Source organism: Phoca vitulina, unplaced genomic scaffold, assembly GCF_004348235.1.
Source record: "Phoca vitulina isolate PV1807 unplaced genomic scaffold, GSC_HSeal_1.0 scaffold25, whole genome shotgun sequence".
NCBI lineage: Eukaryota > Metazoa > Chordata > Mammalia > Carnivora > Phocidae > Phoca > Phoca vitulina.
Window position 1 is genome coordinate 28,801,223 of NW_022589728.1, and position 71,633 is coordinate 28,872,855.

Here is a 71,633-nt window from a genome sequence, read left to right on the forward strand (position 1 = left end):
TAAGAAGGGCATTTCCACAGCTCCTGCTCAACAGCCAGAGTTCACTGTCTTTGGAAGGGAGTGAAGCTCCAAATCGACAGAGAAAGGAAAGCTAGGTCAGCTCAAGGGCAACAGCAGTGAAAGTCCATGTTGACAGTGAGGACCACGGTTTATCTCCCACCCACTCTCTTCGATTGCTGGACCAAGTCCGCCGCTCTTTTACAAGTGTCCGGGGTGAAAGCCCCAAATCCTCAGTCTGCCTGGTGTACTTGTGATCACCTTCACCGGCAACCTGCCTCTCAGCAATGGGCCTCTCCCTTGTTGCCTGAAGAGTTTGCCCCAAGCCCCACACCACTCCCCTTCCATTTTCCTAAAGCGGCAAGTAACAACCATGGCTGCACGTTTTTTCTAACCACCTGAATGATTTGTACGGCTATCAGTGCCGCCTCTAGGGCATCTGATTTAGTTCGTCTGGGTGCAGACTGGCCACCAGGATTTTCCCAACCTCCCCAGGTGACTTTGACATGCAGGCAAGTTGAGGTCCACTGTCCTCAAGCATCGCTAACAGGAAGTCATTATTTTTCAGATTCTAGCTGAAGTTTGGGGGTTACGAAGACATAATTATGGCACAAGATGAAAAACAATTTCAAAATCAATTTTAAGGGGTGCCTGCGTGTCTCAGTGGGTTGGGTGTCTGCCTTTGGCTCAGGTCATGATCTCCAGGTCCTGGGATCAAGCCCCACATTGGGCTCTCTGCTAAGTGGGGAGTCTGCTTCTCTCTCTCTCTCTCTCTCTCTCTCCCTCTGCCCCTCCCCACTGCTCGTTCTCTCTCTCTCAAATAAATAAATAAAATCTGTAAAAAAAAAATCAGTTTTAAGTTCTTATGTCCTTAAAAAAAATCCCTCAGTCTGTCCTCTCCCTTAGGAAGTTCGTCCTGGCTGGAGAGAGATGAGATCCAGCAGTCACTTGAATCCACCTCCGCAGGCCCCTCTCTGCCCCGCAAGCACCCTTTCCTCCCCACTCAAGCGTCCTGCCTCCAATTCTGGCATTTTTGCACACAGATCTCAGCCAAAATAGGATACGTGGTGCCCCAAGAACTGCAGGAGCAAGAGACTGTGAGCTTAATGAAGTGACCGCTTAAACCCCTGCAGTTGGCCAGGGAATCTGGAAATCTGGGAATCAGGCCATGGGCCTTCCAAAGACATTCCACCTGCTGGTGGCTTAATGGTCCAGCTACCATATCCATAGGGATAATTCTGATGCTCTGGCCGGCTAGGACTTCCAGGACAACACAAGGATTATAGGATCTCTGGGTAGCTGGCAGCTCTTTTTTCCACCTCATCTGGAGAGATTGAAACCCTCGCCTCCCAACATTCCAGAATGAGGTGCCCACCCTTCCCTGATCTGTTGTCCCTGCTCTCATGTCACCTATCCCTCTATTTCCCTCCCCGCTATTTCCCTACCCCCTCACCCCAGCCCCAACCACACCAGGAAGGTTGAGAACTTTTGGTGGCCCAGGCAAAAAGGAGAGGTGAGCCGCAGAGAAGGGGCATTGGTGACAGGGCTTTGTTATGAAGAGCACATCGAAACCGCACACACAGGCACACACACCCACTACCGTGCTCTACACACCAAACGACACCTTCTCCTGTGTGGAATTTGGTGTTCCTTGGAGGCCATCCAGATCAAACTCAACTTCTTAAGTGAGTGTTTTTCTTCCTGACACCCCTATGATATGCCAGCCACGTTCTAAGCATTTTAGACACATCGTCCCTATTTATCCTCACAGCTACCCCAACCCCATGAGGAAGGTTCTGTAGATACCCCACTTCTCAGATGACGATTAAAGCTTGAAAAGTGTAAGTAACTCACCCAGTGTTTCAGCTGGTAATCTGGATTTGAACCAAATTTAATTCCAGACATTTCTCTATAATAAAGAGTTTTAGGCTTAAGACCGTCTAGGTCAGTGGTATTGAAGTTTTTTGGATTGTGAGATGTTGTTATTTATAATAAGATATACAGATATCTTGTTATATTTGGCAGAGCTCCTAAAACCCTTGGAATTCCCTAAGTGATAAATGCAATAAACATGTCTTTTGATATCCATAACAAGTCCTTTTCAATCACACCTGCATTTACGTTAGTAAGATGACTTTTGGAAAAAGCACCTCAGGATGGAGGCTGGTTGCCAGAACCAACCATGTGATTAGACGGTGGAAACTTTCAATCCCACCCCCAAACCTCCAAAGAGAGGAGAGGGCCTGGAGATTGAGTTTAGTCACGAATGGCCAATGATTTAATCGTAATGAAGCCTTCGTAGAAACCCAAAAGGGCAGGTTTCAGAAACCGTCCATGTTGGTGAACTCATCCACGTGCTGTAAGGGTGATGCTGTCCAGTTCCGTGGGGACAGCCGCTCCTGCACTCGGGATCCTTCTGTAGCTTTTCTTTAAAAAAAAAAAAAAAGATTGTATCTATTTATTTATTTGAGGGAGGGGGGAGTGGGGGAGGAGCAGAGGGAGAGGGAGAAGCAGACTCTGTGCTGAGCACAGAGCCCGACATGGGGCTTGATCTCACAACCCTGAGATCATGCCCTGAGCCGAAATCAAGAGTCAGACACTTAACCACTGAGCCACCCAGGCACCGCCTTTCTTTACCTTTTCATCTGGCTATTTATCTGTATCCTTGATAATATCCTTTAAACTGGTAAACATAAGTAAATGTTTCTCTGAGTTCTGTGAGCCACTCTAACAAATTAATGGAACCAGAGAAGGAGGAGGTCGGTAGAAACTTGGATCAATAGCCACTAGGTCAGAAGCAAGGTGACGTCCTGGACTCGTGATTGTCATCTGAAGCGGGGCAGGGGACTGCAATCTCTTTTGGGAATCAGCCCTTAACCTGCGGGATCTGACACTATCTACCTGTCAGAATTGAGTTAAATTATAGGACACCCAGGCAGTGCCCCTAAGAAGTGGAGAAGTGCTTGGTGGTATGGAAAACACACACACACATACACACTGGAGATTACATACTCTGCAGAATAATTTTGATAAATTATCTCTACCACGTTTTAAAACCGATACCTAAAATTTTTCCTAAGTTCAAACAGTGGCAAATTTTGCCATTTTTATGGTATAATGTTGATGTCTAATGAAATGTTAAAGTCCGTTAGCGAAAGCAACATACTATAATGACTTGATACCAGCCATCGCCTTTGTTGGAAATACGAGAACAAGTTCCTCTTGAACAGTGGGCAATTCCACATCATTCCTCTTTCTCTTTGAATTCCGATTGCCATTTCACTTCCCCACAGAATTTTATCTTAGTAACATTTTTGTGTTTGAAAGTATTTTCTTGATCTCCTATCATAGTTCTCTCCAATAGGGATATGCACACAAATTCTTTTTAGTTTTTATTTCTTGTGACCATAAAGCTCTAAATTATGGAAAGAAGGAAGGAAAACTCTGGATTGAGTTATTAATACTATACAATTAATCAAATAATATTTTGATAACTTTATTATTAAAAGTAAAATGATATTGAGAGTGCATCTCTTATCATAAAATTAATAAGGCTTTTTCCCCCAAAGTAGTTCATGTATAAATGCATGAATATTGCCAAAAGCCTCAGTCTGATGATTCATCATCAAAATTATTAGTAATGTTCCAACAACCGACAATTTAGGTCGTTCATTTTAACAAAAGCAAAGAATTGTAAAGTACCTAATTTTTAAAAATATTTGTTACACAGTCAATAGTCAGTCTCTTTCCTAATTTCTGGGAAATATACGAAAAAGATTTACCAAGTCTTATCAAGGGAACTATTAATTACCCCAGTTTCAGAATTAATTACCCCAAATTCAGAACATTTGAGCATGAACAAAAACACCCTATTTTATAGCTCTTTTTTTTTTTTTAAAGATTTATTCATTTGAGAGAGTGGGGGGGGGAGAGAAGAGAGAGAGAAAAAATCCTCAAGCAGACTCCCCACTGAGTTCGGAGCCCAGGACCCTAAGATCATGACCTGACCCGAAACCAAGAGTCGGATGCTCAACTAACTGAGCCACCCAGGCGCCCTTATAGATCATGTTTTGCCCATAACAAAAATATGTGTGAGACAGGCAAAAATAGGAAGCAGAAGGTAAGTTTATAGTTCCCCGGTTATCATTAAGGAAGACTTCCCTGAAACCAAGTTTTAGAAATGTCCCTTTATTTAGTGTCCTGTAAGTTTCTGTGTCCCTAGATCTGGGATGGGTAAGAGGCACGGCTTTCTTTTGTAATATAGGGGGAAACCTGCCGAGAGCACGAAGGTGAGAAAGTCGCAGGTCAAGAATTGCATACATGTGGTGGTTTAGCATTTGGGGATCATGCTTCTAAAACATGTATACATGTATCCATTGCCCTTGGAAAGTCTTAGAAGCCCTTGTCTATTTCCCACCTGAAGCTCTTTTCCAACATCCAGGGTGGACCACCCTCTGCTTCACTGCCCTCTGTCCGGGGAGCTCATCCTCTCCCAAAGGGGTTTGTTCCATTTTCAGGTTACTGAAGTCATGAGAGAGTGTCACCGGAGACCCCCTACCAAGTTGGAATCAATCAACTGATGAACTGAATTTGTGGGTTTAAACAACAACACAGACTTCTGATTTGCCGGTTTGAATCCTGGCTTTGCTTCTTAACATATGATTTCGGACAAGTGTCTTCATCTTGCAAAATCTCATAATCAGATCATAACACTGACCTTTCAGAATAACCACTGTTAAAGATCGAAGATGATGTATGCAAATCCGCTAGCCCCGTGTCTGGCATATTGCAAGCATTAAATAAAGAACTGTTGTCTTTGAACAGATTACTGAGCCTTCTAACTGCTCCATCATCCAGCTCACATTTCTGTGACTGTTCCGGAAGATAGTGAGACACTTCATGAAGCGAGTCGCTGCAGCGCAGAAACATTATTCTGCAGTATGCCCCAGTGGCCCGGCAGCGGAAGCCTTTTCAAAAGGAATGGAGATGTGCAAGGCACAAGAGCAAGTGTTTTTCTTTACTTCTTGTAAGTGCGCCAGGTGACAATGTGAATCGTTTGTCTTAAAATTTGGCCCTGTAGTAACATTAAACTCAGTGATTTGCAGTATAGAAAATCCATCTTCTTAAAATGATGCAGGCTCCTAGAATCTCCTCCTGAAAGAGGAGAGGCTTCACCTTGCCCAAAATCCCCAGCCCTGGTATGGCAATCTCATGCATAAGCTCCTTCCATGTACTGGGGTCTCGTTTTTTTAACTATGTGTGCACTTCTCCACTAAGTAAGGAACAATTAATAAATACTTGCGGGGTGGGGGGGTTGTTTGTGTTTTGCAGTAACTGCCTTCAATCATATTCTGACAAATCTTCAGCTTCTTTTAATGACATCTTAGACTAAAGTAGTTTCTTGTCTCTTTCCCTAGAGGAGGTCAGTCCGTTGTGAAATGCCAATCTCCTTTCTCATCTGGAACTTGTCCCCCATCCCATCATCAGCTCACATGTGGAGAGGGGCCCTTGGACTGGGATGGGAGGCCCTGTCTGCCCTTTAGCTTCTTCTCCCCCTCCAGCACCTTAGGGGGTAGGAGAAGGCAGTCCACATTCCAGGCCAGCTATGGTTCTCATATTCTTCCACCCCTTACCTTGCCCAGATTGACCCCTCTGGTGTTGAGGGAGAGAGAAGAGAGAAGACATCTTCTCATACAAGCTGGGGCGAGGGGCTCGCATCCCCTTCTCTCTCTGACTCTATTGCTTTCCCTCTAATACCAGAGGCCTCTGCTGATGCGATGCTTTCCAAATAGATGCATGGTATGTGGGGGGGAGACATTTAGCTTCGGCCTAATGCCCTTCATTTCTAAGAACCACTCCCCGTAGAGGAGGTAGCTCTCCCTGCCTTCAGCCCTGACAGTGGTCCAAGCCTCAAACTCACTTTCTGTGACTCCCATACCCTCATTTAGCCACTACCATTCCTCATGAAACCTTCCAACTTGCCTACTCCGCACAGGGAGGGGAGAGAAACCCCCCCCTAAGCCAGGTCCACACCCCGGCAATCATTTCCTTTCTCATCTCCTCCCCCAGTCCTGTTATGAAGCTGGTATGGGGGATCGGTTGTGGGGCTATCGTGGAACATGGCAGGGATAGTGTGGCCTCCAATGAAAAATCGTGAAGGGTATTGGGTCCCAAGTGGGCTTTGGTTCTTCAGAATGTGAGGTCCTTACTGCTCTGTGCCCTCAGCAGAAAAAGCTGCCCTCAAAATCCTGCTACAAACCCATTACTGCTTGATGGTCAGAACCAAGGTCAAGAATGAAGTCCCCTTCCCCATCACAACCCTACACTGTCCTGTTCTCCATGAGAATGTGGGTCTCCACCTGAGAACCACTGGCCTCTACTTCTATAAGGCTTGCTCTTTGCACACTTAAAGCAATAATTATGTATCGGTTCTTCAGCCTCCAACTTATTCCAGACTGTACTTCCTTTAAACTTGTCACATTATGCCTAAATATTTCCTCTGGGTTGCTCTCCTGTGAACCCTGGATGGCTGTAGTCTGTCTGCATAGTAGAACTTTATTTATTTACTTACTTACTTACTTACTTATTTATTATTTATTTGAGAGAGAGAGAGAGAATGAGCATGAGCAGGAGGGGCAGAGGGAGAGTCAAGCAGACTCCACGCTGAGAGCAGAGCCCCACGCCGGGCTAGATCCCACGACTCTGAGATCATGACCTGAGCTGAAACCAAGAGTCAGACGCTCAACCGACTGTGCCAGCCAGGCGCCTCCATAGTAGAACTTCTGTTCTCTCCATTTCTATAAATGCAGATGCTGTGCTCCGCCATCCCCACCCCTACCAGTTAGACTAAAATGTGACAAGATCAAAAATGTTGAAACCCCCTAACTGGCGAGAAGGTGGAGGTGATGATGAGTTAAGAATTGAAGGTCTTCAGTGGAGAGTAGGATCTTTTGTGGGGAATGTAAAAAAGTGACCATGAGACACGTGGGTGACTCAGTTGATTAAGCAACCCACTCTTGGTTTCAGTTCAGGTGATGATCTTAGGGTCCTGGGATGGAGACCTGCATCGTGGGGAGCTGGCTGGTCTCTCTCTCTCTCTGCCCCTCCCTCTCTCCTTTAGCGCTCTCTCTCTAAAATAAAGAAATCTTATTTTTTTTTTTTAAAGATTTATTTGACAGAGAGAGACACAGAGAGAGAGGGAACACAAGCGGGGGGAGTGGGAGAGGGAGAAGCAGGCCTCCCGTTGAGCAGGGACCCGGATGTGATGTGGGGCTCGATCCTGGGACCCTGGGACCATGACCCGAGCCGAAGGCAGACGCTCAACGACTGAGCCACCCAGGCGCCCCTAAAATAAATAAATCTTTAAAAAGTGACCAATGTCCCTCAATCCCCACTAAGCATACACAGAAAAGGAAATAGACTTGAAGTATGGGAGTCAAGTTGAATTTGTTCTAAAGCAGAATTTCATAGTAGTGAGGAGAAAATACTGAAGTGAAACATGAAATTACCTTCCCTGGTGGTTTTTAAAATACAAGATTGGGGGAGGGGTGGATAGAGACCTATCTGTTTGAATCTGCTTTGCGCTGCTTCTTAGTGGTAACAAAGGAGCGGACTGGATTCATGAATTCATCCAACAAATACGTATTGGGTGCCTCTTCTATGTTAGGCGCTGTTGAAGTGACGGAACCCTAGAGGTGAGCAGACCAGGCAAAACAAGAGAGTAAACAAGTAATTGATGAATATTCTGTCGGATAATGCTAGCTAAGCCCTCCGGAGGAAAACAAAGGAGGGAAAGGGGGTGGGGCGTGGTGGGAGGGGGCAGAGGGCTCGGAGTGGGGGTGACTGCTTTAAGTAGACCGGGAGGGAGACTGCAGGGGAAGGCGGCTGTGCGAAGAGCTCCGAGTGGCTTCCAGATGACAGCTAGCTTAGGCGACAGCGGGGCAGGGACGGTGCAGGCGGAGGGGAAGCTAGTGCGCAGGTCTGGAGGTGAGCGCCTACTCGGCACGTTCCTGCACCTGCGAACCGCGAGCCTGGCTTGAGCAGAGGCGTAGAACGGCGAGTGGAAGGAAACCGAGTCGAGGCAGATGATTAAAGGCTCAGATATGTCATTCTTTAATTTTATGATTCAGTTCCGCATTCATGAACATTTCAACGCACCAGAAACAAAACCATGCCCCAGGGGAGATAGTAAAAAACAAAACAAAACCAAAAAAAACACTAAAAGTAACTACAGAAAATTCTCAGTAATTAACTCTTTCGGGGGTAACCTTTGTCTCTCTTTCGGCCTAATCCGATGTTTTTAAGTTACTTCTGCTAAATCAAGCCATAGGCCACCCTAACAACTGCCTAGGAATCATTACGTTTTAAATTTAGGCACGGTCTTTTAACTTGAGTATATGTCAAAACCCAACACAAAGCACTTAACGAAAAATGCTAATGTAAGAGTAAATACCATGGGAAATTTTACAACATGACTCTGACGAAGCGTAAAGTACAGCCTATTCACACAAAATCCAGAAACCTGACCAGATTCCGCAGACCCATCTCAGGACCACTGTGTAACCCGGATTTCCCTGGCACTCGTGGGCCTGGCCAACAATTCTGCTACAAATGCACGTCAATACCTACAGACAGCTCAAAAAGAGAGGCCTAAGTTTCTTTTTCCTTTGCTTCCTTCTCCCCTCTCCCCGCCCCCCCCCCGCCCCCCGCAGAATACTAAAGCATCTGAGTGAAAAGCCCTGCAGTTCATCAAGATGAAGGAAGGCATCATGTTTCAAGTTGAGGTTCAAAACAGCTTGCTCTTTGCTGAGACTTCTTACTTCCTGAAATCAGATGGCGCCTTTTAGGACTTCGGTGTGCTGAGTCATGGCAAGCCACACACTCACTCTTTCATTTAAGGCCACCAGACTGAGAACCCATCTTCCCCCTTGGTAGAAAGGGAACAGAAGGACCCTGCCACGTGCCCCTTCAGAAGTGGTTCCTGTGAAGTGACCAGACTTAGAACAAGAAGCATGATTTTACCTTCTCTCTCCTTGAGGAAATTTGACAACTCAGAATAAATAAGAAAAACTCTGCCTCTTTATCTCTACATAATACTCTTTAGAGGAAACCACCTTCAAGCTGCCTAAGTACTGCATTGTTTATGTTAGGTGGGTGTTTATCCATTAAGCATATTCATAGGCCAGGCATGACAAAGATACTAGAAAATTCTAGCCCTCAGAGAGCCATTCTGATTAGAGCCCTAGAAGCTGAGGCCCAGTCTAACCTGCCCAGTCTTACTTGCAGACAGGCTTTGGTGAGTTAGTTTACCAACCCATATAAATTGGCCTGTTTCACAAAAAAAATCGAAAATTGGACATGTTCTCAAAAACTTGAAAGATCTAGCAACACTGGACCAAAATTCCAGTGTAGAAACCACTGGTGTGGCCCTTCAGACAGACTTTCAGATAGAAGATGCCGGAAACACGTGTTCCCTGGGGTGGCACCCACCAGCCTGCTGCCCTTGCATCCTTCCCCAGTAGTGCTTGTCCCTGTATGTGCCCAGGACCCCCATCTAGTCCAACCACTTTATCTGACAGATGAGGAAAGCGGGGTCCAGAGAATTTTACCTTTTAAATGTAAAGGTCGCTCAATTAGGTAAAAGCAGAGCAAGACGCAGAATTTAAGTCCTCTTTCCAAGACGTCCCCATCCCCCAGAGCTCTGGTTGTAAAAGAAATTGGGCCACATTTGAAGCAGCGTCTCAGATGATACTAGGTCTGAAGTTATTTTAATTATAAATCATCACTGGAAACTAATGATGGCATCAAAGCTGCGATACTGGTATAGAGCAGAAGGGCTGGGGAAAAGTATAACTAGGAGATAGAACACTTCCTGGGGGATTTTAAATACAAGTAATCTATATTTAAAATATCATGATTTTAGTGAGTAACAGAACAGGGGGGAAAAAACTGAATAAAAATCACATCCTAATTTAACTATACTGAATAAATTAGAAATGACGCTTCTAGGTTTTTCTTTAAAAGAGTTTTTAATGCAAGAATTCTGCCCATCTCTCGTTTGATGTTATTAATCCATGGTAATACATATAATGAAAATAAGTGAGTAATTATTGAGACCTTTCAAGATTCTTTGTGATGAACGATATTATTTTCTTCATAAGGGAATTTTATGAGCCATATAAAAAGTTTTTGTTTACAGGGGTAGAAATATTATGAATGTATGTACTAATGACCCTGATTTTCATTCTTTCTCTTACTGCATCAATTCAGAATAGAAATGAGTTTTTTTTACATTCATTTTTCTGCATACCACTGGCTTATCATTATAATTCCATCCTGTTTCCCAGGAAGATCCCATTCCACCTGCACTATCCCCAGAAACCTGTCACCTTGAAGGGGTTTAAAAAGAAAACCAAAACATTTCTTTGGAAGACTATGTAATCTTGAAAATGACCCCCCCCCCAGGCCCCTCCAAACAAAAAGAAATAATTACTAGCCAGATGAGGATACAGGGATCACTGATGTGATGAGCAGATCCTGCCACACGTCTCACCGGTCCCCAGCGCTCTCCGCAGAGCCAGCAACAGGACGACGGGCTTTACTTCTGACCACATTAGCAACCCTCTAGGTTCCTAGGTATGAGGAATAGAATCTAAGGCAGTCTGAGCACAATGCTGTTCAATAATGCTTTGATGCCATTTGAAATCACGGTTGCTAAAATTAAACTGACACTTGGCAGAAATTACCGTGACACTTGCCATCACAGCATTATGACAGGCAGGAAGTGTCTGCACGGAACAGGCGGTGCTCAGAACGGAGCCGTGCGTCCCGGGAGGGACCAACATGGGAGGCTGCATAGAGAAAGTCTGAGTGGGAGCTGAAGTTTGAGACCCACAATCCCAAAAATGCTGCAGCTTCCATTCCCTTTGGAGAGACCCAGAAGTCGCTGCTCAAGTTCAAAGTCCAAACTTCTCTCTGCCTTCCTGTCTTTGTTTTTTAATCAGAGCAGTGAGGAGGAGCTCAGTGGTCGGGCAACGAAAAGGCTCTATTTTGTCATCTGCCAGAGTGGGTTTTCTCCCTCTCCTCCCCACCAACCTCAGGATCAAGGCAAACTTCGTCCAAGCCAGGAGACAGCACTCCTTAACTGGCAGGACTATTTTTCAGGCATTGGGAAGGCACCGTTCTCCCCCGAGGCCCACATTACTGCCTCTGTTCTGGCAGCGTTTTGTTCTAACCTAAAGCATATGTCAGCTTCCTCACTGCACAGCTCAGGAGTCAACGGCAACTAAAGGGTTAAGCAAATTCCTTGAAACAAGACAAGGAAAGCGTCCTGGAGCTGTGCAGGTGCAGAATTACAGCCTGCCACTGCTCATCATGCCCAATTCCCAAGCCCCTGCACGGGGTTTCAGAGAGAGCGACGCTTCGCTTTTCTTGTTTTGCAGTTAAAAAAAAAAGAAAGAAATAAAATGAAATAAATTTTCTGTTCTCTTAGCACAGAACTATGCACACAGTAGCTGCTCTCAGAAAAAAAAAAAAAAATTTTTTTTGCTGAGTGGTCAACATGGTTTTAAAAGATTTCATCAGAGTTTTTTCCCACCCTGCATGTCCCAGTGTGACTTGAAGCTTCCTAGCCCCCACATGGCCGGCTCAGGGCAGATCGCCTAACGGAACAGTCAAAGGGCTGTGTCTCCTGGTGGGAGTCAGGCCAAAACTCTGCACCGTAATGCAGTCACCTTCTTCAACAGCAAAGTCACACAGTTTAGAATTCCAAAAATAATGAAGTCATTCAACATAAGAAAACTGGTGGCCAGGCAAAATGAAAATGAGAGAAAATTTATCTCTTCTGAGCCAATAAAGGGAAAGGCCAAGGCTTGTAAGACATATACAGCAGAACAGTTTGTTCTTCCTTTTTTATTTAGTCACAACACATCAGTACAACAGAGGCCAAACCCAGTTCAGTGGAGGTCGTTTACATTACACCTGCTAAAAGAATAAACCTGTAAAATGATGCTTTTCTAGCCTGAACCAAATTAAACCAAAAGAAGGCCGCAAAGCCCTTTTGAATATCTCAACAACCACATTTCCATGCACCGAAAAGGAAAACACAACATAAAAATATCCAGTTAAAAGAAAACCTAGCAGTTCCGGGAAGAAGTAGGCTATGCATTTAACAGGTTCCACTGGACTGTTCCATTGACCGCTTGCCCCCTGAGATCACTTATCCATGTCAACACTTGTGAATTTGAGATCCGTGAGATTACAACTTCACTGCATTGTTTGGGGCCGGTAAATGCAGGCATATTCTATGCAATTACCTTCTATCTCCTCCCCACCAACTCCAAATGGGGATCTGGCCTACAAGTGGCTCTCTCCTACCTAAGCCAGAACTGACAAATCCTGGCAGATGACAGCAGTTGGTCGTATGGACTCAGAGCCCCTGATGGTTTATACACTCACCTGACTGCTGCAGGAGGCAGAGAATTAACTCATTTTCTTTCTTGGATAAAGCTGATCATCTGATTTGTCAACGCTTTGTTCAGAAATATAAAATTCAACATAGATCCTCCCCCACCCCCCCACCCCTGCAAAAGAATATTATTTATACAACACCTTAATTGTCAAAATATTAACAAATAGCATCATGTTAACATTGAACTTAGTGGTTTGGAAAATTAATTCTAAAAACAGACTTCAACTATACAAGAAGAAAAACAGACCAAAATACTAAATGTTAAAATTCCCCAAACTTTGAGGCGAAAATGGGATCATTCTCAGACAGAGAGGTTTACAAAGTAATGAGGCATAGAACAAACCTATTACCAAGTGTTGATTTATACTCACTATTTCAGTTTAATGTTTGGAACAAAATTTAACAACTAGTTTTTTAAAACTGCTAATACGTGACGTGATAAAAAAAATATTAAAAAAAAGAAAAAGTAAACCAACAAACCTTTAGTCTTTCAACAAAATTTATCTGAAAGTGTACCTTTTTCCTTTTTACTTTTACTGACGACTTTAAGGTGATGTTGGCAACAGCCCAGCTCAGCTGGGATTGTAAGTGTTCCCTTCCCTCAATTCTACAGCATCAGTTCTTTAAAAAGCTCCAATCTCCGTCCCCCAAGGTCTATAGGGCTTGCCAAGGTTTGCTGCCTGCGTGGGTGCCGAAGGGCTCAGTGCATTGGGAGACAGTAGGTGAAAGGAGCCAAAGGAGAAGGGGAAGGCCGACAGGGAAGCCACCGAGGAGAGCAGGGGCGGCGAGAGTTTGGAGGCGGAGGTGACCACAGGGAGCACCGGTCCGAGGCCGCCGCTAGGGGGCGCCCGCAGAGCGGGCGCCTCCGGATGTGCCGAAGCCAACCTGCCCTGGTGGTGTGGTTCCGTGGGCGAGGCCGTGGTGCCAGTGTTCCCGTGGCCGTTCTGGGGCAGCAGCAGGGGGTGCGCGACGTGCGGGTGATGTCCAAAGGCGCTCCCCCAGGGAATGTGTCCAAGGCCTGCATGGGCGCCACTGGCCGCCTCCCGCTGGGAGGCGTAGTTGTTAAGATGTGAGACCAGTCGAACTCGAAGGGGGTCAGAGGCATCTAGTCCTTCAATGATGCTCAGATAACGGGCAACTTCTGCCAGGCACTCCCGAAACCCCAAACTCCGATAGTCCATAGCAAGGGCGTGTGCGTCAAAATAGCCTGAGGGAAAGAACAAAAGAAAAACCTCAAGGCTTTGCTCATTTCCCGCATGTCTTCAATACCAAAGGCAGCTCTTCCTGGCAGAGAAATACCTACAACCTTAAAAACGGCACATACGGGTTCTTATGAAGGTCCAAATACTCTGGAGTCGACCAAAGTCTTTGCATTAATCAACAGGAGAAGTATGTCTTTGCTAATGCAAGTTCAAAGCCCAATTAGAAGCTGCTGAGCAGAAAGTGGAATTATACCCTACCAGCAGATGAAACCATGTTCATTCCTTTAATGTTTTCCCCCAACAACAACAAAAAATACATCAAGGACAGAAAAACCACAGAGCAGTGAAATTCATTAGACACACAGATGTAAGTTATCATCATGGAGCTTTTAGGCACTTGGTCCTGAGTAAAGTATTTTCCGGCTGGAGACAGACACACAGACCCTGGTCTCCTATCTTCTGTTAGGGTTTCTCTAATTAACCACAACAGGTTTCTTTCCTCAAGAGTCATGTAGGAGCTTTCTTTTTTTTTTTTTAAATGCTGTCAATAAAATTATAACCATATACTTAAAAAAATAAGTCTTTTTCTCAAGATGTCAATAAACAAATGTGGTGAGAGCTACCTGATTTTAATCAGGACTGTCACAACTTTAGGGCACCTCACACATAAAAGGTATTCTCCAAGAGAAGGTGCATTAGCTTGCTCTGAAGAGGACTGGGGTGATGAATTCACTGGAGAAAATCCTCTGTGCATTTGAAAATGCCCTGACAGGCAACTGTACACGCCACACCATTCTCTCCCCACCCCCAAAGCACACAGCAAAAAATAAGGCAGCGACCGCACCAACGCTGGCCTGCTGCAGCTGCTCATTCTACCCAGAACACTCAGGGCCGCCAGGACACTAGTGAGATGTACCTTTCCCTCCCGCAGTGTGCAGCATTTTCAGGTGATCCACGGTCATCTGCAAGATTTCGGCTTTTTCTAGCTTAGCAGATCCCTAGAGAAGAGCATGGCAAAAAAATAAAAATAAAAAAATGATTGGGCACCAAGTGCCTTTGGGGAACAGCTTAAAATAGATATGCATGTATATGCTCTGCAAATCATAAAAGTACAAACTAAAGCAAAATGGGTTGTCTTCGCAAAATATGTTGGAATCTGTATATGATTCATCTCTGGCGCAAGCAATATGGTCATTTTTCGAGACACAGATAAGGTTGAGATTAATGAGGGGAAGGATTCCGAAGGTGTGGACAGCTACGCTGAGAGCTCTACCCACTTTCTCCATTACCTGTTTCTCAAAAGCACTGGGTACCAGCCGCCTCAGCTCAGACAAACTGTTATTAATCCGGTCCCGTCGGCGCTTCTCAATGATCTGTAGAAAGCGGACAAAACAAAGGAGGATATTTCCATCAAGACTGTAAATTTCAAAATGAAGCAAGGTAGTTCTTTCCATTAATTAATAACAAAACAAAACACGAAGCACTGGAAAGAGACTCACGCCTCTTCGTCGTTTCCTGGCCAAGATCTGTGAAGATGTAGTTGGGGACATGGAACCTAGAGCCGAACTCAAGTTTCTGAATGAGGGGGAAAAAACAAGAATCGCTGTTAAGCGAGGGGATGTGATACGAGGGGTCTCCCGCACGCCCTCCCCGCACTCAGACTGTTTTGCCAACTTGGGTTTGGAAGCGCTGGGGGGTCCCTCACGCCGGACGGTGGCCGGACCGAGATGCGCAGAGGTCAGTGGAGGGCACCGACGTGCCCCGGGCCTTCGCCCGCTGTCACCGCGGCCAGCCTCCTGCCCGAGTTCCGCGCTGCCGCGGCCAACTCACCCATTCTCATCCGCACTCTCCTTTTCCACTTCGATGGTCTCGTCCAGCTCGCTATCCGAGGAGCTGTACTCGGGGTGGGCTCGCTTCATGCTGGCTGCGCGGGGGCTCCGGGGGAGGGTCGGCGCGGCGGGCAGGGAGGAGTTAACAGCAGCGGCGCCTCTCCGCGCTCGGGGGCTCGCGTTCCGCACACACTGATCCCGCTCACGCTCTGCCTCCGGTTAAAATTCAACCATCCCTTTCCCACGCTGCGCCCCTACTCAGGTCCCGGGGGAGGGCAGGAGGGGTGGAGGAGGCGGGCGAGGGGGCGGAGAGGCGGGGCGGCGGCTCCTGGGCAACAGCCTCCCCTCCGCCAACCCGGCTTCTCGCTCCGTTGATTGGCAGCCGCTCCGGGGAGGGACCAGAGCGAGGCTCGGGGCGAGGGCGAACCCCGCCCCCGCCCCCGCCCTCCACGCCGGCCCCTGCCCGGCGGCGGTGCGTCGGCTCCGCGGGGGCTCCGCTGGGTCTCCGCTGGGGGGGGGGGGCGGGGGGATGGTGGGGAAGAGGAGGCGCGGCGGCTGTGGGCCGGCGGCGGGCAGGCGGGGGAGGCCGGGCCGGGACACAAGCCCGCCGACGGCCGCGGTCCCGCCCCGCCCCGCGCGCCCCGATTGGCCTGGCCGCACGCCAGGGCCGCGCCTGCAGCGCCGCCGGTGAGCCGCACGCGCCGCGGGCCGTGGGAAAGTGCCGGCGCCACGGCCGCCAGCCAATCCGGGCGGCCGGCGGCGGCGACGGCGGCCGCGCTGGCGGCGGCGGCGGCGGCGCTGGGCGTCCGCATGAATGGAGAAGAATGGGCAGACGGGGGAGCGGGGCCGCGCGAGGGCGCGCCGGCGGGGGCTGGGCGGCTGCGGGCCGGGCCCCCCGTGTGAACCTGTAATCGGAGCCCGGGCGCCGGGCGGCCCCGGAAACCGCCGCCCTGAGCCGCGGTAAATCTCGGCTGCGGGGCCACCCGTGCCCGGCGGCGGGAGGCGCGCGCCGCTGGCGGAGCCGGGCCCGATGCACCTGGCCGGGTGGCGCGCCGGCCGCCTCGCGGGGGCCGCAGGGCGCCGGGAGAGCAGAGCCCGTGCGCCGCCACAGTGGCCACCAGCAAGACGTGGTTTCTGGGGATGTCCTTTTTCGTTTTGGGGGGAACCGTGTCCCCACATGCAGCCAGTCTCGCTTCTGCAGCGCTTCCCATCCTCCAGAGTGGAATGAGTACCCTGTGCATCTAATTTCCGGGCAAGTGGAACGCTTGTTTTCTCGGCTGACTAGGTGGAAAAAAAAAAAAAAAAAAAGACCCCTGGGGATATCCATTATGGGTTTTTTGTTTTGTTTTGTTTTTTGTTTCCAGGCTTTGGCGGCCAGATCCTCTCAGCGGGCGACAGGGTGGCGGGGCTGGGCATTTGCGTCTGAGGCCGCCCTCACTGCGGGAATGCACGTCTCTGACCCTTACACACACGCGCGCATACACACACACACACACACACACGCACACAGAGCACATCTCCGGCTTGGGTTCTTGGCGTGTACTGGGAGCTCTACGAAGTTACCGAAGTCCTCCAGAAGATACTGGGGGTAAAAAATTGTGTATCTCTGGCCTGATGCCCTATTCGAGGATTTGTAGAAGCAGCCGGATGGGTGTTTTGAATTTGGAAATCCATGGTTCTCTATCCCTTACAAAGGAGCAGAGCAATTGGTATTCCTCCCGGGTCCATTCTTTGGCTGCTGACCTTGCAGTCCTGTCAGTGAGGGAGCACTTGATAGATATTGAGGATAAGAAATATTTTCTCACTTTTACAAATAGCCTCTCCGTTTCTACCCCTCCTTAATTCGTGATCCCAATGCCATCTTAACACATTTTAGGCGCCACACCCTCTGAATGGCCTGAGCCTAATATGTGTGTTCGATTTTAACCCCTCACCTCCACATACATATTATTCCACCTCCTGACTCCCACTGAACTCTTACTTCACCTTCACCTCCAGCCCCTCAGCCCTTCCTTCTGGCCTCCTCTGCTTCCCTCTCTAGGCTGGGTCCCTCCATCATGCCATGTTGGATTTTTTTCTTGCTGGCACACCAAACGCCCTTGCTGCCTGATATCCCCCTGCATGCCACTTGCCAGTTGTCCACCCAAGACCAATCCCATTATCTGCTTACTCTGCCCATACTCACAGGTAAGAGTTCTTTGGGGGTTGCCAGAGGTGCAGCCTCCCAAGCTCCTTTCCAACCTCCACAGTCTTCAGTCAATCATATCGCTCACTGCCACCTGCCTCTTCCCCCACCCCTGGAACCTAATGGTCCCCAGGCATAGGAAACCCTCCACCACTCCCCTCTGCCTTCCAGAAGTCCCTCTGACATTCAGTTTCTTCCCCCAACGTGACAGGCCACCTACCCCAGAAATTAGCGTGTCCACTTCCCCTCTGTGATTCCGTGGTCCCCAGACTCTGGAATCTACAGTGAGTGAGCCTTTCCTGCTTTGGCCCATTCTTAACTGCCTTGCAGGGCCATGGGCAGGCTGCCGATAAGGCCTGAGAATGTTGTGGTGACCCAAGAGTGGTACGGCCCCCACCCTCCTGGAACTCACATCCTCGGAGTTGGGGGGGAGAGAGTTAGATAATGCATAGGTGAAGTCGCTGTAGATATGCTAATGTTTGGAAGCACCTTTTGCTAGGGAAAAACAAGGGGGTGAAGATACTTCATGAGGTCTGGAAAGGACTTTTCTGAGCTTGGGAAGGCACTTAAGAACTAGGCAGTTCTGTTAGAGCCACAAAAGAAAGGGCTGAGGCCCTGCCATGGGTAGAGAGTTGGACTGAGAGTATGAGGCGCGGTTTTCCACCACTTGCAGAGTAGAGGGGATTTATCCCAGGAGGCCTGGAGTAAAGAACTGCTGTAAACTTCTTAGCAGTCCCCAGAGAGCAAGACACACCCTGCAAAAGTGAACCCCTCTCCAACCCGAGTGGGGCTGTGTAGACCTGGCCCCTCAGGAAAGGGCCTTTTCCCAACATCGGTGGGGAGGGAGTGTTTTTCATAATTCACCCGTCCTGTGGTACCAGCCTTTTCAGATTTGCACACAGGCCCATTTCCCTGCCTGTCTGTGGAACCCGGGTTTATTTATCCACTTATATCCAGCGGGTTACCTTTCTCTGTGTTCTCTTGCAGAAGGGATGCTGCAGACGCCCTGGAAGAGATAGATACTCCATATTTCGGAATTCACTCACAGGGCCAGGCCAGGGTGGGGCCTTCCCACAGGTGAACCAGTGAGACCTCCAGAGGGAAAGAGCCCATTCTCAAACTCAGTTCCAGCATTTCTGTATGAAAGAAGATTAAGGGTGGCCAACTGGCTGGAAAGGACAAAAACAGTGGCTGGGTAGGGGACCGCCCAGGAAAAAGCCCTGAGTCTTCAGTTGTCTATTCCTCAGAGGTTTGGCTACTGTCAGGGTCCCCACCTGGGTGTCCTGGATGAGGCCCTTTCTCTGTCAGTTTGTTAGTGAGTGCAGGCGATCCTGACAGTAAATGCTAGAAATGGTATGCAGGAAGGCCGAGACTCTACCAGCGCCCCCCAAAAAGAGAGGGGCTACCTCACTCTGGTCTTTTAGGCAAGTTGCTTTATCCAGTCTGAAGCAAAATACCTTTGTTAAACTCACTTTTTGGTGAAGTCAGCCAGTGTTTGAGGCATCTGAGTCTTGCTTGTTTATGTAGTCACTTGACACACATGTATAAAGCCCCTCCTCTGTGCTGGGCACTGGGCCAGGCCTGGAGCAATGAGCAGAAAAGCCACAGTCTTGATCAAGCTGCTCACAAGAGTGTGTGGTAAAGATGCAGTCAGATCAGCCTTGGCTGCATGACAGCGGGCAAGTTACTCAACCTCTTTAAACCCTGATTCTCGTATCTGTAAAATGGGGATATTGATAATGATTTTCCGATGCCACAGATTACATAAGATCAGTTCTATCAAGCGTTTTAATGGTGCTGGGCCAAGAGGAAGCACTTAATAAACAGCAGCTGTCGTTATGAGCTATTAATATACCTGATTTACCAATGAGTAAACTGAGCACTGGGTTACCCCTCAGTTTTCTTCTGATAACTCTGTTACACATCTAATGAGGTTGAAAGGAGGACAAAATAATTCTCTACTAATTGGATATATTAAAAACAGTCTCGGGCGCCTGGGTGGCTCAGTTGGATAGGCGACCGCCTTCGGCTCAGTTCATGATCCCAGGGTCCTGGGATCGAGTCCCACGTCGGGCTCCCTGCTCAGCAGGGAGTCTGCTTCTCCTTCTGACCCTCTCTCCCCTCATGCTCTCTCTCTCACTCTCTCTCTCTCTCAAATAAATAAATAAAAATCTTAAAAAAAAAAAAGAACAACAGTCTCTAGAAAGTAATATCCTTTAGAGATGACGAGAAAGAACCAGTGCTTTTTGCTAAGAGCACTAGATTATTTTGAGTAGAGCTTAAAAATAAGCATCTGCTATTCATTATTAGTGAAAGTTGTGCTTTTTGAGTTTCTTATTAAGGAACATCCCCTGAGCATGCGGTGCTATAAATTTGTGTATAAATAAGTTGCATAGTTATGGCGTTCAGAGATGGCTCCTTTAGGAGAACACCCCAAATCAGAACCCGCAAGACGGAGTCGCCCAAAACTGTCATACCAAAATTTTGACCGAATGCCAGTTTCCCTCTGTGCCTCATGCTTGCTGCCCTCTGTGGATGCTGCCTCGCGCGCCAGATTGCCTTGTGGCCTGTCATGCCACGCAAAAGTGCATTTCCACTATCAACTCCCCTAATTGAGGCCAGATGTAAGACGCCTTGGTGCTCGCTCCAGGGGGATTGCTTAATTGGAAAGCCGGCAGGCAGCGGTGTGGTGCTGGGGAGGAGGAGAGCATTCCAAGCTGCCTGCTGGGTTTGAGGGACCCTTTCCTAGCTGTGCGCCCTTGAGCCCAAGGCCATACCTCTCTCCTCCCAGCCTGCTTCCTCATCTAGAAGTAAAAATAATCCCTCAGCTTTTGCTTTTTTTTTTTTTTGAAAGGGAAAATGAGACAAAGCATTTTGTAAAATACTGCACACATGTTACGTCTTATTGCTTGAGTTATGATGATGGTGGTGGTGGTCATAACACGGGCTGCTCATCCTGAGCTTTGTTGGGCCACCTAAGAGGATGCTTCTGTAAGTCTTGCTCCTGCCAGAGAATTCCTTCAGGATGAGCCACTCCGTCTTTCAAAAGCGGCGGCTGGGGGGGGGGGCGCGGGGGAGGTGGTATTTAAAATGCTAAAGTGAATTTCACAGACCATTAATCTCTCAAGACTCTGTAAATAAAAGACCATTAATCTCTCAAGACTGTTTTCAAATACGTTTGGGAAGTTCTTGGAGATCTCAGGACACAGGAGAGCATGAGTGGGTCTGAGAAGTCCTTAGTAAGGAATCCTCATTGGCATGAGTGTCTAACTCAGCAATTCAGCACTTCCCAAACTTTTGACCCATAAGAAAATTAAGCATAAGTGAAAAGCAACTTAATAAAAAGTATTATTGAGTTCTGGTAATATAACTTCTGCTTTGAAAGTTCTTTGCTAACTAATCTGTGAGACCAATTCCTTCGAGAAATTTATAAATACTTTTTTGTTTCAATATGGGACACTTGACGAATTTTGTGTTGTTACCCTTGTGCTGGGGCCATGCTAATCTTCTCTGCATAAATTCTTTTTAATAACAAACATTTTTATGGCACTTACCGTATGCCAGGCACAGTTTTAAAAACTTTATATATGATTAATTGAATCCTCACACTAAACCAGGAAGGAGGAATTATTATCTTTCTTAGTTTTCAAAGAGGAAGACCAGGCAGAGAAAAGTAGGAAATTCGCCCAAAATCATATCTGACTCCCTGCTAGTGGTTTGATTCCATGACGCCCTCTTTTCCTCAAAAAGTAATTTCCAGAGCATTCTTTTCTCAATTAAAATGATGCAAATAGTAATTTACAACATACTGTTTGCTCAAAGTAATTCAAATACTAATTTGTAGTGTATTCTTTTCACGATTTAAATGATTCAGCTACTTTTTATTTCCAGACTTTCAAGACCGCTCTGGATACAATTGAGATAAATCTTAAGGTGTCACAAAAGCAAGTTTGTGAATGACTCCTCTGAACTTGGGCCCAGTTGCCTTCAGGGGAAGAGAAGGCCTGTGTTCCTAGTCGCCTAGGTGCCCATACAACACTGCCCCAGTGAGGCCTACAACTTCACTAGATCCTGTTTCTAAGTATTTCGTAATTTAGCACTTTTGTGTTCGTAGATACTTATAAATAAATCTTAAATGATTTTAAATTATTAAAATGCAGAGTGTGGCAGGAGGTTCCAGGTGAAGTCCAAACCAGAACTCACAGACTCTTGTCTTTGAAAATAGCAGGTGCGATCCACCTAGCTTGTCTGTGTCCCTGAATTGATAGGCACTGGAGCTTTGGTTTTAGATGGAAAGGAATGTTGTTGGGTTTTTGTTTGTTTTGTTACATTTCAATTTAGGGGCCCCGGGCAGAGATGAGGAAGAAAAGAAGAATTGAGGAGATCGATTTTGAGTCTCAGTAGAGAGAAGGATTAGGACCAGAAGCTGAAGGGGCTGTTTACATGATTATTCTGGTGAAAAAATAATGCTGACCAGCACCCCAGTAACAACGTGATTCAGGGTTGGGAAGGGGTCATTCTGCAACCCGCACCCCACCCCTCCATGCACACTTACCACCAAATGGCACTGTGAGGGTACAGGGTAATGCACCAAGGGGGGAGCCTGGGGGGCTTGGCAGAGCAGCAGGCTTAAGGGGGACCTGGTAGTGATGAACTCAGTCCTGAACATCGATGGGGCACTGCCCAGGTAGGGCTGAGAACTTAGGGGTCAAAAGGAAGGGTTCAATTGTAATCTGGGTATTAATGTGACATTGTTTATACCCAAAGGCTAATGGGGCCAGGCAACATTCCAATTACAAGAGGGAAAATGAAGTGAAAGGTGTTTGGATATGATCCCTGCTATGTACTGAATTGTGTCCCCCTGAAACTCATATATTGAAGCCTAACCCCCAATGTGATGGTATTTGGAGATGGGGCCTTTAGGAAGTAGTTAGGTTTTTTGTTTGTTTGTTTTGTTTTGTTGGCGGGGAAGAGGGGCAGAGAGACTCTTAAGCAGGCTCCATGCCTAGTGCAGAGCCCAAAACGGGGCTAGATCTCACGACCCTAAGATCATGACCTGAGCATAAATCAAGAGTTGGATGCTTAACTGACTGAGCCACCCAGGTGACACAGAAGTAGGTAGGTTTAAATGAGGTCATAGAGTGGAGCCCTCATGATGGGATTAGTGCCCTTATAAGAAGAGACACCAGAGACCGTGCTCTCTCTCTCTCTCTCTCTCTGCTATGTGAGGACACATTGAGAAGACAGCCTTCTGCAATCCAGGAAAAGTGAAAAAATAAGTTTGTGCTGTTTAAGCCACTCTATCTATGGTATTTTGCTATGGCAGCCCAAACTGAGAAAATTCCTATTTCAAAACTTATAGAACGTCAATATATCTTTGTGAGTAGGCATTTCTGTTATAGATGTGTTCTATTTCACAGCTTTTAGAATATGTTTTCCTTTTCAGTAATTGAAAGAGCTAAACACAAGGTTTTTACAAATATTTCCCACTTAAAAGGCCCCATTTTTATAACATCAAAGATATTTTTCTATTTTTCAGTGACTTTTCTTTTTAAAATATCTTATTAATTATAATTTAATGAGATCATTAAATTATAATTTAATGAGATTTTTTTCCCCCAAATGGCAAAGGGCTTAGTTTTTCTGGTTAGTATCACCATTTTCTTAAAGATTTTATTTACTTATTTGACAGAGAGAGAGGGAGAGAACACAAGCTGGGGGAGTGGCAGAGGGAGAAGCAGACTACCTGCTGAGCAGAGAGCCCGATGCGGGGCTCGATCCCAGGACCCTGGGACCATGACCTGAGCCGAAGGCAGATGCCCAACTGACTGAGCCACCCAGGTGCCCCTGTATCACCATTTAACAAGAGCTTGGGTTTTCTGTCTGGAATCTTCCTTCCTGCCTCTCTCCTTTTTGAGATACTCGACAATGAAATGAAGAGATGATTCATCTCTGCTGCAAGTTCGCAATGTAGGGAACCAACCCTACTGAGCCTCTCACTGGTACACAGGAACCCAGGACCCCCTCTCTAGGCCTTCTTTCTCATCTCCCCGCCATACGAAATCCCCAGAAGTGGTCCTGAGGTTTCCTTTGGCCAGTCTTGCAACTGTGGCCATCCCTCTGTGAACGACCTTCACGACTGCAGCAGGCAGGTCATTCACCCTCCTTGAAAGTACGCTCTGGAGGACACAACTCACTTCCTCAGATTTTCGTAAAATGTACAACTGAATAAATTTTTCTTTTACCACCTAGAGACACTATAAAATATTTAACTATTTTGGCTCTTTGGGGTTTATATTTGTTACACTGTATTCAGTAATTATAACACATAGTATATAGAGTAAAATTAATGTATTTCTTCCACTTGGGAAAAAAACATGAAATAGAAAGATGAGTGGGCAGAATTTTTCATAGGGTTTAACACATGCCATAATTTTTGAAAAGCAGGATGTATTTGGCTCTTAAGGAGCTTGATTTGTCTTTGATTTTATGTGCTGTCACCCATCACTGCCTCAGTCCATATGCCATTATCATAATAAATACTGAAGCGCTTCTTAAAACTTTTATCAAAAGTACACTTATCTAGGAATCCACAGCTCTAAGTTTTTGTCCTCTGTAAAATACATGACTCAGTAAATTTCCACACCCAGTTTTAAGAGTTCATTCAATATTTTGCTGGTGTTAGCAAAGCAAACCCAAAAACGTTAAGAAATTTCAAGTATTCCTTAAATTGGTGACCCAAACCAAAATGTCTGCTACCAGCCCATCTTAAATTTTTTTAGTACTTAACTCATACCACCTTAGTGTCTAAAATTTCTATTCAAAACATAGACTTAAAATACACACACACACGCACACACACACACACACACACACACACAAAATCATACTCTCCTGGTACCATTTATGGCTGACTTGCAACATTTATTGAGTTTTTCTTCTTGAAATTTGACTAGAAGAATTAGCTTTTAAATCAATGTTATCTAATTGATAAAATATTACTTTCGTTTATTCTTTCCCCAAAACTCAGTCCTTATTGACAAGCTCCAAAGCACTTTTATACTATAGCATATCCCTTTTACATCCTACAGAGTTCCTGCTGGGACACACTGCTGGTAAGTACGTAGTAGACATACATGCCTAATAAGCTGAGGGACAGAGAAGGGGACGAGAGTATCTGGAAAGAGAAGTTTCACTAACAGTTCTTTGGATTTTATCATTATGAACTTAGATCCCCTTCTCACACACAAACACAAACACACACACACACACACACACGATTTTGCTTTACAGTTGTTAATCATTAAGAGTCTTCTTTATTTTTAAGATTTTATTTATTTATCAGAGAAAGAGAGAGATCACAAGCGTGGTGGGGGGGCAAAAGGGAGAAGCAGGCTCCCCGCTGAGAAGGGAGCCCAATATGGGACTCGATCCCAGGATCCTGGGATCATGACCCAAGCTGAAGGCAGATGCTTAACCGACTGAGCCACCCAGGTGCCCCACATTAAGAGTTTTCTACACAAGGAGCGCCTGGGTGGCTCAGTCGGTTAGGGACCAATTCTTGATCTCAAGGTTGTGAGATGGAGACCCAAGTCAGGCTCCATGCTGGGCATGGAGACTGCTTAAGATTCTCTTTCTCTCCTACTCCCTCTGCTCCTCCCCCCTTCTCTCTCCCTTTCTAAAAAAAAAAAAAAAGTTTCTACACAAGTCACCATGTATAGACTATAAGTATTTTTCTTTCTTCATTTGGACAGTCTGGCCCACAACACTAAACTGTGTGAACACACCAAAAATCTTAAAGAAGATTGAGCAAGAACACATCATAGTATCGTTTTTCTTAACATTTTCTCTCACTTTTTTGGGAACACCACTGACAGGTAAGGAACCCACAAGGCCATCCATATTGTTCTCTAGGAGGAATTTTCATATTGCTTCTTCCATGTGTTTATTCATGAAATCTGGGTCTCTAGGACCCACATGTTTAAGTGCAAGCCAGGGAGTAAGAATATGTGGATCGGGAATAAAGAAAGAATTGTGTCAGAGTAGACACTTCAGTGCAATGGGTCAACAGCAATTGGCTGCCTTTATTCTGCTTGTGGCATTTATATGGAGTTAGGAGAGAAAACAGGAGAGGGTGTGGTGGTCTGTGCCTAAGTGGGGCAAGGAGGGCCTCATGTGTAAGGAAACAGGGCAGCGGAGGGAGAGAGCAGGGAAAAGCGATTAACACGCCCAGGAGGACAAAGAAAATGAAACGGGATAAGACAATCTAGCTGGGTTCAGAAACAAAAGGGGGAAGGTGGAATCCCCATCACACATAACTGAGGTGACACAGAAAGAAATATACACATAGGAGAAAGAAGGCCTAGAGTTGGAGAATCCATTAGGAAGGAACCTGGATTCAAGCTATGGTTTCAGGGAGGAAATGAAAGAGGGGAAGGAATTCTGAAATTACATGGAGCAATCCTTGACATGCCATTAGATGGAGATGATAGTGCCCTGCCAGGGAGCAAATCAAGAACCATTCCCAGATTTCTTGCTCTACCATGGTGGTTCTCAACTTCTAGCATGCATCACAGGTACCTGGGGGGCAAGGTACCACTGCTGCTGCTCCAAGGACCGCACTTTGAGAACCACTGATCTAGAAGCCGTTTGTCTTTGCTAATAAAGAAACTTGGCTCCAACGGAGGACAGTGGAGGAGAAAAGTTGCTTGTTTTCCAGTCTATCAAAAGATCGTGATGGGATACACAGTATTCAGTGATACATCTCTGAAGTCAGCCAGGCTCTTTCAAATGATAAGAACTTTATACTTTTCCAATTAATTCAGGATGTATGTTAAACTCTTCCACTGAGCTATTTGGATTTGATGGTTTTGTTGTTGGGAATGGTTTGATATTTTAAGGAAGTCACTGCCTACTTGAAAAACCATGGTCTCTCAAAATAAATTTCCCATGGGAAGAGCCCCATAGAGAAGAAAGGGAACTCTTGTCCCCCCCCACCCCGAATTGAAATGTGCAGGCATCTGAAACCCAAATAAATGAGCAAATAAAAGATGAAAGCATACAGGAGATCATCCTTCAAATCCACAAAGGTGAAATAATTAAAAACTAGGTGAAGGGCGCCTGGGTGGCTGAGTTGGTTAAGCGACTGCCTTCGGCTCAGTTCATGATCCTGGAGTCCCTGGATCGAGTCCTGCATCGGGCTCCCTGCTCGGCAGAGAGTCTGCTTCTCCCTCTGACCCTCCCCCATCTCATGTGCTTGATCTCTCTCATTCTCTCTCTCTCAAATAAATAAATAAAATTTATTTTTTAATTAAAAAAAACTAGGTGAACATTACAGTTGTAATAATAAAACTTAATAATATGTATTAATTATATAAACAAAGAAACCGTGTTCCTCCAGGGTCTACTCCATCATTTGGTATTGAATTATGATTCACCCAAAATATATATATATATATATATATATATATATATATATATATATATATATTCCAACTTCAGATCTATGTTTAGATCAGTGGTTCTCAAACTTTAGCAAGCCTCAGAATCACAAGGAGGGCTTACTAAAACACAGATGCTTGGGCCCCACCCACACTGTGTCTGGTTCAGCAGATTTAGAGTGCACTCAAAAATTTGTATTTCAAATAAGTTTTCAGGCAAAGCTGATGCTGATGGTTCAGAACCATACTTTAAGAATTGCTGGTTTAGATCCATTGTTCACAACTTAGCCATATATTAGAATTATCTGGGGAGCTATTTCTAAAAATTCCAATTCTTGGGCGCCTGGGTGGCTCAGATGGTTAAGCATCTGCCTTCAGCTCAGGTCATGATCCCAGACTCCTGGGATCGAGTCCCGCATCAGGCTCCCTGCTCAGCGGGGAGCCTGCTTCTCCCTCTGCCTCTCTCTCTCTCTCTCTCTCTCTCTGTCTCTTATGAATAAATAAATAAAATCTTTAAAAAATAAATAAATAAAAATTCCAATTCTTATATCACATCTCAAAACCATCTCAATCAGAATCTCTGGGGATGGAGCCCAGTCATCAATATTTTTCTTCCCTAAGTTCTCAGGAGATTCCAATGTGCAGCTGAAGTAGAGAATTTCTAGTTAGATCAGTAGTTCTCAAACTTTGGTACATGTCAGAATCACCCGGAGGACTTGTTAAATCCCAGAGAACTGGCCCTTCTTGTAGAGTTTCTGATTCAGTAAGTCTGGGTTGCGCCCAAGATTAAGCATTTCAATCAAGTTCCCAGGTGATGATGCTATTGATCCTGGAACCACACTTTGAGACCCATGGGTTAGACCAACTTCAACTTGGCTGCACTTGGAATCTATCGGGTAATCTGGTATAAAATACTGAAGTTAGCCTCCCCTCTGGCCCCCCCAAAAACAACAAAAACTGGGCACTGGGATTTAATTCTTTTTTAAAAAAAAGATTTTTATTTATTTGAGAGCAAGAGAGAGAGCACGAGTGGAGGCGGGGGAGGGGCAGAGGGAGAGGGAGAAGTAGGCTCCCTGCCAAGCAGGGAGCCCGATGCAGGGCTCGATCCCAGGATCCCAGGATCCCAGGACCATGATCTGAGCTGAAGGCAGACGCCCAACCCCATGAGCCACCCAGGCATCCCGGGATTTAATTCTTCTGGGATGGTGTCTGGCATAAGTGTGCTGTCCATGCTCCCCAGGTGATTCTCTTGTGCAGCCAAGACTGAGATTCACTGCTAAACCAAGCAAAGGTGATGATGCGATCCATGCATGTGTCTGTCACTTGCAACTCTTGCTGCTCATCTAGTTAAATATGACCTCTTCCAACTAAAACATATTCCTGCTTTAATCACTATATGCAACATATATCTTTGCTTAAGAAAAATACTACATTGAAATAAATGGAAGATTATGACAGTCATTTCTGAATTTGAGAAATAACTAGGTTAAGCCAGGAGGGGATTCTCCCCCCTTTGGTTGCTATAAATACAACTTACTGTCTGAATTTTTTTTTTAATGTAACATGGTAACCCACCCCTTTGGTAATCTGTAGCTAGTCATGTAAACAGAAACATTATAACTGTTATTATAAAAGCAGTTTCCTATAAATGAGAATTTATGCTTATATCTAAATAAACTTGAAATCTGATCAAACACCCTGGCTCCAGGGAAATAACTTTGGGTTTGGACAACACAAACCAGAGTAACGTTTTATTGCCAGTTGAAGTTTTTGAATATACAGGGTCATTTTTAATCACATAGTATGAGAATAGCTTGTCTGTTACAGAGAGTAGAAGCTAAGATTTGTAAATGGGGTGGGGGTGTGGATGGGGAAGTAGCAAATGGAGTCAACTCTTAACTGAGAACTTTCTTGGCCAGCTCTATGATATCAGATACATGTTTGTAAATAATTACCTTCTACTTCAGTTTTCACTGGAAACAGTAATACCATTGTGTGTTAGCAGCTAATTCACTAAGTTACCATTCATGACCCTTCTAGGATATACTATGCAACATCCAGATCTAACACCCAGAAAGACTTTAGAAATTTAGGACTGGAAAGGCTGAGAAACCACTTCTCTCCCATCAGAGTGGCTGTAATAAAAAAGACAATAGCAAGTACTGGGGACGATCTGCAGAAAGTGAAACCCTCATACATTGCTGGTTGGGAATTTACCACCAATTTGGAAGCTGTCATTATCCTTAAAAGTTAAACACAAATTGGGACGCCTGGGTGGCTCAGTCTGTTGAGCTTCTGTCGTGATCCCCAGGTCCTGGATGGAGCCTGCATCGGGCTCCTTGCTCAGCGGGGAGCCTGCTTCTCCTTCTGCCTCCCACTCCCCCTCTTTGTGCGCTCTCTCTCTGACAAATAAATAAATTAAATCTTTTTTTAAAAAGTTAAACACAAATTGACCACACAACTGAGCAATTCTGCTCCTAGGTATTCACCCAAGAGAAATGAAAGCATGTTCACACAAAAACTTGCATGTGAATGTCTATAGCAGCATTATTCATAATGGCTAAAAGGTGGAAACAATTCATGTGCATCAACCAAATGAATGGATAAACAAAATGTGATTATAGCCCATGCGACATTACTCAGCAATAAAAAGGAAGTCTTGATATATATTACAGCATGGATGAACCTTAAAAACATGCTAAGTGAAAGAAACCAGTCACAAAAGATGATATATGATTCCATTTAGATGAACTCTCTAGAATAGGGAAATCTATAGGAGACAGAAAGCACATTAGTGGTTGCTTAGAACTGGGGAGTAGGGGAGGGAGAGATACAGAGGGAGTGAAAGCTAAAGGACCCAGGGGTTTTGTTTTTGTTTTTTAAGAGGATGAAAATGTTTTCTTTTTTTTTTTTTCTAAAGAGAGAGAGAGAGATAGAAAGAGAGAGAGAACACCAGTGGGGGAGGACAGAGGGAGAAGCAGACTCCCCGCTGAGCAGGAAGCCCGAGGGGTGGCTTGACCCCAGGACCCTGAGATCATGACCTGAGCCAGGACAGAGGTTTAGCCAACTGAGCCACCCGGGTGCCCTGAAAATATTTTCAAACGGACTCTGGTGAATATACTAAAAACCACTGAATTGTCCACTTTAAATGAGTGAATTGTATGGTATGTGAATTATATCTCAATAAAGCTAACATACATGGAATGCAACGTACTGGGTAAGGTCAGAAGCATATTTCCATCAACCCATCTCTGAAATCACTTGGACCAAGACCTCTGGGTGCAAGCGGACAGAGCTGCTGACCGCTAGTTAAGGTGAGCCGGTAAGCCGGGTTTGGAGGTGCGGGCTCTCTCCCTCCTGGCGCCCTTGCTTGCTGTCGCTGCACCCAGCCCCTGGCACAGCCCTTTTGCAACAGCACGCGGTAAAGGCCAGGGTCACGTGTGGCACACAGAATATAACCCAAGTGCATTCCTCCCCGAGCCTGCAGCTCCCCCCCCCCACTCCCCACCCCCGCAGATGTCAGTGGGGTGCCCGGCCCTCAGGGCGCGGCCTGCTCTCCTAAACTGGAGGGTCCCTATGCTGTCGCAAGGAGGCTATCTGCTGACCGTCTTTCTTCCCTCTCTTCCCCAACAAAGGGTAACTGACCTGCCCCGTGACCTGGCAAGACCTGAGATTCCCTAAACACGCTTTCCCCCTATTGTGTGCGGACGCGCCCAGAAGCAGAGGAGCGGCGGGACCCACTGGAGGGACGCTGGGGACAGGGAGGCCCCGGGCGCCGGGATCTCGCCGGCCCTCTGCCGGGGCGGACAGCGCGTCGCCCGCCGCTCTGGGCGGGGCGGGGGGCGGCGGGTAGTGGAGGAGGGGAGCTGTAATTGCGCCGCAGTCCTGGTTCCCACGCTCCTATTGTTGGCGACTTTGTTTCCAATTCCCATCACGTGTGCTAATTAGTTAGAGCTGCTGGCTGGCTGGGAGGCGTGTGGCTGGCCTAAGAGCAGAAAGATCACTTCCTGTAGGGAGCCGGGCAGGCTGAATAGTACTGGGGTTCTTTCTCTCTCCTTCTCCTACGGGTCTCCTTCCCTGCCTCCCAGGACGGTGGGAGTGGGAAGGCAAGAGGAAGAAATGCTGATTGTGGAGCAAATGCCACTGAATTGCAATAGCAACCAAAAGGGTTGGGGCGGGGGGGAGCTAAGGGCGGGGGTAGGGGGCGAAGCAGGATTAAAGGAGAAATTCTCGTTAGACTTCTAACCTGATTAAGAAATGCTTTTACAGGGCGCCTGGGTGGCTCAGTTGGTTAAGCGACTGCCTTCGGCTCAGGTTATGATCCTGGAGTCCCGGGATCGAGTCCCGCATCGGGCTGCCTGCTCGGCAGGGAGTCTGCTTCTCCCTCTGACCCTCCCGCATCTCATGCTCTCTCTCTGTCTCATTCTCTCTCTCAAATAAATAAATAAAATCTTTAAAAAAAAAAAAAAAAAAGAAATGCTTTTACAGGGGCGCCTGGGTGGCTCAGTCGTTGGGCGTCTACCTTCGGCTCAGGTCATGATCCCAGGGTCCTGGGATCGAGCCTCACATCGGGCTCCCTGCTCAGTGGGAGGCCTGCTTCTCCCTCTCCCACTCCCCCTGCTAAATAAATAAATAAAACCTTTAAAAAAAATGCTTTACAAAATTACTTTCGCAGTTTTCTTCAGGGAGTCTTTTCCAGAATGGGGTAATAGACGAAAGGTATTTCAGTGTATTCATTAAAAAAAAAAAAAAAAAGTTTCCACACTGAATAAAACCAGCACATGCATCAGTGTACAATAGGAAAGGAGGGTGAAATACAGTTGAGTCATGACTTTGGACTCCATGACCTGTCCTTGGACTCATACTTCTGGGCTTTTTGCACTTTGGTACTAAGCTTTTAGAAGGGGTGCAGGGAGGTGTTAGAGACCACTGACAGAGGACAGTAGTACGCTGGACAAAATACATGGGCTCTATTAAAAGAAAAATACTTTCTATGTTTCTTGGCTTTTCATGGGGTCACAAGATTTAGTAATGCTTTGATTCTCACATGGAAGTCTCCATTTTGAAAATACAGTATTATCCATACTTCTTCCCTATAAATGAGAGGAAGGCTGGCTTTTATAAGGACTTATTGTATAACCTTATATATGCTGTAGCAACATGGAGAAGGTTCTGCCCTTTCCTTGGAAAGCAGCAGCGTGGTGGAGGAATAAGATCAAGGGTGACTTCATTCAATATGCATTCAGTAAGGATATTTTTTAGCATCTCATATGTGCCAGGCATTGGGCTAGGGCTGGAGATGGAGATATGAAACATCCAGAACCTGTCTTTAAGTAGCTTACAAATCTAGTTGAGGAGACAGATAAGTATGTAAGCCAGTAATTAAGGATGACTCAAAAGTGGAGGTCTGTATTAGGGACTGTGAGGGCCAGAGGAGGGGCACCAGATCCAGGCTGGGGAATTTGGGAGGGCTTCCTGGAGAAGGGATGACTCATCTGACACTTAAATGGCTGAATAACACATGGCCAAGAGGGGAAGGCAGAAAAAAGCATTCCAAAAAGAGGTAACAGCATGTGCAAAAGGCCTAGGGGTCTTGACAGAGTATGAGGTGCTCTGCAAACAGGTGTGCACAGTTGCAGCACCGGGCTGGAGGGGAAGGTGTGGATGAGCTGGGGAGGGGGGGCGGATCATGAAAAGTCTCCTTGAGGACTTTGGACTTTACCCTAAAGACCATGAAAGATTTTAAGCAAGAAAGTAAGATCATCAGATTTGTCCTTTAAGAAGATAACTTGGGCAGTAGTTTGGAGTATGGACTGAAGGGAGTCAGGCTAGAAGCAGGGAGAAGTTGGGGACTAACCCAGTAAGAGACTGAAATGAAGAACAGGCAGGAGGAGATGGGTCAGGTTCAAGAGATATTTAGAAGGTGGAATTGGCAGAAGAGCTGGAGACCCGTGTTACTTTGCCATAAGCATCTAGGAAGAGTCAGGACAGCTCCGAGTTTCTATCTTGTACGCCCAGATGAATGATGGCGGGATTCCGCCAGGACAGGCAACTCGGAGGACAAAGAGCAGGCTTGAAATGGAATGAGGTGATGAGTTTGGTCTTGGCCATGTTGTGTGAGAAGTGACTGCGGGGTATCCAAGTAGTGACATCTGAGAGGCAGATGGTTATAAGACTATGGAGCTCCAAGGGGAGAGGCTGGGGCTGGGGTGGACAATGTAGTGATAAGGGAGAGGAAGGTAGCATGGTCTACCTCTCTCTCACCTCTCACTCACGGAAGTCACACTCACTGACAGTTTCTCTGCAAGTAGTTTCTAGATACACTATTCCAAAAGGGACTTGGGAGGACTGTATGATCCCACTTACATGCGGTATCTGAAGTAGCAAATTCATAGAAATAGAAAGTAGGCAATGGTTGCTGGAGGTTAGCAGGGGGGTGGGACGGAGGGAGAAAAGGGGAGTTGTCGTTGAGTGAGTATAGAGTTTCAGATTTGCAAGATGAAAAGTTCTAGAGATCTGTTTCATAACATTATGAATATACTCACCAAGACTGAGCTGTACGCTTAAAAATGACTAAGGTGATAAATTTTATTGTGTTTTTAAATCACAATAATTTTTAAAAAGGAACTCAGGAGGAAAGGAAATAGCAACCCTACCAGCTTCCTTTGGACAGCACTGGGATAAAATCCTTTTACCTTCTGCTAGTGCACTCTCTCCCATTGTTGTTGGGAAGGCTAAGCTGGAATAGACATTTTAGAATAGACAATATGAATCAAGAGCCTTAAAAATGCTTATGCCCTATGACCTACATATTCTACTTCCTGAAATCGGTTATAAATAAGAAACCAAAAATACTGGAAGAAAATATGAAAATATTAGATATAATTTTTAAATGAAGTGTTCAGTAATAGAAAAACAAACATAGTGAAATACCATACAACTGTTATAAATTTTTACTAAGAATTTATAGCCACGTGGGAAATATTTATAAAACAAAATTTGGGACACAAAATTGTATTTGTGCTTTGATCACAACTATGTCAAACACAATCTATACACAGAATAAAAGCCTGGAGGAAAATATACTAAAATGTTTACAGTAGCTATTTCTGGTTGGGACCATTGGTGATTTTTTCCCATATACTTTTCTATATTTTCCAAATGTCCATATTAAGTATATATTCTTTTATAATGGGAAACTAACCTATATAAATTCCATCACCTTAATTTTTTCTGCAAATTTTCTGATTCCTTCGACTTTAAAAGAGGTGATTTGCATTTAGTTCAAAGCTGCAATAGATTATTACATAACCAATTTATAAATGTGTCAAAAGCCAAAGGGAAGGAGAGATAATCATCCAGTAAAAATTTAGAAAGACTTGGAAAACTCCTCCATTTGAATATCCTTTTCTTTTTGCTGCTCTTTTGTGGGAAAGAGGAAGCAGGAGATCTTAGCATCAGGAAGTGATGTCGAATATTTTAGCTGATTATAAGTGCTAGAAAGGCAAATTAAGCCCTTCCCTCTAATTGGCTGTAATCAGTTAAACAAGGTAATAGACCACCTGTGGCCGAGATGGAGCCAAGTCTTGAGGAACCCCTGAGACCACAGCTTTGGCATTGAGCTGCCCTAAGGTCAGCTGGGATGGGCTTTTGATTCCATATCAAGTTACTCAGACTATGCCACAAAGAAACATTCAATCAAACCCTGAGTATACAATTTGGTTTAGAATTTATTCATAAAAGGAAGAAAAGTATACAATTAAAAATTTTTAAAGAATTTATTAAAAAAATATAATCAAGAACCAAGCAAATAAAGAGCATTTCCTATATGCCAAAGGCTTCTCTATGCATTTCACATATAATTGACTTATTAACAAGCCTGTGGGGTAGATTCTGTTAGTATCATCATAATCATCCTCAGTTTGCAGATGAGTAAACTGAAGCACAGAGTAAGAATGTTTGGGTCACACATCTTGTAGTGGTGTAGCTGGGACTTGAACCCAGACAGTCTGACTTCATCATCTATATTCCTAACCACTATACTATGCTACTTCTCAAGATCTCGCTCGAGTTATGCTTTACTAGTTACTTGTGAATTCCAAACACACCATAGGCTAGACCTTGCATTTGGAGCAACTGTCTGCAGTACATCCCTACTTCCTCATGGTAGCATAATACTTGCAGAAGCAGCACTTGGGAAGTGAAAAAGCCCATTAAAGATTAATCAGCAGACCTAAAATTACCAGGTACTCATGCACCATCTCATTTGAGCTTTGAACATGACACTGAGATGAGTTAGTGAGGAGCAATGAAGCGAGCACCCCTTTGGAAGCAGAAAAATGTTCACACATGGTTTGGCCAGTGTGGTAAGACCACCTCTACCAGAGTTAGGATGGAGTCTGGGCTGGCAATGGAAGAAGGCTCCTTAAAGAGGGTATAGCTTCTCGGGCCCATACTCTTCTTGATTAAGGATGTGTCCTCAGAAATTCTTCAGTGACCTAAGCATCCTTTGGACTCCTCTATGACATGAAAACAAACATGAGGATGCAAGTCTAAAAATAAGTCCATCATCTTCTCGCCAAACCAATTCTTCCTCCCATTAATCAGTAGATGGCACTACCATTACCTAGTGGCCTCGGCAACCTCATGGTTGCCCCCCCCCCCCAGCATCCATTCCACCTGATCTCACCCACCCCACCCTCAAGTCCACTGTGGAACTCTCATCCCCCATGCTAGTGATTGATTGGTTTGTGGGTGGGCAGGTCTAAGTCAATCTAGACCAAAGAAACAGAAGAGGCTTGTTTCAGACTTCTCAGAAAGAGAAGCCAATTTTTTTCTCCCATCCCATATGAACAAAAACCTGTCACTGGGCGTGGCCATTTGTTGATGGGATAGGAAGCCAATGCTGTGAGTGGCAGAGTGGAAAGGCAAGGAATGTTGGGCTGCTGAACTCACCCTACAGCGGGTCCTAACCTTAAGTCTTCTGTTGAGAGAATACATTTCCTTTGTTTTTCCCAGCATGAGAAAGGGTGTCAATTATTTGTGATGGAATCATCCCCACTGATCTATTTTGCACATCCAAACAATCATCAAGTCCAGTCTGTTCTCCTTCCTCAATATTTCAAAACCCATATACCCCCCATCCCCATTTCTAATAATGATCCTGTTCAGGCCACCGCTGGCGTCTCATCTGAATTACTGCAAAGCCTCCTTTTACCAAAATTCCTTGGTTCATCTGAATAGGCCAAAAGGCAAAGTAAAAAAAAGAATGTGAAATGTTGAGGCTATGTCAGGCGCAGCAAGAATGTCCCCATCTGGTCACAGGGGATCTTTGAAGGCTGCCATGCCTCAGCCCAACCCAAAAGGCACAAAAGGAAGCAACCCTCCATTCTGGGGTCCTCTGACCTTGTGGGCCTTGTGCTGAGTGGATGTCGAGATCACCTACCTGTGGTCCTGTCACTTCACTAATATCCTTATCTGTGGTATATTCTGTCCATGGTTTGTCTGCTGCTTTGGCAATAACCCCAAATGGCACAACCTCAGCTAGTCCAACTTATGGTTCTTGCCCGCCTTTGGACATGGACCAGCTGCTATGGTCAGGCTTCACTTGGATTTTCACTCGTAAACACCGGGGCCACCAAGCCAGGAAACGTAGTTATTTCTGTCCGTCCTAATTTCAGTTCAACTCTACAAACACTTCTTGAGTGCCGTCTCCATGCTGGGCACATGCTAGGTCTTAAAAGGGCAGAGACGGAGCATGTCCTGCTTTTTGTACCCTACTATTTGACACAGAGTGGTGCTCAAAAATATTTAAGTGAATCAAAGAAAGATAAAATGGTAAATATGTTTTAGTCTGCACTCCAGCAGCTCACAATCAATTAGAGAGATAAACCCAAAGTCAGGCTACCACAAGGCTCACTGGTATATAAAATGCAGAAATGAAAATAATAACCCATGCTGATGAGTCCAGCAAGACTCAGTCAATGTTCTAAGAGCTGACATGTATTCACTTATTTAATCTGCACAGCCACTCTTGACATAGACATTCGTGTTATCCACACTTTACATAGGAAGAAACGGAAGCTCACAAAGGTCAGGAAAGTTGCCCAGAATCACACAGCTGGTAACATGAAGAAGATGAATTGGAGAAGAGAGAAGGGAAATATTAATTTGGCTGTGACTCTGAAAAAGCACCCATGGAAAAATGGCTTTTGAGCTAGCTCCTTGGGGATGAGTAGTTCTTCAACATACTGGTGGCGGGGGGGGTGTATATTCTAGATTACAGAACAGCATGAGTAAAGACTTGGAGGTGGAGATTACAGGGGCTCTTCCAAGAACAACAAATAGTCCCACATGGCTGAGTACAGGGGATGCAAAGGAGGTAGCTATGAACTACCTGAGATGGATTAGATGGTTGGTAACTCAATTGTGGAGGGTCTCTAGTGGCGCACCCAGCATTCGGTCCTTCCTGTTTCAGTCTCTCATTTGTTCTGGAATCTCCCAACCCTATTCAACCCAAGTACTTCAGGTGAGGTTTACCCAATACCCATGTGCAGGGTAGTCCCTAATTTACTTAAGCCAACCAACACTCTCCATTCCTCTGGCCACAAAGATGGGTTCAGGTTGGGCAGGTGACCTAAGCCTATCCAATCGAGTGAATCTCGGGATTCTCGCCCGGCATCCTGAGACAGCACTCTCTCTTTGAAAGCAGTCAGGGAAGTTTGCAGTCCTACAAGCTGCCGGCTTCCTCCTGCAAGTCTGGGGCCAGCCCACGCCAGTACAGAATGAAGCTGGCATCACCATGGGAGGCCAGAGGGAGACACAAAGATACTCGGTCTTGAATCACATCGCTGAGCCTCAGGATTAAGCCATCCCATAGCCAGTCCTCCCATCTCTGGACCTTCCCGTGACAGGAACCTAAAAGGTAAATTTTTTAATGTAAGCAGCTTGAGTCAGGTTTTTTATTATTTGCAACAGAAAGAGGGCTAACTCATAAAGTCTTCATGTTAGGTCATGTGGTTTTACAGTATTATTCTGGGAAGTGGTTTAGAAAGGTCACGTTGTGGCCATGTGGAGGGTACAGTGGTTAGAGAATCTCGAGGAAGAGAGATGGCTAGCGGCCCAGTGAGACTTAATGGAGCAAGAATTACAGTACTGACAGTGGACATAGGGAAAGATGTGAAAGAAGAGGCATTTATGCAAAGTTTATTTAAAAGAGGATAGGAAATTCATCTGGGATTGAAATCTTCATTTGTTCTATTTCATTCTACAGCAATCAGTGGATGCCTGTGTTGGAAAAATAACTTTTAAGTTCATCAGGGTGCCAAAGTCTGTGTATTCCTCTCCTCTCTACAGAAAGAAGACGAAGGAAAAGAGAGTTCTTAGTTATCGTTCCATTATCCAACTTATCCGACTTCGTCTGTTCATTCCTTCAACATAGTCTGTGCTAACTAGCTCATCATGTCAAGCATTTCCATCCTTCAAAAATGTGCAGCCTGATATCACATCCCTCGTAATCATCAAGTAGCCCAGTTCCATGTATTTAGTTCCTGTAAATCTTCCTTCGTATTTCAGTACTTTTAACTCCTCTGCCTAGAAGGAGCCGTTCCCTCCACTGCCTTTCACAGCTCATGAGCGGCTGTTGTGTATAGTCTGCTGATGTGTGCAGTCTCAGCAGGGAGTGGGGCCTGGGGGGATGTGCAGTACAGCTCTGCTCGTCCAACAGGAGGCTTGGAGGGATGCAATTCTCACCCTGCTTCTAGCTCTGCCCCGATGCATGATGTAGGACAAGCTACTGAACCTTCTGAGTCTGAGTATGATCAGCTATCATACAGGAAGGATTATCATCCCGTAAGGAGGCTCTTGGCTACCATATTCTCTTCCTTTATCCCTTCCCGCCTATTCACCAAGGAAGAAGAGGGCAGATATGGGCGAAGCAAGGTCTCGTCCCTGGGCTGAGCGTTGAGTGGCAAGGTCTCACTCTCTAAAGAGTACCGATCTTTAAATTGCAAATCCCTCAGGGCCAGAGACTCAGGACAGGTCCCAGGCCACGGAAGCTACTGGGAGCTGTTCTGCTCTGATGAGGTGAAACAGGCCAGGCCTGCTCTAGGCTTTAAAGGAGTCTCCTTTTCCTCTCCTTTGCTTGTCTCCCATTTTCTTGGACCATTCTCTCCTTAGACTCAGAGCAGGAGAACAGAGAGCTGAGAATTAAGTGCAGCTTGCTTGTCAAGCACTTGTCACATGGTTGCTTCTGCCTGGTCACAAGGAGCCCGCCAAGCAGTCCAGCCTGGCTCCCTGGGGGACGCACTGGCATTAGGGGCAAAAGCCTTGTGCTAACAAAGGCTTTGAATTAGCCCTCACTTGGCTTCAGCATATATATATCTCTAGGAACAGAGGCAGGACAGTGTTGAGATTCTAGCTTCTCTCAACCTTTTGCTACCTCAACAGAACTACTCATAGTTAATAGGAGCACCATCTTCTAGGATTGTTATGATGATTAAATGAGATGGCACAAGAGGAAATGTTTTGAACTGTCCAAAAATGTAAGGTAATCATCTTGAATTCTAAACTCTTCCTATTCTAGTTTGCTCATTTGCTAAATGTTTAAAGCTACTCATGAAGCTTTGAGGGATGGTGAGATGAAAAACAGGTGAAAAAAATGGCAAACCATAGCCATAGCCAGGGGAAAACTTCCCTTTAACTTTATAGTTAACAGTTCGGCACTGAAATCCTTTATAAAGTTAATACACTGTTAAAACTCATCTAGGTCTGATGCCTTATTACTGATTTTCTAAATCTGCAGAAAACAGGAAAAACAGGAAAACTCATTTGGTGTGTTCTCCCATTGAGGCAATATAATTGTTTTTCCCTGTTTCATTTCAGATTCCTTGTAATTACATCATTTCTAGCAGTAAATGAGCCTCTTCTGCATCATAGTGACCCTACCCCCTTAGCGAGATGACTCAGTCTATCCTGCTGTTCACGTCTGCTTTGTTGAGTACACTTGCTAACCCTCGTGTAGTTCACAAGTAGAAGCGTGGCCCTGACCCCCAGGAGCTTTTACTTCAGGCGGCTGCCACTGATCTTATGAAACAAGGACACAGAAGTCTCAGCCGATCCTAGATATGTTGCAAACATCGTGTCTCCACCAACATAAACAACTAACCATGTTGAGGTTTTAAATAAAGTCTAATTTTCTGAAAGCATAGCCCGCATTTTCGGGGGAAAAAGAACCCCAGCAGGAATGGAAATGCTATAAAAGAAATTCCAGCAGTTATTCTATCCTTAAGGCAATTGATGAATGGGTGCCTGGAGGTCCTTGGAGCCGACCAGAAGTAAAAACCGACCAAATACCGTACAGCCGAGAGCCGATCTCTTTGGGATTTCTCCAAAATCTCATCATTATCACAACCTAGGTGCTATGCACCCCGCTTTCCTTCCCAAGGGGTGTCTTTGCTGGATGCTGTGCCATCCAGGGCTGAGTCTTTCTCTCCTGTCTTCTGTGCCTCTAGTAGGAGGTCTCCAGGGGATTCCATGCCAGGATCCACACCAGAGCCCGAAAGAAAGGGGCAGAGCACATGGCCACCCCTTTCCCTGGCCCCCCGTCCCAGCAGGGCCCCCCGCCTGCCACATGGCACAGAAGTGCAGGCACAAAGCTGGTGACCGAGGAGCTGACACCATGTCTGAGGAGAATCACAGTACAAGAGGACAGTGGACTTGCTGGCTCTTGTCAACTGCCCTGCTGCCAAATACAGAAAAAACTTCAAGGCACACAGGCCTCCCAGGAAGAGGTCCCCTCCAGCATGTCCCTTGTCGTTTGCTTGTCCCACAACTACATTTTAAGCCTCTACCGTGGGCCAGGCCCTTGTGGGCTCTAGACAGGTATCGGTGATTACAAAGACCTCATGCCTGGCCCGGTCTCAGAGCCTCAGTGAGAGGACCCATCCCACTCGAGGTTCAGCTTCCTCACCAGTGAGGGGTCCAGAACTCCTCTTTCCTCATTCGTGAAACTTCAGGGCATCTCCCACTCAAGAACACTAACATCCAACAGTAAAAACATTCATTTTTCTCAGCATAACACTCTCTAATAACATGCTGACAATACAGTATTTTTCCATTTAGCAGGACTCCAGGCCCGCCCTTCCGCACAAGGAGGTGCAAGAAGCTCCTTCCCGCTAGCCTGAGGCCAAGTGTCACCTCTCTCAATAACCAAGAAAATGGCACTCCAATGAAATCCTTTTGATTCAGATTATCTGTCTGACAAAAGGGAGCTAAGAGTAAGCAGTTGGGGTGGGGTGACTTCTGTCAGCATTTTAACATATAATGGAAAGATACTGACATTTTCTGGGCAGGACTCAAAAAACATCACTTGATTAAATTCACATTTCTCAGATCAGCAATTGTAGTCACCCCTAACTAAATTAGAACAAATTCCATTCTGTCACAGGGTCTGAATCAATGAGCTTTGCCGAATTTCTGTTTCGTAGGTGGGGACGCCAGAGGCTCATAAGGCTGAGAGACTTGCAGGGGGTGACCACTCACCCCATCTCCTGACGCCTCAGCCCGCATGGTTTGGGAGCACAGGGTTAGCAGGCTGACCTGGCCTGGAGCAGCACAGAGACAGGCATCCACACTCTCGGCAAGACCTAGGCCCTGCCGTGTTCCAGCAGCCCGCACAGCATGAGGCGCTTTCCACCCCAGTCCACCGCAGAACTCCCTCAGTCCAAAGCTACCTGGGGCCATGGTGTCAAAATTAATGGCCAAAGCCACAGAACTTCATAGGTTCACCAGCATTTTTTAAAAAGAAAAAGAATATAGTGGACGATACCAGAGTGCATTGCACATAGTAAGCTAAGTATTGTTTTGTGAAACTTTTGTCTCAGGTAGGTAGATAAGTAGGTAGGTAGGTGATTCATCATTATTGTGGGCTGGGTCATAATGTAGAATGCATTTCTACTGAGAATCCTGGTCAAAGTCGACAGAGGATGGGCAAGGTGTTGCCCGTTACGATTTTTGAATTAAGATATAATTGGCATAGAACATCATCTTAGTTTCAGGTTTACAACATAATGATTCAGTATTTGCATGCATTGCATAACGATCACCACAATAAGTATAGCTAACATGCATCACCACACATAGTTACGAAGATTTTTTGCTTATGATGAGAACTTTCAAGATCTACTCTCTTAGCAGTTTTCGAATATACAGTAGAGTATTATTAACTATAGTCCCCTTGCTGTGCATCATACCCCCCAGGATTTATTTGTTTTATTACTGGAAGTTTGTACTTTTTAACCCCTTTTGCCCACTCTCCCCTAACCTCTCATCTCTGGAAACCACCAATCTGTTCTCCGGATCCATATCTCTTTACTATTTAGTCCTCCCTTTTTCCACTTTGCTATTTTTTTTTAAAGATTTTATTTATTTACTTGTCAGAGAAAGACAGCACAAACAGGGGGAGTGGCAGAGGGAGAAGCAGGCTCCCCGCTGAGCCTGATGCGGGGACTCGATCCCAGGACCCTGGCATCATGACCTGAGCTGAAGGCAGATGCTTAACCAACTGAGCCACCCAGGCGTCCCTCCACTTTGCTATTTTTTAAATGTTTTTTCAGTGTTGCTGAATAAATAGTGTGCTTCACTTCTCATTCTCTTGCATTCATATTCCCCAAAACTGTCAAACAATCTCTGCCTACCTGGCCAGGATTTTACCTGCCCTAAAGAGGTGATTCTAAGACATTTTGCAGAACTTAACAAACTTATTACACACACATACACACACACACACACACACACACACACACATTTTTTTCTTTTTCTGGTCAAGGCAGCAAATGGTAGAATGTTTTTAGGATTTGGCCTGAGATTCATGAGTCCCACGCATTGTGGCCCCCACTGTTTTTGACTTCTAGAACTCTACATATTTGCAAAGGCCCTCTGTGGCCATAGCTGGACTGACCCTCCAGCCTCCGGCATGAGCTGTGGATGAAACAGATCCACTTGCAGTAACTTTGCTGCAGCCATGGGTTAATCCTCTCTGAGCTGAAGCCTGACATGGTGCAAACCACACGCTCCCCCTCACAGCTGTTTGAGCATTTCATGAGCCTGACAAGAAGCATTTATGTCTGACCTAAAGCTCACCTGTTGCAACGTGACTCCCCTTCATTCATTCACTCTGTCACACGGTCAACAGAGAGTTTTCAAGCCCCCGCAATGAGCTCATCCTTGCATGAGGCTCTCCGGAAGCCGGGGCGCAGGCGCTTACAGCCCCGCCACAGAGATGTCACGCTCATAAATCCCAAGGCCAGGCTGTCACTTGTGTGAGGAAGGCAATGGGACTTTTGGTGCATAGGAAAGGGACAAAAAGGGTTGGCCCCCGGAGGTCTGTTTTGGCTTGTGGTGATGCTGGTTATGACCTGCTGGAGGTGGAGATGGAGAATAGTTGGTGTCTCCCCCCTAAGAGTAATTTTCCCTAAACTTCTCTTTTGAGTCCAGTTCAATATTCTAAATTAATCTTTCTTTTTATATCCAACATTTAGCCCTTCCATCAATTCCATCTCCATCTCTCCCTCTACAAGGAAATAAGCTCTATGAAAGCAGGGACTTGATCTATTTTGTTTCCTTGCTCTTCAATGTCTAGTACGGTACCTGGCAGTCAATACAGTTCAATAAATGTATGAGGCCCATTTTCCCAGGGCTTCGTTAGGCTGAAGTGGGGGCTGGGACTAACGTTTAAAGTGAGTTTCTGAAACAAAATAAAATAAAATACACAATAAAATAAAATAAAATGAGTTCTTCTTACGAATAATGAAACAGATAGCTCACTCCTACCCACCATTGCAATATCTCTATCCCCACCGACTCTCTCCTGCTTGTTTCTGAGCATTCTTGAAGTTGTCTTTAGTGTGCTCAGGAATAAGTCGCTGTAGGTGTGGCCACCACATTAGACACCTCAACAAGCTGAGGGGGGGGGTCTGTGTTCTCTGGTGTCCTCCATGCACCAGGACCTGGCTGTGAGCCATGAAGAAGGGGAAGGAACACCTCTTCTTCCCCTGTGTAACCTCTTTTACGTACACACCAAAGCAATGTAGCTTTGTGCCGTATAGTTGGAGGATTTGTAGAAAAAAAATTCTTCTTCCCATATCTTCCTACAGCTCCTTATTTCCCCTGGATTCAGACGTGAATCCATGAAGAGCTCACCTGAAGGCAAGGGGCAGTATTCAGTATCTCTTCTCTCTGCAGAGCTTTGAGACTTTGGTATTGGGCTGAATTTGTAAGCCCAACTCTTCTTTAGGGTGAGGGATTCCCAGGAGGCTATTCAGTGCCCCCTAAGAAAGGGACCACTTGGTTAGCCCATCAGCCATTACCAGGCACACCTAGACTCCAGTGACCATGTTCAACCTTGAACTTGAGAGCCACCACTAAATCTCTTCTTTTAAATAGAAACTTGGGCAGGTGTAGAAACTTACCTTGAGCCTGACCAGGCCTGTGTATATGTCATTCATACTTTATATAATATTTGGAGCTTGTGTGTGGCCAGGAAGCTCAGTGACTCATCACAAATCCACATGACATGACCAGTAGCTGGATCCTGTGGAAGGACACTTAGCTTCTCTCTAACCCATGGACATTCTGCCAGTTAAGCTATCACAAAGACAGCTTTGAGAGTGAGTGTGGACCTAATGGAAGATACCATCAATTCTATCCATGCAGCTGCTGTGAACAGACCCACTGTTACTCCTCAGATCAGGACTGTTGACTCAGCAGTGTCTCAACAGCATGCCAGTCAATTTGCATGGGGCACTTACAATTAAACTTCAATTATCTAGTGCTTTGTGTTTTATGCATAATAGAAATCTACTTGTAACAGAAGCAAATTTTAGCTATTTTTTTATGGCATATTCAATAATCAACCACTAGTTATTGACTGCCTACTGTGTACTAGAGTCACTTCTAGTCACGGTCCTAAACAAAAGATACAAGGTCACCAATCTTGTGTAGCTTACTCTAGATAAGAGTACACCATGAGTAAGGAAACAGAAAAATAACAAGGGAACTTCAAATAATCATAAGTTCTATTAAAAAAGTAAACAGGACAGTATGGCATAAAAGGTGATTGGGATTAGCTGCCCCAAATCATTTACATCCCCCTTCTGCCTTGCATTCTTTAGTATGCATGCTGGGAAGATAAAATACTTGTGTCTCCAACATCCCTTACTCCTGGGGATTGTGTGACCCAAGTCCATGATGCCAGGTTGAACACCCTGAGGAGGCCTTGCCTGTCCAATAAAATGCAAAGCCACGTAAGAAAAGACTTTGATTCTTTGGACTCTCCCTTCTCCTTGTTTGGGATACAGACATAATGCCTAGAGGTGCAGCAGCTGTCTTGCAACCTTGAAGTGAAATCACAAGGAAGAAAGTCAAGATGTTAAGGGTGGCAGAGTAGAAAGTGAGAAAGAGCCAGAGTTCCTGATGGCATCATTGAGCCTTGAACAGCCTTGACCTAACTACCCTGGATATCTTAATATGTGAGACAAAGATCTATCTGTTCAGGCCTTTACCAGGTTTATTCATATTCATAGCCACTTTCCTAACTAATAGAGGGACATGAATTGTGAGTGGGAAGATATTTTTAAGTAAGGTGCTCCTGGAAATCTTCTCTGCAAAGATGATATGTTAGTTGAGACCTGAATGATAAGAAGGAGACAGTCATGTGAAGATCTGAGAGAAAGAAATCCATTCAAAAGGAATAGCAAGTGCAAAGGCCCTGAGACAGAAATGAGTCTGTTGTGTTCAAGGACTAGATTTCAGTGTGTCCAAAGCATCACAACAAGGGGGGTTGTGGCCATACTGGAGGTCTTAGAGGAGGGCAAGAGCTAGACCACAAAGAGCCTTGTAAGTCATGTCAAAATTCCATTTTAATTCCAAAGGGATTTGAGATAGATGGGTTTGATCTACATTTTGGAGGTAAAGCCTTCCACGGAACTTGATGACGGATTCAAAGTAGGAAAAGAGAAAATAAGGAATTAAGGATGACTCCTAGATTTTTATCCTGAACATCGGATGGGACCATCACTTATGTGGGGAAGAATGTGAAATGTCTGGGTGGAGAAAGGGAAGGGAATGCAGTACCGAGGACAGTGTGCACGCTGAGTTAGAGATGTCCATTAGAATTGCAAGTGGCGATGTTGTATGGGAAGTTGGATCCATGAATCTGAAACTCCAGGGAGAAGTCAAGGCTGGAGTCGGAAATTTGGAACCATCCACATACAGATGGCTTTTAAGTCATGTCTCTGGACATGATTTCCTGGCCAGAGAAGGCAGATAAAGAAGGAAGTTTCAGCCTGGGATATGTCCATATTGAGATGCAGAATAGAGGTGAGTAAGCCAGCAAAGGGGACCAAGAAGGAGCATCCAGGGGACTGAAATAAAAGCCAGGAAGCTCTGAGAAAAGGGTGTTTTAAGGAGAGTCATTAGCTCTGTTGAATGATGTTAAGAGGCTGGGAAAGTGACACAGAGAAGAGGATGTTGGACTCATTCATCGGATGTATTTGGTCATCTTGCTAAGAACAGTTTCAGAAGAGGGGAGAGACTCCTGCCTGACTTGAGTGGATTCAAGACAACATGGGTGGTGAGAACACAAGGTACAGACCTCTCTTGTGTCCAGAGTAGTTCTGCCATGAACGGAAGTGGAGAAGGGGGGCAGTGGCTACAGGGTCTTTGGGCCAATGGAGGATCTGGAGGGAGTTGTTTGTTAGAAGACAGATTCTGTCTGGACAGCTAGGTAAATGGAGTGAGGTGGCAGGGTATGATATTTATCGAGCACCTACTACATAGTAGGCACTTTACAAATTCCAGTTAATCCTCCCAACGAGCCTGTCAAGTTGCTGTTTCTCCCCCCTCTTTATGGATACGAGGGAGGCACGAGAGCACATTGATTAGTACTTCAGGTTCAGTCTAACAGAATCTGAGCTCTGCTGTCGGTTAGCTGTGTGATCTTGACCAGTTACTGAGCTCTCTATGTCTCCGTTCATATAAAAACAGTACTTGCCTCAAATGATTGGTGTGAGGCAGAAAATGTCATAATCCATGTGAAACATAGTGAGTCCTCAGTAAGTACTAGTTCTTTTCAGAGATGAGAAAAGAGAGCCTCTGAGGTTTACTATCTTTATTTATTGAACAAATATATTGAGATTCTACTTTTTGCTAAGCACAACCTGAGGCCAGGGAGTATAGCCATGGACAGGATACCAAGTGTCCCTGTCTTCATAGAGCTTAGAGTTGATGATGATTATAATAATAATAATAATAATAATAATAATAATAAAACCAACAATAGCCAACATGTTTTTACTACGTGCCAGGCCCCAAAGGTTTCATAGTCATGAGTAACAAAAGTAGAATCTATCTTGCTCCAATTTGTAGTTCTATTATGTCATCCTTCCCAGGGGTATCATTTTGCAAGGAGAATGAAACCCAACTCTAGTGACATAATCCTGGGGTGTGAGGACATGTTATTGAAAGGAAAACATTAGAGGCGATGACTAACCTTCCTTGCTTTCTCCACCATTTCCCCAAGATGCTATCAGAAACAGGTTCTGAGGATTGTTTTTCTCTGCATCCTGCCTGTGTCCCCTTCCCTGGTTTCTTCCCAAGTTGTTTAACCAATGACACAAATGTGACAGGCCCCATGTTAGCTCCTTTGAAGGTATCAAAGATAAGTGTTATGGGATGAATTGTGGCCCCCTCAAAATTCATATGGTTGAAGTCCTAAACCCTGGTATCTCAGAAAATGACTGCATTTGGAGATAGGCCCTTTAAGGAGGTAATTAAATTAAAATGAGGTCATTAGGATGGCCCAACTCTAATATGTCTGGTGTCCTTATTAGAAGAGGAGATTAGGGGGGTGCCCAGGTGGCTCAGTTGACAGTCCGACTCTTGGTTTCGGTTCAGGTCATGATCTCAGGGTTGTGAGATCGAGCCCCACTTCGGGCTCTGTACTCAGTGTGGAGTCTGCTTGAGATTCCCTCTCCCTCTGCCCCTCCCCCCCCCGGGGGCTCATGCTCGCTCACTCTCTCTCTCACTCTCTCTCTCTCTCAAAATAAATGAAATCTTTAAAAAAAGAAGAGATTAGGACACAGACAGGTACAGAGGGAAGACCATGTGAAGACACACCAAGAAGGTGGCCATCTGCAAGCCAAGGAGAGAGGCCTCTGAAAAAACCAGCCCCCACCAGCAGCTTGCTCTCACATGTCTGGCCTCTAGAATTGTGAGAAAATAAATTTCTGTAGCCACCCAGTCTGTGGTATTCGTTATAGCAGCCCTAGCACACTGATACACTAAATAAAACATACCGCTAGTGTGGAAGACTTGGCAGCATTTTGGAGGTGGGCAAGTTCACGCTAACTACCACGCAACGCAGGGCAAGACTGGACCTAGTGAGAAGCACTAAGGTTAAATTCTTGGACACCAAAGACAAAGAGGCCATGTCCATCAGCAGGGTGGACAGTCAGATAAAGATCAGAAGAAGAGGTAGACTATGAAATGGAATTAGAATGATTCACAGGGATTTAGTGCGTATCATGGGGGACTCCAAAGCATCCTAGGGAAATGGTCTAGCACGAATCACTTTCTTCTATCATTAGGTCACTCTCTTTGTCCCCCTTATGTGCCATTCTTACCAGTTTTGGTTCAAATTAGCATCCTATCATTACTGTATTATTATGTTCATTAAGGAGCCAAAGTATTATTTTCCCCATTCTACAGGTGAGGAAGCTGAGACACAGGAAGGTGAAGTAACCTGTCCAAGGCCACACACGTACGAAATGGTGGAGCCGAATGCACACCCAGCAGTCCTCCTCCTTTGTTGATCATATAAATGAGACCAAGTTCAGTCAAGGAGCAGGATCAGTGCAGAAGGAGTCCATGAAGAATGCACAGGGGGAAAACGGAGATTTCTCTTTGGAGATATGTATGTGAAATCCAAAGGACAGAGCAATGCAGAAGGTTGAGAAAGAAAGAGAGGGGAAGGAAGTTGTTATTTTTGAGAAGAGGGAAGATTAGAAACTGCAAGTAAAAGACAGGAGGGAGATTTTGAAGATAGGAGGGAGATAGTTAACAAAGAAAGTTCTGGAAGGAGAGCAGAAACCTCAGATAAAGTGCATGTGCAGGGTGGGGACGTTCGGGGGTGGTGAGGCCAGCCTTGGAAAGAAAAAAGGGACACAGTTTCCTCTGAAGTGAAAGTGAAAAAGAGCTAAAGGAAGGAGATTAGAAGATGGGAGTGCAAAGGATTGATGGCCCCTGGCCCTGGTGTTGCCCGCCTGCCTTCCTTCCTTCCTGCCTTCCTTCCTTCCTGCCTGCCTGCCTTCCTGCCTTCTTGCCTTCCTTCCTTCCTTCCTGCCTTCCTGTCTGCCTGCCTTCCTGCTGCCTGCCTTTTTTTTCTTTTTCTTTCTTCCTTTCCTTCTTTCCTTTTTTAAAAATTTCTTTCATTACATATTTTATTTTTTTCTGTGAGGCACAAGGTATGGGGAGGTGGTGGGGAAGGGAAAGACCTAAGAGGAGTTGTGAAGTTTGGGGAAGGGGGCTGAGGGGAATTGGAGAGAGGCTGAGGACAAGAAAAAGGATGACAGCAGTCAACCACCCACAGGAAGTACGACTCTGTGCTGAGGGCTCCCAGCTGAGGTGCAGGGGTGGGGGCCAGTGGGAGGGCAAAGTCAAGGGGACCAGGGAACTGAGTAAGGAAGGGATCGAGCAAGGGACCCAGGCTAGGGAAGTGAGGAGAGTAAGGAAGCAAGTGATGGCATAAGTAAAACAGGAGAGTTTCTAGGACTAAGAAATATCCCATTCCAATATCTCCTGTCAATTACTCACTGCATACTTCTCTTGTATTGTTTTACACAGATATTTAAAAGTGAGACTTCCAGGCAAATGAAGTGCAGGCAGGATTTTGATCTGTTGCAGTGCTTGCATCATGCTGAGAATACGTGGCAGGCACTGACGGTACTAGGTGTGATGGGGGTGCACGGTTTTTCACAGACCTGGGAACTCATGTGGTCAAGAGTCTTCTTGGCGGGCCACGCTTGGCCCTGGATACTGCAGCTACCCACAGTACTGGTTCCTTCTCTCTGCACTGTCCTCTCTCCTCAGTTTCACCACGCCATCACTGCCATCATTCTATGGAGATTTGACTGGGTGCTTTTCCTTTTTTAGAAATTATCAAAAATCTTTTAAGCATCGTTTGCTTGATGAGGTAGTTGACCAAATGGAGTATTGTATTTTTGGTCAAAAACGACAATAAAATCATGAGACCAAATTCTTGGTGAGGACTCACCAACTACTTGAGGAATTCTGAAACAGTTCTGAGCAGGACAATATGAAATAGGAATCTCTTCTCCCCGGGTGAGGATAGGAAAAGACAACATTCATTTAAATAGACTAACTGATAGACTTGTTTAAAAATCTTGTCTCTTTTCTTCAAAGGGACACCTGACATGTTGCATTGACAACTTCATGTGCTACACTGGAGAAGCCCATGTCTCCAGCTGACAAACACAATGGACAAATGCACTCACAGTAATACACAAATGAGAATATGTACCAGATGTCAGCAGTGAATAGAAACATGATCTCAATTTAACAAATATTCTTCACAGAAAAATACATCTGACCACGAAAAAGAAATCTTTAAAATTCCATCTTGACTATTAGAGGAGAAATAAAATGTTCTTTCTTATATTCAACTCATTTTCATTCAAGATACTCTTTTACTAAATTGCTTAGAGTATAGGGGAGAGGAGAATAAATGCTTAGGGAATGAGTCGAAGGTAAAAAATATATATATATTTCTCCACTAAAAAGGAGCTCCTTCTTATCACAGTATGATGAGAGTCCTGGTCAAGGAGTCAGGAATTTTGACAAATCCAGATTTTTGCTCTTTCCCTTTCACGAAGTAATTGTGTATTCCTAGGCAGGTCCCTCAAAGACACTCTTCAGCTCTTAATATACATAATACTTCCTTACTTCTCTCTCTCTCTTTTTTTAATTTTATATTTTAAGTAATCTCTATACCCAACGTGGGGCTCGAATTTACAACCCTCAGATCAGATCAAGTCACATGTTCTATCAACTGAGCCAGTCAGGCGCCCCTGCTTACCTCTCTCTTATCTGTGCTACAAAATTCCCTTTTCTAAGCTTTAGGAAGAAATGAACACCGTTAGCCCCTAATTACATGAAAGTATGGCATTTCCTTCTACATAAAGAAATACCTTAAAAGTTCCATACCTTAGTTATCCTTCATGTATTAAATCATGAGAAATGATAATAAATGTGGTTCATTGTTATACAATAAACTCCCATCCTGGCTCTTTTGTCTATTTGCTCAATTCAAAATTTGAACAGTATAATCAGTTTATATTTTTGATATTCATATAAAATTAGTACTTCATAAATATGAATCATGCTATTAACTGTGTGTATTGTAATGCTGTTTAATTACTATCATTTGCATACTACACCACTCTTAAATAAGTCAAAAGATTAAAAGGAATTTTGGAAAGTACACTGCATATTTCTGTCTGCAGAGTCCAGCACACTACAACCTGATCTTTAAACATATGTAACTTGATCTTGAACATATGTAGGAAGACTTTCTACTTTCTAACCATTCCCACCTCAGTCAAGACTACAAACTCCAGGAGAAACTCATAAATAACCTCATGCAATAGAAAGAAGATTGTCAATTTGTTTCATTTCAGACAGAATGAGGATATTTTTAAAACATTTTTAAATGTAGAGGCCTTTTTTCACATTAACTGGATTTAATTATTTTCTGTTAAAATGAGGGGAAACCATGGTGGTAAGTTTTCATTTCATTATGCAAAAGCAAAAAGATCAGATTATAACTTCTGTTGATATAGTATTTGAGACAATAAATGATGTGGATCTTTGAGAATCAAAGCAATCAGAGAGTACATTATTTTGCAAAATAGTTTTGGTCAATGTTTTTAATACTTGGATTCTAAGGAGGGTTGGCTGTGATGGTGGCCATCCACTACACAAAAGTCCATAACATGAATCCCATCATAGACAGGGCAGGGGCAAAGCTATTAAGAAATATGCTTGTAGAAGGGATCTACAGAACCTATCTCTTGAAATGATATCCAGCTTTAACCATAGTAGTTTCTACTGGAGTCATAAAAGCATTGTTTTCTTCTTTCACAATAATTTATTCTAAACCAGGAAGCCATTTGAGAATAGAAGAAAAAAAAACAAACCCAAGAATGTTCATTGTTCTACTCAGATGGAGACTCCTCGGTGAAGAAAACAAAGACAGTTAACAGTATGTTCATTTATAATACTTCTCGGCAGGATTCCCTGGCCAGTCTGACTTCCCAGTGTTTCCCCAAGTAAATGCTAGTGCTCTGGGCAGGCTGATGGAGCCGCAGCCGTAGTTCTCAAAGTGCCATTTCCCGGACCAGGAGCATCAGCATCATCACTAGGGAACTTGCTAGAAATACAACTTGCCACACCTCACAGCAGACCTACTAAATCAGAAATGCTGGCGAGGCGCCCAGGGACGTGTATTGTGACAAGTCCCCTGGATGGTTCTGATGCTCTCTGAAGTTTGAGAACCACTCGTCTTCAGCACGCGGCCCACCTGATGCTCACTCCACTCATTTTTCCTTCCTGCTAGTGTTTTAAATCCCAGTCCTCCTCAAGTCTGGCCCAGCTATCTCATCAAACTTTGGCAACTTCCTTACTTGAAATAGCATTTAACATTTCCATACCACAATTAAGTATCAGCTATATCCGATGTGATTTGAGCATGCTGTGTCTTATATTGTCCTCTAAATCTTTTCTTACCCATATCTGTTTTATCATTTCAACTGAACTGAAAGCCTGTTGAAGGCAGGAACTATGTCTTATTTTACTTATTTTATTTATTTTAGCACCTGTCCGTGCTTATGCCCTTTTCTTCTTCCCACCAACTTCCATGTATCCAAATTCTACCTATTTTTCAAGATTCAGCTTAAATGGCATTTTCGATGACCTTCTCTGTATATAAGTATTTTTCCTTCCTTGGAAAAACTGTAACTTTCTATCTTTTTCGTTTTCTGCTTCATATTACAGCCATTCATTTGTGTCTTATCTCTCTCAGCATTGAAGTTGGAGATAATTATTCTAAACCACCCTTTTTAAAGAAAGAAATTTAGCATGCCTCAGGCTAGACATGTATAATTAGTTTATGTTCCCCCAATATTTATGACTCTGATTATTGGTAATCCGACGATTTACGTAGGAAGTAGCTCTCACATTTCAGAGAGATACAGATACTGTATTTCTCCTAGGCACACTGGGGGTCTGGACCGGGGTCTACTGCGGGTCTGGACCGGGGTCTGAGCGCTGGAGACAATTGTCACAATTTGTGTGGTCTAATAAGCGGTCTCAGAAGATTAGACATGAAGTAATGGGAATCTGCAGGAAATCAAGCCATAAGGAAACCAGGGCGGCTTGAAGTTACATCGGTAAGGAAGAAAAGAGCCTCACCCCGGGGTAAGGACCAGTGGCAGAGGCTTAATTGTTACCATGTCGTGGTGTGAACCCACCGTGTCGCTGCCTGGGCTAATGGGAACCTGATGCAGCCGGCTTCCGGAACCCCGCCAGTCTTGACTTCAAACACAGGCAGCCCATCCTGCAGGACCAGGCAGGCTGGAGTCCCAGGTTTCTTTCCTCTCCAACAAGAGTACCTCCCCGCCCGCAGCCCCACGGGCCCCATCCCAAAAATGGGCTCCGCCCGTCCCTGGGCCCTGGCTGGGCTTTGGGACCACCCCTCCTGTTTTCCCCATTTCACACTTCATTCTAAACTTGCCCCCTCCCTCCAGGCTCATCTCAGTAGCCTCCAAGAGCCTCTGACTGTTTGCAGACCCAGGAGTGAGAGAACGTTCACAGGTCACTTGCCAGCAAATCCCACTGGGCCAGTGACCGGCGGGAGGGCAACAGGGTCTGCAGATGCCCGTAGTGAGATCAGGTATTGAGACTTCATCCTTGATGGGAATGGGCAATGCCAGCAGAGAGAATCCCTGAGGCAGCAGAAACCATAGGGGTCTGTTTGTCACGTTCCTACCTGTGCGTTTCACTTGTTTTGCTGCTGGGAAAATGCCAAACAAGCAGGCACAGAATCCTCCCAATTCTGTGACGGCAAAAGTGTTTGCAGTCCCTGGTGTTTGGGGTCAGCCCAAAGCCCAAGGCAGGCAAGCATTATACCAGCTCTCCTCTCTGAGGAGGAGGGGTGTTCTGGAACTTAAGGCTTCCTGGGGGCTCTTATTCGGACTCCAATTCCCACAGGCAGCCTTGGTGGTTTTCCTTTGCCGAGATTTCTAAAGTTCCCTTTTTTACCTCCCTTATCGACATGTAAACTCCACACTAGGGTGAAAAGGTAGGTGTTTAAGACAGACTGCAACAGCTGGGATAAACTGCCTCTTAAAAGGCTGTCTTAATGAAATGCATCTCTTTATATTTGGGGCATTTGTAAGCAGAATGGGAATGAAACCCGAGAAGATTATGTGATAACCAGACTATATCCTGTCAAGAGAGAGAGTGTTTCTCCAATAACACAAAGATGAGCTTCTAGATAGCTTACCAGATAGCCGCCTTCCGCCCAGCGTCTCCCATCGTAAATCTGCATTCTTACTCAGGTTTTTTGTAGATTTTTGAGGATAGAGCTCATTTCCCTGGAGAGACAGGCCTAAGGAAAGATCTGGAATTCCTCCAGTTAAAAAAAGCCACCATTCTGCTTAATCAACATTTGCTCCATCAGAATCAATATCCTGCAGAGGGTGGTTTTCATTGTTCTAAAGTCTGTCTGCAGGTGGCAGGGCAAAGATTCGTTTCGTGATAAAGATTTGCTGAAAAGGAAAAGAAAATATTCCTCAGAATAGCAAACAAGCCTCCCAAACTCTCCTTTTACAAATGAGCTTCCTTTTGTGAGATACTCTGCCTGGTTTTGCACCCTCAAGAAATCTCAGTAACCTGACAACGCGTCTCTTCCCAGAGTGATCTAATTCTTTCTCACTGACAGGGCTCAGCCCTTTACTAGGCATCTAATAAGTTAGTGGTCCTCTTCAAACCTTAATTTCTTTATCTTTAATACTAGTTCCCTACCCTGCAGTTTGTAAACGAAAAATAGTATGTGCGAAATGACCTAGCCCATGCTGGACACGTCGCAACAAGTTCCCTGCTCTACCTGATTTAGCCACAGAACAGAAGGAGGCGGACAGGCTAGAGAATCTGAACTGGGTTCAAGTTCTGGCTGCTTTACTTTTCAATGTCATATCCCTTAGCCTGGCATCTTCCCTGAATTTCAGTCTCCTCATCTATAAAAAGAGGATAATGACATCTCTTCTCATTTCAGAGAGGGTTGATGAGAGCCTAAGGAACAATATAAATCCTGTAATAGACATTTGTATATTTATAAACTGTAAAGCACATAAATCTTGTTAATTATAATAATTAATTTCTTCACAATTGAATACAATACATTGAATACTACTGAAACCACAAATACCCTGAAGAGATCAAAGAAAAATATTTCTTAGAAAGCAAGTATTGTTATCTTGTTCTAGTTTTGACTGGTTTTGTTAGAAGGCTTACTCCTTTTGAGGAAGGCTTTTCTTTTTTTTTTTTTTTAAAGATTTTATTTATTTATTTGACAGAGAGAGACCCAGCGAGAGAGGGAACACAAGCAGGGGGAGTGGGAGAGGGAGAAGCAGGCTTCCCGCCGAGCAGGGAGCCCGATGCGGGGCTCCATCCCAGGACTCTGAGATCATGACCAGAGCCAAAGGCAGACGCTTAACGACTGAGCCACCCAGGCGCCCCTTGAGGAAGGCTTTTCTAGAGAAGTTGCGCCAACTGAGATCACAAGTACACGCGCTCTTGAGCTACAAGGAGGAAATCCAGAACATGAAGGTCTCCCGCAGTTCAAAATATACGGATACCCAAATAATTCATGAAACTCCCTTTGAGTAGAAGATTATTTGTGTTCATGGCACTCATCTTCCTCTGTCTGGGCTCCCTTGGCTTCAGGAAAGAGACCATAGTACTCTGGGGCCCAGCGTAGGTGGAACAGCTGGAGACCCTCGCAGGCCCCTGGTGCCACAGCTTATCAGTGTTGACGGACAGAATACATAAGGCCCTGCCTGACCAAACAGAAAACACACTTCTTGGGATTTCTACCGGGCTCTACTCTTCTTGCCAAGGAGAGAGAAATTTCATTTATGACACTGAAGTAGGAAGCAATCAATGCATTAATGTCAAGGGGCAAATTCCATCCCTGGACCTCACTACCCAAATTCTATTGCTTACCCAATTCTTAGGAGCTGCATAGTCCAACACAGTCAACTTTTCATCATCTTCAAAGGAAATAGCATAGATTTTTATGAAAATCATAGGCACACAGGGCCCTCCTTTCGATTTAACAAAGAGAAGTCTGAACAAACTGTGAATTGAAGAATATCCATAGTCGATAAAACAAATACATATGATATAAATGAATTTCCACTCACACCCCACAACCCATGATTAATCATTTTAAAAGAAGTTAATCTCTGTAAATTTTGACTTGGGGTTGAAGAGTTCAGATTTCCAAACACATATAAGATATGTGACAAGGTTTTAGTGGAATGTACTGCTTGTGTTAAGTTCATTTACATCTCAAACGAGAAAATATGCATAACCCTGAAGAAGCCTGAGTATACTTTCTCATAAGATTAATAAGTAAAAATCAATAAATTCATTTATCCTTCATTCCGTAAGTATTTGGTGGGCACTTACAGTACGCCACGCGCTGTGCTTGTAACCGAACACACACTGATGAGTCAAACAGACTTGGTCCCTACCCTCAGCATTGGCGTTCTGATATGAGAACAGCATGTGCAGCTTCACTCCCTTTGGTATGAGAAAACTATCTTCACACTCATGGTACCTTCCACCTTACACTGGACCCATAGGTAGGAAAGACTCTATGCTGTCGCTTGTCAAAGCCAATCGAAGGCTGTCAAAGCAGCCTGCCATAACCATTAAGAGCACCAGCTCTGGAGTCAAACTGTCTGGGTTGAATATTGGCCTCCACTGTCTAGTTGTATGCTCTTTGGCAAGATACTTGATCTCCCTGTAAATCTGTTAAATAAGAGCCGTATCAATACTCACCTCATAGGGCAACTGTAATGATCAAGTCAAAACATATAAAGTGGTTAGAACAGTGCCTGGAAAAGAGCAGGTGCTCAATAAATGCTGGCAATTGTTATTCCTATCTGACCTCATCCCCCATCAGGGCTCCACACGCAGCCTGGGCTCCAGGCAGGATGACTTCCGTTCTTGACATCTGCCACAATGTCCCTTGCCTGCCCTCTCCCTACAACCCCTCCATGCTTGCACATGTGGTATTCCACCAGCCTTGGTAACCTGAGTGTGTCTTTTGTTCCCAGCAAATTTTCCTGTATCCTTCAAGGCTCAGCTCAAGCTCACTTCCTCTGGGAAAAATCTCCTTACCCCTGAACACCAGCAGTGGGGTGCCCCTCCGTCCGCTCTCCTGGACGAACAGCTGTGCATAATTCTACTTCTCCAAAGCACACCGGACTTGAAGTGCTTGTGTGTTCCATCCCGCCAGCTGGAGGCTGCTATGAAGCCATAGGAGAGACTCGATCAATGTTTATTAAATGAACACATGAATTAGTGAGTAAGTTGATGGAGAAAAAAAAGGAAGGAAGGAAGGAAGGGAGGGAGGGAGGGAGGCAGGACGCCTGGAACAACCTAATTGGGACACTTAATTGTAACATGTGGAGCAGGCAGTGAGATAAGCAAACTGAAAAGGCCCGAGCCTGATGATTATTGCCTCCTCCAGACTCTACAGTGTTCAGCCATTGGCGTGAAGATACAAGGGCAACCAGAGATAGAGCTAAAAACATAGGGAGCAGCTAACTTTTTATATGACTTTACCCTCCACGAACTCTGACCACACCAGAGACCTATAAGCAATCTTAGGATAGCATCTGCACCAAGCCTCTGTCTTTAAGCAAAGAATCCCTGCATTTCTCAAGAGGGATGGTTACCCATAGCTTTTTTCAGGTCTGGAAAGCACACAGTTCCCCTTGGTAGCACTTGCCACAGGATACTTCTCAACAGAAATGACCTTTCTTAAGCTGCAATTTAAGCCCATGGTTGCTGTCCTCAAAATTAGTTCACTTTTCAATCTCTGGTTCACCAACAACACAACATTTTAATTAACTATTCGCACTCCCAATCAAAAAATGAAATAACTTTCCAATGCCAAAGACCCCAGGCACATCAACATTTTCCAAACACTCACACGCCAAGAGGGGAGAGGGAAAATAATTATGTTTGAATATCCTATAGACTGGAGATCTATAATAAAACAAAAATCACTGAGGACTCGCTCATTGAGCTCTCTGAAAAGGGCAGGCATTGTGTTCATTGGTGTAGAAATTTCAACTAGCAAGAGCTCTTAATTTCCCCAATCTGAATAGAAACAATTAAATGTTAGAAAAACAAAGTATAGTTTTTCAAGTTTCAAAACGGAGCTCTCTATATCCTCTCATTTTCCTCTCTCACCTTTCTTCACCTCCCTCATGTGAACTCGCTTGGGGCGTATAATGAGCTATACCCATATCTTGATGTCTGCTGCCCAAGGCGATCTGTTTCCATTTTCAGGAATAAGACTTTCTGATCACTGTCCTTAAAATAGGTTCATTCTCATACTCACTTATTCATTCAGCAATTATTTATTGGCCTAGGGCAGACATTCAACTAGGCAAAGGGGATAAAACACTAAGAACAATCTGCCCTGTGCCCTGGGAACATTTTGACTAGTTGATGATTTCCTGGTGGGAGACGATCTGCATGTATGTACCTAACTTTAAATGAAAAATGTACTGTTGAAAATATTTCACAAGAATTTTTTTTTTATAAAATTAAATTTTTGACAAAATGAGAAACTTGCATCCAGTGGCATTGTATCTAAAATATAGTAGGTACTCTGTAAACATCCTTTTTTTTTTTTTCCTTACCTTTGAAATTCAAGTCATGTTTGAGATGAATTTGGGGTGTTGACATTTCTGGCCAAGCATCGAATCTTACTGCACTGAGAAGCTGTCTAGCGGAGAATATAAAACCACGCTCTTTGGCGAAAGCCTCATCTGGCTTTCCTCACCAGTTCTCTCTGCCACTCAGTAAAGCAGTAATGGCAAGAAAGCTGCTCAAGCTTTCTCAGCCTTCAGTTCCTCACCCGGAAAATGGGAGAAATGGTACATCTCCCACTGAGATGTAAGATTACTTGAGATGATGTATGTAAAGGCTTTTGCACAAGAGCCTGGCATCAACAGTATCTTTTATTGAATGTCAATAATCACCAGCCCCAATTTATCTGCTTTGGAGGAATCAGCTTATTTATAAAAAATGGAATTTTCTTAAGGCAAAACATGCCTATAATTTGCAAGAAACATCAGATCCAGAGTGGAGGACTGTGAAATTCTGGCAACCTGGTCATTTTTCAAGATGTATTAAGACAACCCCCTCTCCGCCAAGAGTCCTTCCCTGCCCTTCCCTGCCTCCAGCCTCTTGCTGAGTGACAGGAAAGGAGTGTGGCAGGCCAGTGCAGCCTCTTCCCAAGTGACGGATCCAAATCCTGCTCTTTTTCTAACTTCCTTATCCAAGTGGTTTGTCAAGTCTGCACTAGGTTATCCGATCCTTCAGGTTCTCGTTTATGCGTTCTCTCTGTGTTAATATGTTCTCCTAGAACAGGACCTTGGGAGTATATCTTCTGGGACAGGGGTATGGACTGGCTAGACCCGCCCCAGGGAGATCCCTACTGCACTGCGGGTACTCGGGGCAAGCACCTCTGTGTGGGCACCCCCCGCCCCGCTTCCGTGTGTCCTCTCTGTGTTCCTGTTTGTGCTCAGCTGCATGAATGAAACACCCAGGGTGCATTATCATCACAGTAGACAGAATACAAGGCATTTGACTTCGCAGGGCCTGTGGTGGAGGGAAGCCAAGGACCTCCCCACCTCACCCCCAATAAAAGCACTTTTGGGAAATCTTTAAAACAGTAGTTCTTAAATCTTGGGGAGTCTTGGACCCTCGAAAATCCGTGGAATACCTACAGCTCTCTTCCTGGGGCTGTGGAAAATACATAACGTTTTTACATAGAAATTTTTAATACCATTTGAGATGCTTCACAGACTCCCTGCAGTCCTTCCATGTCCCCTTTTGGGTATCCGCCTCATCTAGGAGAATCCCAAACAGCACCTGAGGTCTCAGGGTTCCAACTGTCTCTTTTTTGTGAATTCCAAGAGATCCACCAAAGTGGTGAGCCTCTAAGAATTCAAACAGGGAGTGGGCTCCCGCGGGCTAGACTGTCTCTGTTCTGGGTGTCTCTCTCTCTCTTTTACAGAGGGGTGATAATTCATCCTACTGGGGACGTCCTGGCTGGTTTCCTCAGGCCCAGAGCCATTGCGCCAACTCCAGAAGCTTCTGGGTCCAAGAAAAGGCGCCTTGTGCAGAAAGCACACTGCCTCGAGGTCAAGGAGGACCTTTAGTGAGCAGTTGCCTGAGGCCATTTTCTGGTCACAGCAGTCCCTGCTCGAAATGGATGTGCAAACCCAAAGATCAGGGCGCCCTTGGGCAGCCTCGGGGTTGTTTTCTGTCTGGTTCAAGGGAAGCGGCTGGAGGAATTTTTGCCTCCAGCCTCTTGCTGAGTGACAGGAAGAGAAAAAAGGATCATTTGAAGGCTCCCCGATTCAAACGGAGTGCACAGAATGCCAGGCCCTCACCGCCGCGGAGAAGAGCCCCTCTGGTGCCAGCTTAGGAACAAATGTATTCCCACTGTCTCCTGGAAAGGCTTCCCCCACCCCTGCTGAGGGGCTGGATTTCAAAGCAGCTGACTTCTTGCCCTTTTTAATAGGCTGCAAGTGTTCCCGTTTCGCTTCTAAAACTCTTCCCCAGTTCTCCAGTCCTCCGGGACCTGCCCAAGAAAAGCGGGTATCCTGGGTCACTGCCATGGCGGCAGGAAGGAGAGGAGAGGAACAGTTCCTAACAGCAGACACCGCGCCCTGAGAGCTCAGGTCGCATGTTAATGACATGCTGTAAAACATCAAACCCTAAAGGTAGCCGCGAAAGCCACCAAAATGCCTCTGCAGCTGTGGACCTGAAAGTTCCGTGCCTTTCCCATACTTTTATTCACAAGAATGCTTGTCCTGCTTGAAGGACACGCGCAGACTCACTCGCCAGCCAGGGTGTGTTTTAAATGCTGACCGCCCCCATCTCGCCCTGACCCCCCGGGGTGCCAGCCCACCCCCGCCCCCCACCCCTCCGCGCCCGGAGTCGGCCGAGCCCCGGGGCGCGCTGCGTAGACAGTCATTCAGTTGGCCCTTGGCCGCTGGGAGCTGACTTGGGTATTTCGTGGCAGCTGCCTGCCTCCGTCCCCCGGCCGCCCTCCCACATCTTCCTAGGAGACCGGCTGCGTGTGTGTGAAGGAGGTGCTGTTTCCCACAGCTCTGATCTAATTCAGCTGAAATTCAATCTCCGTGTGACCAACCTCAGCCAGCGCTCTCCCACCCGCCGCTGGGCTCCCCTCTGCAGGCGGGGTGTGCTGCCTGGTGACCCCGCCCGGCCCAACACCTCCCCTCCGCCAGCCCCTGCGTCTTCCTTCGCGGTGTCAGTGGGCCAGCCTTGGGGACTTGCCTGCTGCCCGGCCGCTCACCCCTCATCCCCTGTGCTCCGGGGGAGACACCCTATACCTGCCACTCAGCGGCCTGAATGGGACTTGTGAGTTATCGCTGCAGAGAAGGCAGCTGAGCCAGATGAGGCTGAGAACCCGAAACAGATGTGAAAGACATCAGGCTGAGCTTTCCGTGGATCTTCAATGCCCAGAAAGATTTATGAGCCCTTTTAACCCTCTTTTACCATGGGTTGAACTGGGCTTGTTTTATAGCAAGGAAACAAGCCTGGCAGTCATACAGAAAATCGCCAGGGCGACAGGGCCTGCCCTGGGGTCTGTGGACCGGTAGCTTCCTTTCTTTATCCTCTCTCCCTGAAGCCTGATCCCTTAGCCTCTGCATTTTGTGGGGACATTCCATCACAACTTCTTTATAACGTGCCATCCCCAGGTAGCCCAAAGCTGCCAGTGGCTTGGACCCTAAACGGTGTTCAGTTTCCCTGTGCGTCTTTATACTGAGCAAGGAAATTATAAATATCTTTTAGAAAGGTGGAGATTGCAAGGGACCAGCACTGGCCAGTGATACAGTGGCCCTGGCATTTTTTCCCCCCTTAGTTGTCACATAATCACATTATACTGGATCAGGCGCACTTTCTTTTGATGGAGAAGGCTTTGAACTTTGCTCTGCACTTCCTGCAAGAAGAGGATTTCTACCGCAGGGCAGGGAGGCACAGGAAGGCAGAAGTTTGTGGGCGCCTTTTACAAGCCTTATGAAGCTAAAGAGAAGGGGTTTATAAAGGCGTTGTAATTAGGAATGATGTGTCAAGGCAAGCAAGCACCTCCTGAACCTGACCCTGCTCGTCTCTTCACGGGCTGCCTCGGGAACAGTGGAAACTCAGCATGGCTTCAGCACTGGGCAACCAAGCCATTTTCCAACACAGAGAAGCCCAGTGACTTTTCAATCTTTCATTCATCTTACTGCACACGGAGGGAAAGTGATGGGCAAAGTCACACCTTTATTTTACTAGTACTATTTTTTAAAGAGCAATACAATTTACACGAAAAGATTTCTTTTGGGTATTCACATACCAGCTTGCTTATCTTGATATATCGATAAGAACAGGCAGGTGGAGCTGGAAAGTGTTTCCCTCACCTCCTCCAGACTCCTGGAGTCGGGGTCATGCTATGCTGGAACATCAAAACTGAATGTCCAACTTAGGAAGAGAAACGCTCTATTTGAATTCAGTCTTTCAGAGCGAGGTTAGAGGCTCCAGGGGCTCTATTTCTCCCTGATCCTTTTTTTTGGGAAAGTAGGTAGAGATGGCCAGAGTAAGAGAAATCTTGAGCATTAACAATTTTTTTTAAAAACTTATTCTGCTCACGGGCTGTATCCTGAAGGGAGGTGTCATGAAATCATGAAACGTGCTATTGGGGGAGGAGATTCTCCCCTGCCTGGGGAAGAGGAAGATTCCTATAGCCGAGCTCAGAAATAATAGTCTCCTTGAGTCCTGAGAAAACTGCCCAAAATGTTAACACATCAATCTTAAGGAAACAAGCCTGGCTTTTACCAACTTAATTTCATATAATTATTTCAGAGTTTGAGTCTTTACAAGAAAGAGGGAGTGGAGGAAAAAGATCAGAAAATTGAAGGGGATGAGCAGAAGAGGAATGAGATTTCCTTTGTTTTGAAGATTCCCCTTTCCACCCCCCCTACCCCCCACCCCACGCCCAGGACTCTGTCTATGCTTTCATCTTTTGGGAGCAAATGCATAGCACACTCAACAGCATGTGGAGTAGCTTGGAAGGTACTGATTTCAGCTCAGGTCTATTTTTAAGGGCCACTTTGATAAAGCTTGCCCTTGTGTCTCAGGTCCTAGAAACCAGCGTGCCGTCCAATGAGGCTAGAAGACCTGCCTGCCACTCCTGACTCTGGCTACTAAGTTACAGTGTAGTTTGGCCAAGTCAGTCAGCTGCAGGGTCCCAGTTACACCTCCAGAATGGAGGTAATAACCCAGGCACACCTCTGAGATATTGCGGGTTCGGTTCCAAACCACCTCTATAAAGCGAATATCATAATGAAGTGCGTCAAATGAATTTTTTGGTTTCCCAGCGCCTGGAAAAGTTATGTTTACACTATACCAAAATCTATGAAGTGTGCGAGAGCATTATGTCCAAAACAATAATATATATATATATCTTAATTTAAAAATACTTCATTGCTAAAAAAAAAAAAATGCTAACCATCACTTGAGCTTTCAGTGAGTCATGATCACTGATCACAGAGCTCCAAAACAAATATAATGATGAAAGAGCTTGAAATATTGCAAGAATTACCAAAATGTGACACAGAGACATGAAGTGAAGAAGTGCTGTTGGGAAAATGTCATCAATAGACTGGTTTGATGTAGGCTCGCCACAAACCTTCCGTTTGTAAAAAACAAACACAATATCTGTGAAATGTAATGAAGCAAAGCACAATACAGTGCGGTATGCCTGTCCCCCCCTGCCCAACTCGGAGGGTTACATTTAGGAAAACACTCTGAAAGGGCAAAATGCTGTACAAATGAAAGGTATTATTCTTACAATAAGGTTGAACTATGATCAGTACTCTATAAGTTATCTCACTAAGTTTAACTATTACTAGTATTCACATAAGAGTCAGATACGTAGAATTTGGTAAGGAAGCAAAAAAACCCTTAAATCTAGTTGATTTAAAATGCAAATTACAAAGCCCCATCCTCCAGAAACTTTGATTCAGGAGGTGTAGAGTCGCCCAGGAATCTACATTCTAAATAAGCCCCTGGGAGAGTGGAAGGCAGATCAGCAGCCCGACTTTGAGAAGCACTTCGTTTTGCAAAATGGGGACATTTCTCATTCTCCCACTCTCTGACCAGGCCCATGCTCCCACTGGGCCTGGGTGTGAGAAGAGAGCACGTTACTTTCACATCCCTTCATTAATATTTCAGAATCTACGACATGAAGGACTGGAAGAAAACAAAGCAGAATGGAGGATTATGTAGATGGGTTTGGTTTCCCTTTAATGATGAGAAAAATGCATGTCTGCTCTGAGCAGATGATAAATTGATCCAGAAAATGTTGCACAAGTGTTCTTTGCTAAGCTGCAGGGTCAAAGTCAACAATATAAAAGAAAATATACCTCCGTTTAGTTGAAAAGGACTTACATTCAAGGCATTGCACAATGGGGCTGGTATGGGTTACACTCTGTCAAATGGCCTGTTGATGTACTCAGCTTTCCACAGAACTGTGACAAAAGAGGACGAGAGAGAGAGACATTTAGCTCTCGTGCTTGCAGTTTGTTTTTGCACCTGTGTTGTTTTTTTTTTTAATGACAATAGTTTGAGAACATCATCATAATATTTCTAAAGATCATCAGTGACATGGCTCACGTGTGAAGTTGGGATAATGAAATGAAGGACCTCTCCTAAAAAGAATCCCTTTCAGGAACCAGGGCCTACTCTAGAATTAAGTGAAAACAAAGAATGAAACTGAGGAAGAAGTTTCTAGAGGAGGCTCCTAGAAATCTAAGAGTATCTCTTTTTTTTTTTTTTAAGATCATTTATTTATTTGAGAGTGGCGGAAGGGGCAGAGGGAGAGGGAGAAGCAGAAGCAGACTCCCTGCTGAGCATGGACCCAGCGGTGGGGATCGATCCCAGGACCCCGAGATCACAACCTGAGCCGAAATAAAGAGCCAGATGCTTAATCAACTGAGTCACCCAGCTGCCCCTCTGAGAGTAACTCTTCACCAATATTAAACTCATTTGTCTTGCAACTTTCCATTTCTAAAATCAGCAAAAAAAAAAAAAAAAAAACCCACAAAAACCTCACAATCTATTCGGTCTACTCATAGGCAAACACTCAGGTCCGACTTTGTCTTTACATACACAGGAGCACATACGTGTGTGTGTGTGTGTGTGTGCATATTAGTTTTCTACGCCCACTGTCAACACTGAGAATTAGAAAATTAGGGTAGAAGAATTTCCGAAGATAGGTCCATTGATAACCAGAAGTGGTAGGTAATAGCCTGATAAAAAGCAGGAAGACTCTCTATTTAAAAGTTTACAAAATAACTTCAGAATCACAGAAACCGAGGACCCTTTATACCTTGCCCCCCCCCCCCACAAACCCCCCTCCCCGGGCTCCAGTGTGTTGCAGCAGAGTACAAAACCTTTGTTCACTGCAATGATCCCAACACCTCAAGAAAAAATTAAATTATGTTCTATTTTCTCTGTTTAAGAAAGTACTAAACAAGGTATTTTGGAAAGATTTCCATGAAAATGGTTAAAATGAAAAAAGTTTCTGTACTGAAAGTGGGAAAACCTTATCCTTTCACTTATTCAAAAATAACTTCTTTCCCCAAATTTCTGGATAAGCAAGGTTTGCCTAAGGAGGAACGATTAGGGACGGAGGGGGTAGGAGGAACAGCTGTTTCGAGTTAAACAAGAAGCACGCTGATGACGGCGCAGGAGTCGGGAAGATGCTCAGGTTTAGCCTGCTGGTCAAAAAAGTCATGTAGTTAATGGTTGAATGAAAACAATTATTCAAGGTCTGTGATAATGGACGTGAGGGGGGAGAATCAGAAGACAGTGCTGACAAATGAGGTATTTGTGGCCTAAAACCATCCTCCCCGAGCCTTCAGTCCACAGCTGGAATCGGAAGTAGGCCACCGCGCACATGCTCTGGGTGCTGAAAAGGGCCCGGTTGAACTTGCCAACGTTCGGGCTTGACAGAGCATTTTCTGAGAAAGGTGATAACTGAACTGCAGATGGGTCATGGCAGGGACAAGAGGGGAGAAAAGAGGATGCTTTCAGCTGGAATATGAATGATAAACACACAATGTCATGGTTACTATAAAAGTTACAGGCACCACAGACACTAAGGAAAAAAAGCCAGTAAGTCATTTTATCTTTACAGTGAGTGGTTCCTATAAGGGGTCAGCAGGTCGTGGCAGAAACTACCAGTTAATTATCTCCGCGTGTCTCTAAGTCAGCAGGATGCCTCTAGTCAGAGAGCTCCAGCCTTTTTGCAAGGAGACCCTGGAGCTCACTGGTGCCGGCTGGGAAAGGCCAGGAATATGGAGGATTCCCAGCACTAACATTCCTGGGGAGAGGAGAGAAATTGGCATCAGGTCCCTGCATCCCTGCATCCTGCTTGCCTCCCACCCCTGCACCTGTGTGCCATAGACCCTGAAAACTGCACCCCCAAACCTCCTACTGACTGTCTCAATTGAAAGGAGACTGAGACCGAACTTTCCCTATTTTAGAAGTGGAGAAGTGTACAAGGAACACAGAATCAAACCTACTCTCACCAGAACACTAACCCCAATTTCAGCCCTTACCGTACCCTAAACCACTTGACAAGAAGTAGCCATGTAGGGCTCTGAAACACAGAAGTCCTTAAAAAAAATTTTTTTTCTAGTTCTGTATCACATTATCTGATTTATGCTATAGATTATAGGAAATACAAATGCATAATTATTAAGTTTTTTTAAAAGCAACCTGGGAGGTCATGGCCATCAACCACCCCCATACATAAATAGCTCCTAAATCCAGATCTCTCTTCAGCCCTGGCCCCATATTTCCAATTGCCTACTGGACATCTCCACCTTGGTATCCCATAATATCTCAACTCTTTGTACTTGAATTTGCTTTCCTCCCAATGAAGGTCTGTTGTCACCTTTTCTTCCTGGTAAGTTCTTGAGATGAGGTAAGACCAGGAGGCTGGATAATCATAAACACATCTGTCCCACCACACTACGGAACCAGATGGGAATTGGCTGATTCTCGTAGAACCCCGGTAGCAGTGCAGACCTACTCAGAGGTGTGTGTGCCATGGTCCCACTTCAACAGCTCTCCTGAATCAGAAGTACAGTTGACCCTTGAACAACGTAGGTTCGAACTGCACAGGTCCACTTATATTAAGTGGATTTTTTTCAATAAATATAGTACAGTGCTGTATATGTATTTTCTCTTCCTTATGATTTTCTTAACAAAAACTGTCTTCTTTCTAGCTTACTTCATTGTAAGAATATAGTTGTATAATATATATAACATATAAAATATGTGTCAATTGACTGCTTATGTTATCAGTAAAGCTTCTGGTCAATAGTAGGCAGATAAGTTTGGGGGGAGTCAAAGTTACACATAGATTTTCAAATTACATAGGGGGTTGGCATTCTTAACCCCTGTGTTGCCCAAGGGTCAACCGTACTTGAGATAAAGAATAACAAGACAGCAGGAGAACAGAACAGGGCCTAACAATAGTTTTTATTACTGTTATGGTCATTTAGGCATACAGCCCCAAGGGTTTTCCTTGACAAAAACATGATACAAGGGAAGTTTGGCACTGATTGCCTGCCTCTTCATCCTGGGCCCTTCACCCTAAAGGTAGAAACCTGCTCACTCAGATCCTTATTCTAAAAATGTTCTTGCCCACATAGTCTTTCCATATAGACTCATAGAAAGTGGAACCTGAAAGGAACATTGGAGATCTTGTAGGTCAGCCCCTTTATCTACAGATGAGGTCATGGAAATACAAAGAGGTGCTGTGCCCTTGGTCACAGAAATCCAATGGCAGAGCTGTACTAGAACCAAGATCATCTGGGGTGCTTCACATTCCTTCCTGCTTTCACAACCACACAATGATGAAGAAAAATTGATACCCTTTCCAGAGATGGTTACACTTCAACAGGGTTCAAGGAATCAAGTTAACCCAGCCCTAAGGGTAGAGTATCAGGAATCAATGACAAAGCAGAGCATGTGTTTGCAGGCTAGCTATTCATGAGGGTCCATAGTCTAGAATGCATCTCTTTCAGTATCACAGAGGTCTCACCTTTATACATAGCTTCATTGTCTCTTAAACTCCAGGAACTATTGATGCCTTCAGAGCTGGAGAGGAAAACACCTAAAGCAACTACACCATACTACTGTGCAGTTTACATGTCATAATGAAATTCATCATGTAATCTGGGCCTTCTTCTTATCTGTGCACTAAGCTACATTATTTCCCCCCAAAGAAAATTGAGGCTAATAGAAATTCTTATTTCAACTTGATTCCTATACGGATGATTCATGGATGATATGATGGATGGTGACAAGGAATAATATTTAACGATGTTGTACAAGTTCTGAGTGATATTGGTCAACCATTTTATGGTCACAGTTGTGTCACAAAAGTAAGCAGTAAAAAACCACTATGACAAGGTAGTAGGCAACCAATAAATATTTACATTATTTGAAAAAAAAAGAAAATCTTATTTCATTTTCCAGTTGCTCTTCATATTTTGTTGCCAATTTAATGATTGCTCAGCTACAAGTTTGAGCAGGAGGAGGAACTAACAGTATGGGTGCAGTCATGGACATGAGCTTGGACCCAGGAGATGTCTGTGTTTACTCACCTTGGTGACTGTCAAGCCATTTCCGATGGGCAGCCTAACTAGATTGCAAGAGAACCAGCATGCCTAGTAGTAAGCACTGTTTCTTGAACACAATCTCACTCTCTTCTCACATCCCCATCCTTTCTTCTTTAAGAATTGGAAATAGTTTTGCCATTTCTATTTACCTCTATTTATCCCTGTTTTCCTCACTTCCTTCCCATTTATCTTAGCAAGGTAAAAGAAAAAGAAAGTATATTCAGAATACATATTTAACCCACCATGTCATAGGTACGCAATAAGCATGCTGAGGTTAATCCTTTCTTCTGTGCCTATGAATCAAGAAACCCTGGAGGGGTGCCTGGGTGGCTCAGTCGTTAAGCGTCTGCCTTCGGCTCAGGTCATGATCCCAGGGTCCTGGGATCGAGCCCCGCACCGGGCTCCCTGCTCCGCGGGAAGCCTGCTTCTCCCTCTCCCACTGCCCCTGCTTGTGTTCCCTCTCTCGCTGTGTCTCTCTCCATCAAATAAATAAATAAAATCTTTAAAGAAAAAAAAAAAAGAAACCCTGGAGGATCTGGCGTGGTGTTAAATGTCAGATTTTCCTGTAGGTCGTGCATGATAAAGATGGAAATATTACTTAAATGCTAGCAAGGTTGGGGCACCAGGGTGACTCAGTTAAGTGTCCAACTCTTGATTTCAGCTCAGGTCATGATCTCAGGGTCCTGAGATAGAGCCCTTCATCAGGTTCCGTGCTCAGTGGGGAGTCTGTCTGTGATTCTCTCTCTCCCCCTCTGCCCTTCCCCCCACTTGCACATCGTGTCTCTCTCTCTCTCTCAAATAAATAAATAAATCTTTTTAAAAATGCTAACAAGGGTGAGGATTATGATTCTAGATAGGATTCTTGACATTATTCATGGAGTTTTCCACAGCTTTTATTAAAGAACCTACAGGATCGTTTTCACAAAGGATCCATCCAACAGCACGAAATTCAAGTTCTGTTTCATGCCTTTAAAAATCTTGACAGTTTTCCGTCTACTCCATCATACATTCATGTTTTTTAAAAAATATAAATCCTCCTACAACTTCTAAGAAAACTGACACTTGAAGATGCACCATGTTTATTCTATGATTCTTATTCTTAACAGCCCCTGTAACACCACTGCGTACTCCAATAAGAGAAATCAAACTTAACCATCAAGGGAACCATTGAGAGAGTTATGCTCTTTGAAGGTTTGGTTTCCAGTTTTATTCTAAACCTTTTCCCCCCATCAACTCTCAAATCTGAGGAATGTTTCTGTTGAATATATATACTAGAACTTTTGGAGTGCTATCCAGACCGTGGGCCATCTTTTCTATGCTGTTTTTATCCATAGTCCTGCTAAAGAGATAGACTAGCCTGCCGTGTTCATTCCATGTGCCAGCAACTTCTCTGCCACAGTGAACTGGACCTGACCCAGGCTGATCCAATCAGACGCTCTCCCAAGAATTTAGAACCAGGTCCCAGCAATTACCCGGTGGCAGGTCCTGGAGTGAGAGGTCATATAGAGCCAGGACTGGGGCAGTCTTTTTATGCCATAAACATTCTGAAGTAGAGCAAGCTGGTTAAGAGAGAAAAAGAAAAGAATTAAGCAAAATCTTTTTTTAAAAGATTTATTTATTGGGCGCCTGGGTGGCTCAGTTGGTTAAGCAACTGCCTTTGGCTCAGGTCACGATCCTGGAGTCTCTGGATCGAGTCCCGCATCGGGCTCCCTGCTTGGCAGGGAGTCTGCTTCTCCCTCTGACCCTCCCCCTCTCATGTGCTCTCTCTCTCTCATTCTCTCTCTCTCTCATAGATAAAGAAAATCTTAAAAAAAAAAAAAGATTTATTTATTTATTTTAGAGAGACAGCACAAGCAGGGGGAAGGGCAGAGGGAGAGGGAGAGAGAGAGAGACAGAGAATCTCAAGCAGATTCCCCACTGAGGGCAGAGCCCCATGCTGGGATCAATCCCACAACCTTGAAATCATGACCTGAGCCAAAATCAAGAGTCAGACATTTAACCAATTGAGCCACCCAGGCGCCCCTCAAGCAAAATTATTTTAAAAGAGAAATAAAGCAGCGATAAATAAGTTAAAAAATATTTTTCCAACCAAAATGGAATTAAATTAGAAATCAGTAATAAAAAGCTATATAAAAGCTACCAAATATTTAGAAATTAAGCAGCATACTTCAAGATAACTCCTGGGTCAAAGGAAAAAAAATCATAAGGGAAATTTTAAAATATTTTGTAAATGGACGAAAATGACCATACAACATATCAAAAGTGCAGAATGCAGCTAAAGCAGTGCCAAGAAGAAAATTTATAGCATTAAATGCTTCCATTAGAAAAAGACAAAAGTTTCAAATAAATGATTGAAATT

General features: G+C 44.9%; 1 protein-coding gene, 1 long non-coding RNA gene and 1 pseudogene across 3 annotated transcripts; all 3 read right to left on the reverse strand.

The window, feature by feature from the left end:
* Positions 1-11,892: 11,892 nt before the first annotated feature.
* On the reverse strand, positions 11,893-15,767 carry HEY1 (hes related family bHLH transcription factor with YRPW motif 1). 2 transcript variants are annotated; one of them, XM_032421944.1, is made up of 5 exons: positions 15,499-15,767; positions 15,168-15,243; positions 14,958-15,041; positions 14,585-14,666; positions 11,893-13,673 (listed from the first exon to the last, which is right to left on the reverse strand). In XM_032421944.1, exons 1-5 carry the CDS (start codon positions 15,585-15,587, stop codon positions 13,090-13,092), a joined length of 915 nt encoding a protein of 304 aa, XP_032277835.1. In that variant the 5' UTR covers positions 15,588-15,767; the 3' UTR covers positions 11,893-13,089. The 2 variants fall into 2 exon arrangements, with proteins under 2 accessions (XP_032277835.1, XP_032277836.1); XM_032421945.1 differs by lacking the exons at positions 14,585-14,666; positions 14,958-15,041; positions 15,168-15,243; positions 15,499-15,767 and adding an exon at positions 14,121-14,179 and having other exon boundaries at positions 11,893-13,675.
* A 5,360-nt stretch (positions 15,768-21,127) lies between these two features.
* LOC116643321 lies at positions 21,128-21,239 on the reverse strand (annotated as a pseudogene).
* A 32,833-nt stretch (positions 21,240-54,072) lies between these two features.
* LOC116643157 lies at positions 54,073-65,145 on the reverse strand. Its single transcript, XR_004301498.1, has 4 exons — positions 65,028-65,145; positions 57,666-57,793; positions 56,481-56,613; positions 54,073-55,024 (listed from the first exon to the last, which is right to left on the reverse strand). It is a non-coding gene; the product is annotated as an uncharacterized LOC116643157 (long non-coding RNA).
* Positions 65,146-71,633: the final 6,488 nt, after the last annotated feature.

What these genes read in the sequence shown, in the direction of transcription:
- HEY1 (XM_032421944.1), bottom strand. Translation starts at nt 15,587, where the DNA reads ATGAAGCGAGCCCACCCCGAGTACAGCTCCTCGGATAGCGAGCTGGAC. An exon ending in GAGAGTGCGGATGAGAATGG is followed by an intron (nt 15,244 to 15,498) that starts GTGAGTTGGCCG and finishes CCCCTCATTCAG; the next exon opens with AAACTTGAGTTCGGCTCTAG. An exon ending in CCAGGAAACGACGAAGAGGC is followed by an intron (nt 15,042 to 15,167) that starts GTGAGTCTCTTT and finishes CGCTTTCTACAG; the next exon opens with ATCATTGAGAAGCGCCGACG.